Source organism: Herpailurus yagouaroundi, unplaced genomic scaffold (genome assembly GCF_014898765.1).
Source record: "Herpailurus yagouaroundi ecotype Mexico unplaced genomic scaffold, PumYag 195, whole genome shotgun sequence".
Classification (NCBI taxonomy): domain Eukaryota; kingdom Metazoa; phylum Chordata; class Mammalia; order Carnivora; family Felidae; genus Herpailurus; species Herpailurus yagouaroundi.
The window spans coordinates 3881655-3953743 of NW_024412426.1; the positions used below are offsets into that span (position 1 = coordinate 3881655).

At 44.6% G+C, this 72089-nt stretch overlaps 3 long non-coding RNA genes across 3 annotated transcripts; 1 reads left to right on the forward strand and 2 right to left on the reverse strand.

Moving 5' to 3' along the window:
* The first annotated feature begins 570 nt into the window (after positions 1–570).
* Positions 571–59562, forward strand: LOC121011758 (uncharacterized). The gene is made up of 3 exons (XR_005781741.1): positions 571–1983; positions 3177–3343; positions 59147–59562. It is a non-coding gene; the product is annotated as an uncharacterized LOC121011758 (long non-coding RNA).
* On the reverse strand, positions 15811–22321 carry LOC121011760 (uncharacterized). The gene is made up of 2 exons (XR_005781743.1): positions 21185–22321; positions 15811–16109 (listed from the first exon to the last, which is right to left on the reverse strand). It is a non-coding gene; the product is annotated as an uncharacterized LOC121011760 (long non-coding RNA).
* LOC121011759 (uncharacterized) lies at positions 31984–47012 on the reverse strand. The gene is made up of 3 exons (XR_005781742.1): positions 46343–47012; positions 41053–41106; positions 31984–32822 (listed from the first exon to the last, which is right to left on the reverse strand). It is a non-coding gene; the product is annotated as an uncharacterized LOC121011759 (long non-coding RNA).
* Positions 59563–72089: the final 12527 nt, after the last annotated feature.

Sequence of the window (72089 nt, forward strand, 5' to 3'; positions counted from 1 at the left end):
TGACTATTCAGGAACATCTGACCTGCCCCAGGCACAATGGGATCAACAGTGTCCCAGTTCTTTTGACCTCATGGGGAAGGGAAACTAAGGTAAGGATTGACGAGCAGAGAAGAAGGAACAGGCTCAGATGTTAGCCCAGCAAGTCAACCCAGTAATTACAATGCTTCAAGCAGATGACTAATGCAAAAGCTAGCTTCCATTTGTATCCCTTTTGCCCCCAGTTCATTAAGGGCTTTTACGTTCATTATTTTATTGGATCCTAACCAGAACCCTGTGAGAGAGGCACTAGTGTCCTCGTTTTACAGCTGAGATCTTTGAGGCTCAACAAGATGAATGGATCCGCCCAAGGTCTCTCTCAGTTAATAAGAGCTGGCGCTGGAACCCAGGACTTGTGATTGATTCCTCTTTATTTTTTTTAACGTTTGTTTGTTTGTTTATTTTCGAGAGACACAGAGAGAGATGGCATGAGCGGGAAGGGGCAAAGAGAGGGAGACAGAGAATCCCAAGCAGGCTCTGAGCCGTCAGCACAGAACCCGACGTGGGGCTCCGTCTCACCACAGCGAGACCATGACCTGAGCCGAAATCCAGAGTCGGACACTTAACCAACTGAGCCACCCAGGCGCCCCTGATCCCTCTTTCTCATTTGACACACTGAGCTGTAAGAGATACATTTTCATACAAGAACACACAAGGAATATTAAAAAGCAAGAATAAAAATGGAAGTGTGTTTACAAAAAGTTGGTTCATGTGATCTTAACCAATAGTTCCCCTTTTGAGATTCCTTTTCATTTCTCAGCCCTTATCATCAATGCCCAGGAGATATACCACAGACAGCACCGAGGCACCACCTCTGGACCTTAATGCCGTGTTTGTGTTGTGTTATTCAGGCACAGTTGCAGAGCCTGGGCTTGGTGGGAGTTTCCAAAGGTGGCCCTATTTGCCAAAGGCAGTGCTCAGGCATGGGCCGTGTGGCCCATGTGTCCTAGACCTGCCACGGGCTCTATGTGGAGGAGTCTCTGGACAGGCTGCCATCTTGGACAGGCAATCTGGGTTCAGGCTGGCTCCCCTCCAGATGGCACTTCATTAGAGAAAAGCACAGTTAAGGCCCCACATGGGGCACACCTGTTTATCCAGCTCCATCTCAGATCCTGCCTTCCCAATGTGCCTCTGACTGGCACAGAAGTGAAACACATGGAGCTCCTTTTGGCCTAATGCTGTTTATTGTCACATTTAATTCTCAGCCCCACCGTATGGAGTGATTGTCTGCATTTTATAATTAAGGATCCTGTGGAATCAGGGAGTTCAAGCAACTTGTTCAAGGAAACACGACTAGTAAGTGGCCCATGTAGTATTTGAGCCCAGCTCTTTCCGGCAACAGAAACCAGGCACTTTTCAATGTGCTACCCAGCCTCTTCAGGCAACAGGAACTCTGCAGACACCTCAGCTCACTCCAATCTATTGACCAACTTGAATGTGTTACCACTGCCGAGCAGGGGAGTGTACACGAAGACACATTCGTAGATCATGCATGAGACAGGAGATAGCTCCTTTTCATTCAGCCAAGTAGATTTGAAATCCCCCTTTTCTAGAAAACGTTCCTGGCCCCACCTGAATCCACTTAGCTATAGAACATCATACCTCCCTCCTTCCCTGTTTTAACCGCCGAATGATTGTCCTTTGAGACAGTTACAGAGCAGTGGCAGAAGCACTTCAGGCCACCCGCAAGGCAACTGCCTGCATGTTTGCATGGGGGATCCTGTCGCAGGATTTGGCCCTGAGGCAGCTCAGGGGCCTGGGCTGCCTGAGTCACCGTAGGTAAGGCAGCAAATCCCAAAACAGCCCTGAGTCATCCGCACCCACCCCTCTCTCACTGCCAGCCACCTTTCCAGGGGTAACACCTGAATCACCTTCTCTGCCTTCAGGAAGTGCACATCTTAACCGAAACAATAGCAGAGTCTCTCCTCAGAAGATTTGCAGCCTCAGGTAAGAAAAAAATAGTTCTTTTCATAGAGTTTTCTCTGTTCGGTGGGCTCCATAATTAGTTCTTTGGGCTTTCGACTAGAATCACCTGTCTTTTCCCTCATGTATGCCCTCTGTGTCCAGTCTTCGGCCCTCCTGTCGGTGGTCTGGGGCCTGGCTGAGGTCTACAAAGATCACGATTAAGGCAAAAAGTGGAGGGGCACCTGGGTGGCTCAGTCAGTTAAGCGTTTGACTTCGGCTCAGGTCACGATCTCACCGCTCATCAGTTTGAGCCCTGTGTCAGGCCCTGTGCTGATAGCTCAGAGCCTGGAGCCTGCTTCAGATTCCATCTCTCTCTCTCTCTCTCTCTCTCTCTCTCTGCCTCTCTGCCCCTCCCCTGCTCATGCGCTCTCTCTCTTTCTCTCTCAAAAATAAATAAAAACATGAAAAAAAATTTTTAAAGGCAGAAAGTGGAGACTTGACTCCATCGCTACATTTCCTGCTGCTTAGCATTTCTGCATTTTCGATGTATGTTTATCCGGTCTCCTCCAATAAACCAGAATAGCAGAATGTTAGGGATGGGAGGAACTTTAGGTCACAAAGCACCTCCACAGCCTATTCCTAGATACCTCCTGGGTTTTTGGCACTTGATCCAGAACTCCCTCCCAGCACCACAGCAGTTCCCAGGGGAAACCTCTTTTTTTTTTTGCCTCGTATCTTTCCCTCCAAATCTTTGCTCTTGCGCCAAATTCACTGCTCCGTGTTGCCGACCAGAGAAGCAGAATCTTCTGGCTCTTCTCACCCTAGAGGGACCTCCCAGGTTAGCCAACAGAACTGCAGGCACAGGCATGGCTGTTGGGCTCACTTTGGCTGTGCCAAGGCATGGCGGGCATGACTCCTCTGAGGGTACAAGCCTCCTCCGGTCCCCGCTCCTCTGCCACCATAACAGCCGTAGCCCCTTCCTCCCCAGAATAAGCTGCCCTTGTTCCTGGGGGCAGGGGAGTGGGCCTCCACTCTAGAGTCTCTTCTGTAGCATCTTCTGGACAAGTCTTGGCCCCCACATGTCCCAGCCCAGGAATCTCAGCAATCTGTGCCCACTGATGGCTTCGGTTGGCTATGGTGCTGACGCCCTGAAGAGGATTAACGAGCTTCCCGGGCCTGTCGGTTGACTCTGCCTTGGGAAGCCGTCCAATCCAGAGCTGGGTCTTTCCCCACAGCGCGGCATGCTTTGCTATGACTCAGAGCCTGCAAATGCTGAAAATACTACCACCATGTTCCTCGGGATGACAAATCCTCCCAAATGCTATCACTACGGACTTCCTTCCATGGCAGGCTTCGTGCCCAGTCTGCAAGTCAGCGTAAGCCCTAAGGCTCTGGGCTTCAGGTGAGTCTGTTTTTTATGTTAGTTTTCAACAGTGGTTTGGATAATCCAAAGAGACAGATTATCTAGAAATAATTTAAATAATTAAATCTCTCTCTGGAGTGTGTTGGGTGATTTATTTGTTTTAGGGAGAGCATTTACCTTCCTAATGATACTTAATTTAGAGTAATGAGAGAAAGAAATGGCATTCCATCATCCCAGGTTAGATAGACAGGCCTGGAGGTGCAGGAGAAAGGGGATCCCGGGGGGCAGAAACAATGTGCTCAGCATTCACTGCAGCCAGAGGAACCCCCTACTCACTTCCTACCCAGGCTGTTACATGGGCTCACTGTCATTGCTCCCAGGGATAGGTTGGCACATCTTGCCATCTTCCCATTGGTGTGGAGAGGCCTGCCATCTTGGGAGCCACAGAGGAGTGAATCAGGGAGGGAAAGAAGTACTTCTTACGTCCAGGGTGTGGGAGCTGTATCCCAAAGCAAAAAACGGTAGGATAGACTGCTCCTCCTGTAGTAAGTATGAGAAGATACCCTTGAGGGAGAGAGCAGGCTCTGGAGCTCATGGATGACCAACTCCCTCTTGCCTTTTCTAGGATCTCAGAACGCTTAGCCTTGAGCTTCAGGACATAAAAAGATTCCAGTGAGCAGGAAGGGGACAAGGCAGGCAGATAGCGTGAGAACTGTACAAGATTCAGACTGAGAAGAAAAGGGTTGCCTCTTGATGGCTCTGGGATCTTAGGCAAGTTATTAACTTCTCTGGCTTTCTAGGTACTCTTCTGAAAAAATGAAAACAGTAACAATAATAAGAGTAGCTTACAGATGAGCGGCAGCTAAATAATAATGTTTATGAAAGTATTCTGGAAGCTGTAAGGTCCTGTGAAAATTTCAGTTATTACCATACCTCCGAGTGGCTCACTGAGACCCAGCCACAGACCTGGATAGACAACTCAAGGCACATGTCACATTCATGTTTGAAGGACTGTGTGTTCAGTACATAAGGGGTATTTTCAGGTGTGTATAACAGGCCTCCCGTACTCATGGGGGATACGTTCACAGACCCGCAGGGGATGCCTGCAACCATGGATAGTACCAAACCCTATATACACTGTGTTTTTTTCCTGTGCGTACATGTCTACGATAAAGTTTATAAACTAGTCACAGTAAGAGATTAACAACAAAAGCTAGTAATGAGCCAGAACAATTATAACGATATGTTGTAATGAAAGTTACATGGATGTGATCTCTCTCAAAATCTCTCACTGTACTGTGCTCGCCCTTCTGGTGAGGATGTGAGATGAGAAACATGCCTTTATGAAGAGATGAAGTGAGGCGAATGACACGGACATTGCAACATAGCGTTAGGCTACTATTGACTCTCTGATGACAGGTCAGAAGGAGGATCCTCTGCTTCCAGACCACAGTTGACAAGAGGTGACTGCGACTGCAGAAGGCAAAACCACGGTTAAGGGGGGGCTACTCAGTCACTGCCGTTCTCATTCTGACGTAGGTAGAGATGGCCTTCCTGCACATGGTCCTTTCTCAGATTCCTGACATTTGGATGAATTTGCTAATGATTCTAGATCTCGGCGTCTTCATAAATGCTTGGCAGTAGAATTACCATCTACTTTGGAAGCCGGGTTGGAATCTGCCCAGACTCTCAGTAAGAGGGTACTTCCAAACACTCTGTGTGGGGTCCCTAGCCCAAGATCTTTTCTTTAGTGGATGGAGAGGTGGTGGAGTGGGCAAGAGTGGCAGGGGGTGACGAGGGGCTTGGGGGAGGGGGGTGATAGCCACTGCTGATCTCAGGCTTTCCCATGGACTATTGTCTTTTCCCACAGAGGAGAGGGAAAAGAAAATCATGACCGAAGCATTGGGATACCCAGAGTTTTCCTTCCCTGATCTGAACCCTCATTCCCATCTCTCATTGTGTCCCTTTCTTTGTTCTGACCATGGATCCCACCCCTGGCTTTAGTGTTTCTGCTCTCTTGTCCTCTTATCTTAAAGCCACAGGGCCTCTGGAATCAAATGGCAGACTCCTTCAGAGGAAAATAAGCTATGTGCTCTGGGACCTGCAGGCTCTCATTATTGCTGAGAACAGGGACAACAGGTTCACCTGGATGTTGTCAAATGGGTTGTTCTCATTTAGGTTAAGCCTGGCTGTTCCTATGTCTTCACAGACCCATGTTCCCTACCTGTCCAAATCTGATGGAGTCTTAATCCTTTTTTCTACACGTTCTTGTCATCACCTATTAGTCCTTCAATCACGTATCCACCACCTCCCAGTGCTTCCTACCCTTCATGGTAACTTGGCAAATGTCAAACTGTCTTCAATGAGCATAATGAGTCTACAGACAGAATTCTTCATTAGGATTTGGTAAATCAAATTTTCAGAAGGTTCCTATCCTGTTGTAGGCTGAGTTCCCTAGGAGGAAAGCCTAATGTGGAGATTCCTGTGCAGGTGACTTTCGGGGAGAGTGTTCTAGAAGAATCATGAAAGGAGGACGGGGAGCAGGATAAGGAGGGGAAGAAGCTAGGCAGGAATGTGGTTTCAGGAGAAATGTGGCCTCCACCTGGTCCTTCCGGAAGCTCTGGAATATAAATGGCACCGCAGTTTGTCCTGCATTGAGTCAAGGAGGTAGGTGCTTTTGTCTCCCCACACCCGTCAGCCATTGACTGTAGGCTGTGGAGGGAGGAGTGTCATTCCCAGGCATGCGGGGAGGTGGCTCCATTGGGCGAAGGTGTGCGTTGTCAGCAGCGCCTGCAGGGGCTAGAGGAAGGACACCGCTGATGGTAAAAGGGACCCTGGCGGTAGCAACAGCCTCTGCTACATACCCTCTGTCCCTTTGATGCCAGTCCTGGAATTCTGCCATATTGAAAGAATTCTAAGTACAGAAAGGAAAAAGAAAAATCCAAGATGTTTACTGCAGTGTCATTTATGATAAGACATTTCAAAATGCAAGCACCTAAGTTGCAACAGGACAGGAATGAGTAAGTTAATTATATAATGGTACAGTTAAGTAAATACATTACACACTTGCATGATATTCTTTGCCCCACAAAGGCTTGGCCCCCTTGTCTCTTCCCTGATTTTATCTGGCATGACTCTTCCCCCTTGCTCGCTATACTCTACCCAAACTGGTCTCCTCTCTGTTCCTCCAGTACCCCAGGCTCCCTACTTTCCTGGGGCTCCTGCACTAATGTTCCCTCTGCCCAGAATGCTTTGCACATGGCTGCTCTTAACTCAGGGAGTAGACTCCATATCTCAGAGAGGACTTCTCTAAATATCCATCTTCAATAGCTGTCCTTGTCACTCTCTAACATATTGCCCTGTTTTATAGCTCTTATCACTCTGTGGTTTGCTCATTTATTTCTTATCTTTTACCTGTCTTCCCTCCACTAGAGCAAAACCTCTGTGAAAATGGCAATCTTACCTGTTCGGTTCACTGCCTTATTCAGAGCCTGGAGCATAAGAGTTACTCGACTGATAGCTTTTTGATAAGTAAATGATTGTAAACACAGTTTAAAACAATGTCTACAAAAATTATACAGTGAAATGGAAGAATGACCAAAATCTACTGTTAAATGAAAACATCATGATGCAAAATGTCTATGTTATATCATTATATCTGCATGGAGTAAACTTCTGCTTTTGGCCATAATGGAGTAATGAGAGAGAGAGAGAGAGAGAGAGAGAATATGGGTGGGTGAGGGGCAGAGGGAGAGACACACACACAGAATCCAAAGCAGGCTCCAGGCCCTGAGCTGTCAGCACAGAGCCCGATGTGGGGCTCGAACTCACAAGCTGTAAGATCATGACCTAAGCTGAAGTCAGATGCTTAACCAACTGAGCCACTCAGGCATTCCATCTCTCTTTTTTTTTTTTTTTTTTTTTTTTTTTTAGGGACAGAGAGTGAGGGGGGGAGGGGCAGTGAGGGAGGGAGAGAGAGAGAGAGAGAGAGAGAGAGAGGGAGAATCCCAAGCAGGCTCCACATTGTCAGCATGGAGCCCAATGTGGGGCTTAAACTCACAAACCATGAAATCATGACCTAAGCCAAAACCAAGAATCTGATGCTTAACCGACTGAGCCACCCAGGCACCCCAGGAATTTATTTTCTTAACTTAAACTAAAGCTAAAAATCTGGACAAACTATGACACAATGGTTTCAGGTTTTGGGCCATAGTGACCACAGGGCTGTGTCACTTAGAGAAGGGAAAAAAAACAAACCCAAGGTCAATTCCACAGTCGCTTCAGCTTACCAGCTGGAGGAAGTCTCCAGGCTGCAGCATGGGGAGGCAGAACCCAAGCAGCCTGGTGGTCTCACTGGCTTGACAGATTGGAATTCAGGGAAGCCAAGATGGCTAGAGTTGGAGAGGCAGCATATTAGAGAGGATGGACCCACCCAGAGGGAGAGTTCTGAAGGTCTGTAGATCAAGTCTTTGGCTGAGTAGTGATTCAGGCACGTGTGAGACAATAATACATGAAGCTGGTGGGAAGGGTCAGTTAGAGAGGGAGCACAACAATGGAAAGCAATATTCCTGGAGCTCACAGAATTCTGTTCCCCTTAGCCAGACTGGAAAGACCTCATAATACACACGGCGTCTGGGAGACTCCTCGGAAAGGCATTGCCCTAGCAGTGGAGCTAATTTGTTCTGAACTCACTGTTGTTCAGGATCCACCCTAACAAAGCTTAAAGCAAGCCTTGCAGGAACCAAACTGACTTTAGGCAACTTATCTGCATGCCAGAACACGTAGCGCCTCACTTCAGGGATTACAACAAAATGCAGTAACCAACAATGTAAAATTCACCATGTCCCACAACCAAGCAAAATTTGCCAAGCATGCATCCACGTAGGATAATATTATCCATAACTGGGAGAAAGATCAATTAGTAGAAACAGACCCAGAAAGGACAGAGAATATGGATTCAGCAGACAAGAGCGTTAACACAGCTATTGTAAACATGCTTCGTGTGCTGAGGAAGACAGAGGGAAACATAAACACAATGAAGGGAAAAATGGAAGATGCAAAGAAAGATCTAAAAATTTCTAGAGATGAAAACTACAATATCTAAGTGAGAAGTATGCTGAATGGGATTAAAAACAGTTCAGATAATATAAAATAAAAGATCAGTGCATTAAAGACATAGCAGTAGAAACTGTCCAAAGGAAAAAAAGACTAAGAAAAAAATCCCTTCAGTTACCTGTGAGTCAGTATCAAGTAGTATATAGCATACTTGAAATTCGAGTTCCAGGAGAGGAGGGAGAACAGAAAAAAATTTTGAAGAAAATAATGGCTGAAATGTTCCCAAAGTTGATGAAAACTGTAAACTTACAGATACAATAAGCTCAAGAAATCCCAAGCAGAATAAACATAAAGAAAACTGCATCAAGGCACACCATAATCAAATTGCTAAAAGCTAGTGATAAAAGTTAAAATCATGAAAGTAAGGGGAAAAGAAGGAATGTACAGAGGAGTAAAAGACAAGAATGATAGCATTCTTTTGTCAGAAACTTTGCAAGTTAGCAACAGTGGGGCATCTTTACAATGCTGAAGGTAAAAACTATCAACCTAGAAGTATATACCTTATGAAAATATCTTTTCAGGAAAAAAAAGCAAAAACAAATACTCTCTCGGACAAAGAAAAGGCAATAATAATTGGTGGCCCGGAAGACTTGCACTGGAAGTAATGTTAAAGGGGGTTCGTCAGGTGGAAGGTGATGGAAATTTGGATCTACACCAAGGAATAAAGAGCACCAGAAATGTCAAATTGTAGGGCAAATATAAAAGAAAATTATCTTGCTTTTAAATTTCTTTAAAAGATAATTGATTAATATAAAAATCATTACAGTGTATCTTGGGGTTCACAGCCTATGTTGGAGTAAAACATATGACAATAGCACAAAAGATAGGAGGGAAGAAATGAAATTAAACTGTTGTAAATTGCTCTTACTATACATGAAGTGACATAAAACTAAAACATTGTTCGAAGGCAGACTGGGATAAGGTGTGTGCTATAAACCATAGAGAGCAAGCACCAAAGAAAAATTTTTAAGAGATACAGTTAATAAGCCAATAGTGGAAATAAAATGGAATCATAAAAAAAAAATCAATCCAAAAAAAGACAAAGAGGAAAAAAGAAACAAAGAACAAATGAGACATGTAGAAAACAATAGCTCAGGGGCCCCTGGGTGGCTCAGTCGGTTAAGTGTTGGACTCCGGCTCGGGTCATGATCTTGTGGTTTGTGAGTTCAAGCCCCACGTCGGGCTCTGTGCTGACAGCTCAGAGCCTGGAGCCTGCTTCAGATTCTGTGTCTCCCTCTCTCTCATCCCCTTCCCACTAGCACTCTGTCTCTGTCCCTCTCTCTCAAAAATAAATAAACATTTTAAAAAAAGGAAACAATAGCTTGAACATTTCAACCAATGCACATGAATAACACGTCTCCCAACCTCCTGATTTGAGGGGAGGAAAGCCACTTGGTTCAGCTAGGGTCACACCTCAGCCTCCCAAGTGGAAAGGGAGTTATGGTGTAAATCATGGTATGAATCATGGCTATACCAGACACCTCCCCAAGACAACCTTCCTGAACACCATCCTAAAGGACACCACTAAGGAAAACACCCTTGGACCTTCATTTGTCATTCAGAAAAGTCTGTCAATCAGCCAGCCCATCAGACAAATAGTAACAATGAACGCCACTTGTATAAAGAGAATAGCAGGTGTGTCAGGATAGACTGAGAGGGTCCCAAGACCACACCTGTGCAGGAGTATCTCTCAACCAAGGTTTCTTCCTGTGTCCATCTTCTACCTTCACAGGCACTGGAGAGGTAGGGTCTTCTGAGACCGCCATGAAAATGAATAGTGAATGGAGGGGGGGATTCCATGTCATTTGCATGTTATCATCGATTAATTAGATTAACTAGAGTATACCTTGAAACTACCAACTCTAGGAGAAAGAACTCTTTTACCAGTAAGTTTTATGTGTCGCCAGGAAGCCAGCAATTGTGGGCAAGAAGGTTGCAGCAGGAAGAGGAAATTATACCCTGAAGACCAACACTCCTGTTTCAATTTGCCCTTGGGCTAGTCCTGTTGAGTCTTTATGGTAGAGTGTGGTGGTTCTTAGTCCTTTTCAGCCAGAGACACGTCTTTGACCACTAGAATTTGGAACGGAATATTTGCGGAAAAATTATCATAAGGCTCAATAAGACACCACAGCCAGCAGTGATTTTTGCCTTCAGTCATTGCTAGAGCATAACAAGCCCTCACAGCGTCTCCACCAACCACAGACAGAACGTTCACTTTTGGCCCTTTGGTCCCTTTACATCACCATGTCTCTGTTTGAAAAGATCCTGTTTATTGCCATTCTCTTACATAATCCCGAGACGAAGGTCTCATATGTTCCAGTCAGAGAGTAGAGTTTTTTGGTTTTTGGTTTTTCATGAATTTTCTTGAGGAAGGGTGGGAGGGTAGTTTCTGGCTCCATGGTCCAACATCCCTCTTTCTAAAAGAAAGTTCACATCCCTCTGTGTACCCTGTCCATGATCTGCTTGACTCAGCATTCATTCTGCCGTATGGCGAACCCTAAGCTGTAGCAAAAAATTAACTTTGCGCGTTAACCAACATTCAGCAACTCCGTACGAGAAGATCTGCAGGAGCAGAGAGAGTAAATAGGAAACAGAGTTCCAGCCCCAGGAAGTTCAACTTGATTCAGTCGAGGTCGCACACCTGCCACATCCAAGGTCCCGAGCCTGAGTGGGTCACACAGAGTGGGCTTCTGTCACCAGCAGGAGCCTTTGCCTTGAGCCATATCACTGGGTTGGGGCAGGGCCAGTTACGAGTAAGGAAACCATCCACGTACGTCAGAGATATGTTTTCTCTTTTTCCTTCGGGAAGATGTTCTTGGGAATTCTTTGCCAGGAAGTCTGTCACTTCCTGCCCCAATGATGAGATTTCCGAAAGGCATAAATAGCTTCTCTTGCCACATGGAATTGGCTGAAGATGCCTCCATGCTACAGAAGGCAGGCCTCAGGGAGGGTGCTTTCCAGCAGCAGGGAAGGGGCATCAGGAGCTGCAGGACGAGCTCCAGGGGCTGGGCCGGGGGGCGGGGGGGGGGGGGGGGGGCCTTGAGGGCTAAAGGGAAAGGGCAGAAGGACCCGGAAAAGGGGCCAGTCTGCTGAAGAAACTGCCAGAAGAAATGTGCTGAGAGTGTGGGGAAGCACATGAGAAGAAAGAGTAAAAGACGAGGAAGAGTAAGAAAATGCATTTGTAAGAAAGGGTCTCAGAGGACACAGCAAAGCCCTAAAAGACATGTCAGTCATGGGTCAGTAAGGGGTCAGTGAGTGACACAGGGTGAGCCACACAAGGGAGGAGCTCCAGTGTGCAAGAAAGGGAAGAAAACAATAACTAGTAGGGCTGCAAGCTGTGACAGTCACCTGTCATGACACTGGTCATGCTAGAGTGAAGGGCTCCCCAGGTGTGGGCTTGATGCCGCATTCAACTTTGTGTTGTGTACACATTGCTTTTTGCGTAGTCTCGTGTGTCTTAAGTTCTGTTGGTAGTTTATCCATGGCGGTGAGTAAGTTATTATACAATACATCCTGTTGTGCTAAAGGTACTGGTGTGCCCCGGCAAGAGGGACACCTGCCTTGGGTCTATGCTTTAGACTTTTCCTATTCAAAATACGATCCTGTACCACCAGGACTGGCATCACCCCCGAGTTTTTAGAAATGCAGACTCTCAGGCCTTACCCGGACCTACTAAATAAGATCCCAGGAGATTCACACGTGCATTAGTGTCTGAGAAACGTGCTTCCTCCAGCCGCATCTCTCCTCGCTGGAAGAGGAGTCCTCAGGGCCAAGGAGATATGGCCACTCAGAGCCCACCTCCCCTTTTAGACCATGCTTCAGGTAGCTGGGATGTCGGAATCCTTTGCACAAATAGCCCTGCCTCATCCTGCCTTCAGGGTGTATGTGACTTTCCCCAGGCCCATCCTCCTAGGGTCAACCTCCCTGCCAGTGTGAGATCAAGTTGTCTTGGGGCAGCTGTTTGCAGGGGATGTGGACAGAGGTCGGACTGCAGGATGGAGTTTGCACATGAGGTACCTGAGAGAGAGCCAGGAACAGGAAGAGGAGCAGGGAGCCTGCGGGAGGCAGGAATCATCATTACCTGTGCTGCCCCACTCCAGTGCAGAACCCCAAGGAGTTCAAGCATTCTGAATTTGAAATGGTCCTTCCAGGTCAACCTGAAGGTATATTTGTCAAGGTAGGAGAATAAAACACACTCAATGGTTTATTCTCTCGATTCATAACTTTTATATATTTAGATCTGTGTATATGGGATGCCACGTGTGCTTTTGTCTGGGCCCCACAAATGTTTTTGTTGTACCTAAAATACACAAATCTGGGAAGAGCCAGATGACCATCATCACATCAGTTTGTCCCCAAGCAGGATAGGACTGTCCCCAAATGAGGACAAAACACGGATTCTTGAAGGTGGAGCAAAAACAGACCAAGAATCGGCCTCCAACAGAAATATAAGTAGTATATCTTCTGAGCCCAGAGGAGAAAGAGATTACTTCAGCCAGGGAAGTTTCCAGTGTGAAAGCTGGAACTTCTGGGATGAAGGGTGTTTTTAGAAGTGGCAATTTTGGCAGCAACAAGGTGGAAAGGGGCAGTGGGCAGCTCAGTCTTGCTGGAGGACTGAATGTATCCAAAAAGTCCCAAGGGCCAAGTGTGCAGAAGTGGGAAGGACCGGGCTACGGAGGGTCTTTGTTTAGAAGATCAACATCTCCCAAAGTGCTCTGAAGCCGCCCTTATACCTTGAGAGATCACTAGGATGTTACCAACATTTTTCTTATAAAATTTATTTAAATACATGTATTAAAAAGATATATACATGTGATATATACTGTGAATCTACATGTGAAACAAATTAATTTAGACACAAGACCTTATGCTCTCCACAAAAATATCATAGAACTAAAAGTAAAGCACAAAATTGTAAAACTCCTAGAAGACAACATAAGAGAAAACCTGGATGACCTTGGGTTTGGCAATGGCTTTTTAAATACAACACCAAAGGCACAATATGTGAAAGAAATGACTGATGAGCTGGACTTCATCACAATTAAAAATTTCTGTTTTGCAAAAGACAATGTCAGGAGAATAAGCCAAGACACAGACTGGGAGGAAATATTTGCAGAAAGACACGTCTGATAAAGGGCTGTTATCCACAATATACAAAGAACTCTTAAAACTCAACATTAAGAAAAGAAACAACCCCATTTTAAAAGTAGCCAAAAATTTGGGGCGCCTGGGTGGCTTGGTCGGTTAAGCGTCCAACTTCAGCTCAGGTCATGATCTCACAGTCTGTGAGTTCGAGCCCCGCGTCGGGCTCTGTGCTGATGGCTCAGAGCCTGGAGCCTGTTTCGGATTTTGTGTCTCCCTCTCTCTCTGCCCCTCCGCCGTTCATGCTCTGTCTCTCTCTGTCTCAAAAATAAATAAACGTTAAAAAACAATTTTTTTTAAAAAGTGGCCAAAAATGTAAACAAACACTTCACCAAAGAAGATATACAGATGGCAAGTAAGCATATGTAAAGATGTTAGGCATTATGTGTCGTTAGAGAATTACAAATTAAACTGCAGTGAGATACCACTATGTCCCTGTTAGAATGGCCAAAATGCAGAACACTGATAACACCAAATGCTGGGAAGGATGTGGAGAAACAAGAACTCTCAGTCATTGCCAGTGGGAATGCAAAAATGGTACAGTCACTTTGGAGATAGTTTGGCGGTTTCTGAAAAAACTGAACATACTCTTACCATGTGATCCAGCCATTGCCCTCCTTGGCATTTATCCAAATGAATTGAAAACTTATGTCCACACAAAAACCTGCACACAGATGCTCATAGCAACTTTATTCATAATTTCCAAAACTTGGAAGCAGCCAAGATGTCCTTTGATAGGTGAAGAGATAGATAAACGGTGGTCCATCAGACAATGGAGTATCGTTCAGCACTGAAAAGAAATGAGCTATCAAACCATGAAAAGATATGAAAAAATCTTCAATGCATATTACTAAGTGAAAGGAACCGATCTGAAAAGGCTACGTATATACTGTATGATTCCAATTATATGGCATTCTGGAAAAGGCAAGACTATGGAGACAGTAGAAAGATTAGTGGTTGCCAGGGGAACCACTGTTAGGGGGAAAAGGGATAAAGAGGCAGAGCAAGAGGATTTTCAGGGCAGTGAAAATATTCTGTACAGTTCTACAGTGGTGGGTACATCATTATACATTCGTCAAAACCCATAGAATGTCCAACACCAAGAGTGAACCCCAATATAAACTTGGGAATTTGGGCGATGATGATGTGACAATATAAATTTACTTATTGTATTAAATGTACCACTCTACTGCAGGATGTTGATAGTGGGGGAGACTGTGTGTGTGTGCGGGCCATGGGGTTTATGGAAACTCTCTGTACTTTCTGCTCAATTTTGCTATGAATCTGAAATTCCTCTAAAAAATAAAGTCAGGAGGAAAAGGAGGAGGAGAAGGAGAAATAGAGAAGGAGGAGAAGGAAGAAGAAGAGGAAGATGAATGATGTGAATAAATCAGTGGGGGGAAAAAAGACAAGTCTCCTGTGGTGAAGAATTCCAAATAATTGCATAGGCACCCCACCCTCAGGAAGGTCGAGCATAACTCCTTACTCCTTCAGTGTGGGCTATGCAGTGACTTCCTTCTAATGAGTACAGCATGGAAAGGGGTGGAAGGAGTCACTTTGTAATGAGAAATCGGACAAACATGACCTCAGCCAGGCGATCAAGGTCAACATCAAAAAAAGATTAAGTCATGTTGATAATATGTACCTTTTATATAATGTGGTGAAAATGATACTTTACCTCTGTGGTCTTTTTCCTAAAAACCCATAATCCTCCTAATCATGAGAAAAACAGAGGAACATTCTACAGAACGCCTAACTCCTGTGCCTCAAAACTGTCAAGGTCATCAAAAACAAGGAAAGTCTAGGAAACTGTCATAGCCAAGAGGAGCCTAAGGATGTGACAACTAACTGGAATGTGGCATCCTAGAGGAGATCCTGGTATACAAAAAGGACACTTGATAAAAACTAAGGAAATCCGAAGTAAGAATGGACACTGGTTAATAATAATGTATCAATATTGGTTCATTAATTGTAACAAATGTAGCATACGAGCATATGGGGTACACAGGAACTCTCTGTACTATTTTTGCAATTTTTATGTCAATCTAAAGGCATTCTAAAAGAAAGTTTTATTTTTTTTTAACATATTGAACATACTTGCATGGTTTCTAAAGGCAAGTGGCCTTTAGAAATGTTGTGTCCAAGTGAGCCCCATGGGCAGGCAAGACACTGCGCACCTGTGCTCAGTGGGAGCTGAGAGGAGGTAACAACACTGATCAATCAACAATCATCTCTCATTAGGCATCTTGTGTATTATTTCAGCATTCATTGTAGTGTTTAGTGTTTATCGTGGCCTAGACATTTACACACCCATTCCCTACAATTCTGTGCTGAGCAGGAGGATGTGGTATAGTGTTTGTCTTAGTCTGTTTGAGCCACCATAACAAACACCATAAACCAGTGTCTTAAACATCAGAAATTCATTTCTCGTGGTTCCAGAGGCTGAAGTCCAAGATCAAGGTGCTGACAGGGTAGGTTTCGATCTGAGGCCTCTTCTCTTGGTTTGTAGTTTACCTCCATCTTAGTGTGTGCTTACATGACCTCTTCCCTGTACACACAAAGAGGAGAGAGACAGACAGAGAAAGGCAGACAGAGACAGAAGAGTTCTCGTGTGTCTTCTGTTAACAAGGGTGCTAATCCCATCATGGGGAAGGGCACTAATGCCATCATGAGGACCCCACCCTTATGACTTCATCTAAACCTTTGCCTCCCAAAGACCCCATCTCCAAATACCATCATTGGAGTTAGAGCTTCAACATAGACATTTTGGGAATGGGGGTAGACACAGCCTTTTAGTCCTCAACGGTGGGTGAGGCCCATGTCGGCTTTATAGAGTCCAACTAACTACCTTGACTCAAACCCTGACATTACCCCTTACTAGCTCTGTGACCTTGAACAATTCACTCCACGCCTGGCTGTGCCTCTGTTTCCTCATCTGTAAAACGGGAGATATTAACAATACCTACCTTGTAGGTTGCTTTGAGGGTAAATGTCAGTATAAAATGTTTAGAACGGTGTTGGCATGTTAAGTATCAGCAAATGCTAGCTACTATCATTATTATGATGTAATTGATGAGCTCCTACTGGTATTTTTTCTCAATATCTTATATATAAAAAATGTTCTGAAGTCAGATATGTTTGAGGGAGACTGCAACAATGGGGAGGCTTTTGAAAAAATATTTTGGGCGGGAGGGTCTGTCTCCAGTGTTCAACTTTCCCTGCAGATGCGCCCATCAAAGACACCCGGCCCAAGTGGCCATTTCCTTCCTTTGTTCCTTACCTCACTTGGACGGCTGGAATTTAATGTTCTTGGCACGTTCCGACTTTTAACTTAGAGGGAAAAGAATGAAGTCACGTGTTCAACTGTGTAATATTATTAACGTTCTCGGCTCCACCTCAGATTCTTTTTCAAAGGCAGAAAATTATAAATAAAAACAGACATCTAATGAATCTAGCACTCAGTTATGCATTCAATCCCATTTGAATTCCAAGTTCAATTTTGATTTCTTAACAAATGCCTAACTCTATATCATAGTTAATGTTACTGGTTATTTTCCTCCTCACCTAACTTGTGGTATAGCAGAGTTATTGACTGCCCTCATCCTTCCATTAGGCTAAAATAGCTTAACGCATCTTCCACCCTAAGTTTGTACTCTCCCATTTTCCATTTTCAACTTGCTACTCTTATTTTAATGCTTGGTATTGTATACAGACTGAACTTTAAAGTTTATTTATTTTATTTGAGAGAGAGAGAAGGAGAGAGAGAGTGTGCATGGGTGTTTGTGGGGTGGGGAGCAAGGGGCAGAGAGAGAGAGAGAGAGAGAGAGAGAGAGAGAGAGAGAGAATCCTAGGCAGTCTCCACACTTAACGTGGAAGCCAACGCAGGGCTCGATCCCACGACCCTGGAGTCATGACCTGAGCTGAAATCAAGAGTCCAGACACTCAACTGACTGAGCCATTCAGGTGGCCCCAGACTGTGCTTTTTTTTTTTTTTTTAAGTTTATTTATTTTGAGAAACAGAGTGGGGGAAAGGCAGAGAAGAGAGAATCCCAAGCAGGCTCTGCACTGTCAGTGCAAAGCCTAACACGGGGCTCAAACTCACAAACCATGAGATCATGACCTGAGCCAAAGTCGGATGCTTCACTGACAGAGCCAACAAGGTGCCCCATCAGACTGCACTTTTTAAAAAAAGTTTTTAATTGTGGTAAAAATGCACATAACATAAAACTTATCATCTTAAGCATGTAAATGCATGGTTCAGCCTGGATTGCATGTTTTTGCTTTTTAAGTCCTCAGATGCCTGGTAACACCTCCAGAAGGAAGCTGTGGAGAGTTTTTCTTTGCTTCCTTTTTTTTTTTAATGGTCCACCTCTATTCAACAGGAAAAGGTTTGGTTTTCTAAGAAAATCTTAGTAATCTGGATAATGGTAATTGCTCTCATAAACCTCTCTAAACAGCTGATAGTACTTTCTGTTTCCCTGATAACTTATCTCTTGAATAAAAAGATAAACATCACTTTTTTGGCCTTCTGGTAAGGGAAAAAACAGGACAGATGAATGTGGTTCCTGTCTGGCCACAAAAAAGGGAACCAGGTATGGAGTCAGTGAAGTGCAGTGTCCCAGGGCATGCTGGGAAGCAGAAGCAGGGAGGCCCTGGACCATGGCTGATAGAGAGCCTGTTGCCCTGGTCTCCTCTCGAGAGTTCTATGCTCGGCTCAGCTAGACATTGTTACTCACACTTCACCCTGCCTGTGAAGGGTCTACAGTCAAGTCAGGAAGGTGAGGTGCATGTATATAAATGTAGTAAAAAGGCAGCTCAAGGCCATCTTTAAGAGGCAAATGAATGGTACAGATAGTAAATGCAGAACTCTGTGGATTGGAGGGTTAGAGGAAGCTTCTTAGGAGAAGTGGGATTCCTGAGTTACCTTGAAAGATGGGTAGGTTGTTGGAGAAACAGGTGAATTAAGGTCCTGTTGCTAGAGGAAAGTATATAAACAAAGGAGAAAAGAACATGGAGTATTGAGAAGACCTTTATTTCCCCAAACCATTTACTATTGATTTCCATATTTTCCTCAACTTAAGTTGGTTGGATTGGCTTTTGCCATTTGCAAAGGCTGTTTTTTCTTTCCACCTCTCCTTGAATCCCTAAGACAACCTCCAGCATTTACCTTTTTATATTTCTGTGGGCGAAAAACAGATTTGTCTTTTCCCCTTTTTGAATGTTGGCTTCCTGAGGGTAGAGGAATACAAGGAGATACTCTTTGCCTGAACCCAGCCATGTACCCACCATATACCCAAGATTAGACTTCTCTCCTGGCAAGAGATGCCTGTGAGTAGTATTGAGGAGTGATCGTACTTTCAGATACTCCTGTGGTGCCTATGACTAGCTAACCTTGGGGAAGGTCTCCTCCATCACTGACTTTGAGCTTCTCCAAACAGAGATCACGTGTAGAGTTTTCATGACTGTGTTTATTCAACAGCAACACTGACCAGTCTGGTCTCAGAGTCAGGACTGGCTCAAGTCTGGACCCTGGAGGCATTGATCAACTTTGTGGTCTCTCCTTGACCCTTTTGGGTCTCAGTCTGGTTAGTCAACGTATCCTGGTCACGTGGGTCAGCCAAAAAGAAAGGGCTTCTGGGCAGAATGCCATTAGGAAGGTTGTCCCTCAAGAAACAACACACCCTTTTATTTATGGTCTTTTCCTAATCCCCCATCAAATCAGATTTTGCTTTCTCACACTACTGAGGTGAAAGAGACAAAGACTTGTGTTTAATATGCAAAAGCAGTAGCTCACATCCAAATTGCTATTATTCCTGTAAAAAGGCTTCTTTCAGTGCTTTAAAATCCTTTAGCTATTTACTTGCATTGCATGGGTTACATTTACCTATTTTGTTGTTGTTGTTGCAAGTTTTGTATAGCATAATCACAAGGGAAGGGAAACAGTTCTAGACTATTTCTTTTGCTAGCCAGCCATCCCATTGAATTTTTATTTTAAAAAGAAGGAGAAAGGGAAGAAGAAGAAGAAGAAAATTCTACCTTGATTTCATGTAAAGGAATTGCATAATATTTGAATTAAAAATAATTATATTTCATCATACTTTTTATCATATTTGCCAAGACAGATGATGAAGTCATTGACACACGCAAGTATAAAAGCACAATATGCCTTCAATTTCTTTTGATTTCCTCCTCTACAGAATGAAAGGTTTGCCCTGAATAGATTATTTTTAAGTTTCTTTCTAGGTTAATATTTATGATTCTACAAGAAGATATAATGTTGGGGCGCCTGGGTGGCGCAGTCGGTTAAGCGTCCGACTTCAGCCAGGTCACGATCTCGCATTCCGGGAGTTGGAGCCCCGCGTCAGGCTCTGGGCTGATGGCTCAGAGCCTGGAGCCTGTTTCCGATTCTGTGTCTCCCTCTCTCTCTGGCCCTCCCCCGTTCATGCTCTGTCTCTCTCTGTCCCAAAAATAAATAAACGTTGAAAAAAAATTAAAAAAAAAAGAAGAAGATATAATGTTGTTTTTGTTAGAAATTCAAGATGGTAACATCATTAAAAAAACAAAAACAAAAACAAAAACTAGGAGAGACCAAAATTTGTCCTGGAGTAGATTGGTGCCCACTACTTGAGACCGCCCAGTTCTAAGAATGGTTGGCATTAGCATGGACCAAAGGAAGAGTCAGCAGCGCTTCCACGCAGTCCTTCCACCTGAAGTTTAGCATTTGCAGCCAAGGGTTGCAAATTCAAATGCCTCCTGGGTTTTGAGGCAGGTAATGAAAGTGTGTGAAGTGGTGGAGTGTGAGTCCAAGGTGAACGGTCAGAGCCCCGGCCCCTACCTAAGAGTATGTAAATAAATAAATAAATAAATCCTATAAGGCTTTGTTGGTCAAAGCACACAAACGAATCTGTGACTCTATCTGGCCCATAAGCCACTAGCCTCCCACTCTTAAATTCTAATTTAGCCAATCTCTTTATTTATTTTTTAATTTTTTAATTTATTTTTGAGAGAGACAGAGACAGAATGTGAGTGGGCTAGGGGCAGAGAGAGAGAGACACAGAAGCGGAAGCAGCCTCCAGGCTCTGAGGTAATAGCAAAGAGCCCGACATGGGGCTGGAACTCACGAACTGCGAGATCATGACCTGAGCCGAAGTTGGACGCTCAACCGACTGAGCCATCCAGGCACCCCTCTTTATTTTTTAAGTCAAACGTGAGGCCAAGAGAGTGGCAGTAATTTGCTGGAAGTCACACGCTGTTTAATGCTACAACAAGGATGGGAAGCCAGGTTTGATTCCCAAGTCAGTGTTCTTCCGCCTGATTCTCCCCTAGCTTGGATCTGCTCCAGCCAAGCAAGTCTCCTGATTGTCCAAACACAGAATGGATTGTGGTCTTGCTGTCCTTATCTGAAAATTTGTTATAATAATACCTACTTCATAAAGGTAAAAGGAGATCTACATTAAAGTCACTTTTTAAAAATGCAGGCATGCTATTAGCCATTATTAAATCACGAACAGCACCATTCAGGAGCCACATAGATCATTTTAAATTGTCTAGTAGCCACGTTAACATAAGTAAAGCAGATACATAAAAATTTGTAATACATATAAAAATTATTGAGAAATTTACCTTCTTGTTTCATACAAATCTTCAAAATCTGGTACGTATTTTATGCTTACAGCACATCTTGATTTGGACAATCACATTTCAAGTGCCCAATAGCTACTGTGGCTACCGTATTGGACAGTGAAGTTCTGGAAGGTTCCTTTTTGTTCCATTCTCCCTCTGCTCACAGCCAACCAAAGAAGAGCAAAAGTCCCCAGAGGTTTGCTTCTTTTAAGCCTCCTATTGCTGGTTAATTAAATCTCTAAGCAACGCTGAGTCACTTGCAACTGCAGAAGACAATTTAAGAATCTGTCTCCAAGCCAAGAACATAGCTCCCCCCGTACAAGGAGGGGAGGGCAAGTCCTTTGGGCTAAATGCCTTGAAGGAGGAAGTCTGCATTGAATCAGGTGCTCCTGTGGGAGAGGGGAAGATAAGTCTTTGACAAGGAGAGAGGAAAGCAGAGAAGAAAAAGGGTCTTACTAGGGTCACTGTTTCCTTCCAGGCTGCTGTAAAGGAGAGTCTATAGTGTTTCACTCAATCCTCACCACTGGTCCGTGAGGTGAATACTATGTTATTCCCATTTTATAGAGGAGGAAACTGAATAATAGAAAAGGTCATGTAGCTTGCCTGAGGTCGGGTAGCTAGTAATCAGTAGAGCTTGTGCTCAATCCCTAGTTCTTAACCATTAAGCTGTACTTAGGGTGTTGTCACACCATCTCCAAATCCACATGGGTCACACGAATATTTACATGTTCAAAAAATGTGCGTGGGTGTTTGGTGTTTACATATAATTTATTATTGTCTGCACGACTGAATGGTCTATTTTCAGGCAAATGCCAATCTGAAACAGGGCACTACTTCCTAATAAAAGTGGTAGTTTCTTCATTTTTCTCTTTGCTAATCCTTTTCCCTCACCCACTGTTTCTGGCGGACTCCTGGGAGCAGAACTGTATGAGGGGGCGAAACAGAGCTAAGAAGAAGGAGGTGAATGCCAGAAATCAGCAGGGCTGGCTATCAGCCAAGGAGCTGGCTTATCTGTAGCATCTGGTTTGAGGTGGGAGAGGAGGGAAATATCAAAATTCTTGTTTGTCTATTAATTTTTCCTCCTGTGATACCTACTGTTAGAATGGACACTGATACTTGAAATCATGCAGTGTCTACAATCCACAGGTGGCTTCAGCTGAGATTATACTTGGTTATTTCTCAATACAGATGGTCCTCGACTTAAGATGGTTCAACTTAGGGGGCGTTTGGGAGGCTCAGGTGGTTGTGTGGTTGTGTGTTTGACTCTTGGTTTCGGCTCAGGTCATGATCTCACAGATCATGAGCTTGAGCCCTGCATCGGGCTCTGTGTTGACAGAGTAGAGCCTGCTTGGGATTCTCTCTCTCCCTCTCTCTCTCTCTGCCCCTCCTCACTCATGTTCTCTTGCGTACATTCTCTTTCTCTCAAATAAACTGTAAAAAGAAAAAAAAGATGGTTCACCTTAGGATTTTTCTACTCTATGATAACGAGAAAGTGATAAGCATTCAGTAGAAATCATACTTTGAATTTTGATCTTTTCCCCAGTCTAGCGATATTCAGTATGATATCTCTTATGATGCTAACATCAGCCATAATCACGGAAGTAAACAACTGATACACTTACAACCATTCTGTACCCACACAACCATGCTCTTCTTCACTTTCAGTACACTATTCAATCAGTTACATGAAACATTAAACACTTTATTATAAAATAGGCTTTGTGTTAGATGATGTTGCCCAATTGTAGGCTAATGGAAGCCTTCTGGGCATGTTTAAGGTAGGCTAGGCTAAGTGATGATGCCCAGTAGGTTAGGTACATTAAATGCATTTTCAACTTACAATTTTTTCAACTTACAATGGGTTTATTGAGGTGTAACCCCATCCTAAGTCAAGGAAGATTTTTATTCTCCAAGATGGTGGCCAGAACTAGTACAAAGAAAGAAGTCATTCACAGACTCAGCCTGGGGGTGTCCTGAAGCAAAATGAGAATGACTTGGGTGTTATTTACAGCTTCAGACTCCACAGGATGAAAGACTACATGGCAAGTTAGCAACAGAAACACCCAGGACACCCCCAGATTGGGTGCGGTCCGTGAATGGCTCATTTCTTTGGGCGCCTTCATAGTGTTCTCTTCACCTCTCGGTTATGTACTTATTGAAACCCCTGGCATATGGTTGGTTTCCAATACCTTTGAACCACAACACTTAGAGCCCACTAGTGGAATCATTTTATAAAAAAATAATAGCTATCACTCATATATTTCTTTATAGAACATTTTCATAAACCTTATTTGTGTAATTGTCACAAATTCTCTGATTATGAAGCAGGAAAGGAAAATCTTATATTTTCCTGGAAAAAAGTAAATAAACAAACTGAAGTTCAAAGGGCTTAAGTAAATGGCCCAAGGTTCGTGCAGTTATTAAGTGGAAGGTCTGTCTCTTGAATTCAGGTTTCAGGTTCCAAATCTCAAGTGTTATGTATTGCCTGGGGGAGAAGCTGGAAAGCTGGAAACCACCTCTTGTTTGCCACCTGCCCAGTCAAGCCAGAGATGGACAGAGCTGCCTTTTAGAGATACCTTAACAGAGCTACCCCTCTCTAAGTGAATCTCACTTCCAGCCCAGTAACAAGCCACTCCACTGGTTCAGCACCCATGACTGAGGACCATCTTGGTGCCAGGTGCTGTGCTAAGTGCTGGGGATGTAAAGAGTAATAAGGCAGGTGAGGAGCCCACCTGGCAGTAGGGGTTCCTGGATTCTCTGCTGCACATCTGACACAGAGATGGGGGAAGTGGGTGTGATCTTGGAAACAGGGAAAGAGGCATCAATGATCAGAATAAAGGCAAAATGTCGACAAGAGCCCCAAAGCAAGAAAAGTCATAATGTGAATAACAAAGAGACAATAGCAAAGGAACTGAAACTGACTTCTTTCTGGGCTGCCCCTCTCCCCACCCCTGTTCCCAATATCCCCTGTTAGAATGTCTTGTGGGTAGAAAGTTCTTGGTAAAGATTGGCCATATCTTGTGCTGGTTGGCCCCAAGAGCAACAGGGGAGATTTCCCCTTTGAGGGCTTCCTCCTCACCTGGACACCTGGACACCTGGACACCCTGCCGGGGTGTTGAGGTGGGATCTGCTTCTGAAAATGGACAGGAGTTGTTTTTGTTTTTGTTTTTGTTTTAATTTTTATTTTGAGAGAGAGGGCAGGAGGAGCGGAAAGAGAGGGAGAGACAGAGAATCCCAAGTAGACTCTGCACTGCCAGTGCAGAGCCCAGTGTGGGGCTCGAACTCATGAACTGTGAGATCATTATATGAGCTGAAATCAAGAGTCGGACGCTTAACTGACTGAGCAACCCAGGTGCCCCCTGGAGTTTATTTTTTAGCAGGGAAGAAGCCAATGAACCTCTCCCCACTGCCTGTCGCTGTCCCCACCCAGCTTCCCTGCTACCACCACCTCTGAGTGGATACCAATCCTCAGTGACCCACCCTCCAGGACCCCTGACCAACAACCTGGCAGCTGTTCTTCCTGTGGAAAATTCAGTTTCCTTCAACTCCTGAAGGTCAGCTGCATGACTGAACAGTTGCTGCCAGGGATGCTCGCAAAAGTTTGGTTTTCCATCTTCCCAGAGGGCACTGGTGTTGAAATAAGCCAGGCCTCCCTCCTGACAAGACAAGTGATGCTGACATTGCCTGACCACCAGGCACTGCTGGGCCTAAATTAATCCTCACCAGAAGCTTAAAGAAAGCTATAATGATCTCTACTACAGAGATGGGGAAACTGAGGCTCAGAGAGAAGTGCTTTCCACAAAGTCACACAGCCAGCAAGTGACGGCCTGAGTTTCCTCACTGACCTGTCTGGCTTCAAAGCCCATACCTTTCCTACCATATTGCTTGCCCCTTGGTATTCTGGGCACCATACAGATAACAACTTAATATTCTGGTGCACCAGTGCCAGGGGACAATTGTGGCTGGTTTGTTACCCCTCCTGACTTGGGAAAACAAATCTGCTCAGCCTGTAGTGTTTTCCTAGTGGGAATAACTCACTAACCACAGGGCTGAGGTTGATAGGATATTTTGAAACAAACAAAATTTTCAACATTTCCTTTCTCTCCTACCCCAAGTTAGATGTCGAAGATGTTCCAGCTCCTCTGCTCGTCGTCAGACCCAATGGTTCCTGGCGTTCACCTCCTCCTCCTTTGCTCTGTCTCCCCACCAACCAGTTTCGCTTCCAAGAGTTCATCAGAAACAGTGAGTGGGTGAAAAGGAATAGCAAAGAGAGAAATTAAGAAAATACCACTTTATTGGGGAGCACTGGTACTGTTTTAGATGGAAGTTTGCCCAAAAATAGACCATTCAGTCATGCAGATAATAATAGTGTTAGCTAGGACTTGGTTTTGCCAATGGGCCAGGCACGATTTCAAGTGATTTGCAAATATGAACTCATTTAATCTTTACAAGAGCCCCACCAGATAGGTTTATGACTAGCCTCATTTTCCGTAAGGGGACACCAAAACACAGGAAGTTTGAGCACAAGAAGGTGAGCCGTGAGCTGAACCCAGGGAGTCCTGCACCGAAGCGACCTGGGCAAGCCACTAACCCTGGGGACAGCCTCTAGGACCAGGATGGACTCTGCCCAGAAAGAGGGGCAGCATGCCGAGTGACCTTTCACTGGTCACCGCCTCTTCTCCAACTTGCTCTCCAGGATTACCAGGTCATTAGTGGTTTTTCCAAGGGTTCACGAAGAAGGAGACTTTCAATTTTTTATTCTATTTTGTTATAAGGACAACTTTAAAAAAAAGGTGAAAATCATGACGAGATATAAAACAAACACATGTTCGAGGTTGTTTAAGGGGTGCCTGGGTGGCTTGGTCAGTTAAGCGTCTGACTTCAGGCCGGGTCATGATCTCACAGTTTGTGAGTTTGAGCTCTGCGTCTCGGGCTCCGCACTGACAGCTCAGAGCCTGGAGCCTGCTTCAAGTTCTGTGTCTCCCTGTCTCTCTGCCCCTGCCCCACACACTCTCTCTCTCACTCACTCTCTCTCAAAAATAAACATTAAAAAAATTTTTTTTAAGATTGTTTAAACTTATTAATGAGAGGACTAGGCAGATGTTACAATTGGTTCAAAGGAATCCAAAGGACAGCGGATTTATAGATCAGGAATATTGAAAAGAATTTGTAAATGGATGCAAAACTGGCTTTTCTAGGGTGAAGAGAGGGGGACGTCGTCCCTCCACTGGACGGAATTCACTTCTGTGTCTATGGACAAACATTATTTTGCTTTGCTATCAGTACTCTTTACAGAATTGTAAAATCAAAGGCAATGAAAGGCTAGAATCAGATCATCCTAAAGGGTAGGCTCTAAGCAGAGCATGGCTTTCTATTGGAGACATTTAATAAATTTTTTTCTTATTCCTAATTTCCTTACATTCTGCATTGCTAGGATCTTTACAACATGTATATGTCACTGTATTATTTGAGTAATTAGTATATGTTAACTCTGCTTTTTTAAAATTTTTTTTAAATTTATTTTTGATAGAGAGAGACAGAGCACAAGTCGGGGAGGGGCAGAGAGAGAGGAGACACAGAATCTGAAGCAGGCTCCAGGCTCTGAGCTGCCAGCATAAAGCCCGACGCAGGGCTCGAACTCACAGACCGCGAGATCATGACCTGAGCCGTAGTCGGACGCTTAACCAACTGAGCCACCCAGGCGCTCCGCTTTTTAAAAAAAGAATACAAGCCTAACACCCTCTTCATTCTCTTACCTTTTTTCTACCCCCAATACTTCTTTCTTTTCCTCATTCCACTGATACTAAATGTATTTAATTTATGTTCTGTTTCGATAATTCCAGTATCTGAAGTCTTTGTGACCCAATTCTTCTGTTTGTTGTTTCTGTTGACTCTCACTCATGGCACTTTGTTTCCTTGTGTGTTTCATAATTTGTTTTTGAAAACTGTGGGCTTATATTTATTGGATCTTTATCTGATGGAATTTTTTCAAGGCCTGGCCAAGGGTGGTATCTTCCTCCAGAGAGGATCTATATTTGCTTCTTCTAAGCACTCAGAATCACGGCCTACCCAGGATCAATTTAAATGTAGTTCTCAATTGGAGGTCTTCAGAATATGCAAGTAGAGTGAATTTGGACCCAAAACCTGAGTTGAGGGCTGGTTTGTGATGACTCACAGCTCAAGGAAACATTTTTTCTCTCAACCTGAGAGCAAAAGCCAAGACAAGTGATTCTTTGGTCTGTCCCTTTGGAGGGTGCCCCACTCACACTGCGGCTCTGCCCTTCAGAAGCCCAGCTTTGAGCTGCAGTCTCTGATCTGATCCTTCAGCTTGTGTGGGCTCTGTGGTTTCCAGAAACTGAGAGATTTCTCTCAGAGTGCTTTTGCCTTTAGTACTCGCTTACCTCTCTAAACTTGCTATTGCTTTGATTTTTTTTTTTTGCCTTTTAGTTTTTCCTTTTCTGTGTGTGCACACACCCACGCAAGCACACACAGGAATGTCAGCTCAGCAGTACGTTTTAATAGTTTAAAAAATGTTTTTAGTATTTTTAGATATTTCAGGTATTTGGTAGTGATGGGATTTTTAAGAATAGCTGGCCTACCATATTGCAGGAAGTAGAAGTTACCCGTTATTTCTAAAGTAGTGGCATAGGGTAATGAACCTGGGATCTGGGCTAATTTATTCAAAATGGCTCCCATGTGCCAGACACTGCACTAGAGACCGGTGAACAAAGTTCTGACCTTGCCTTCAGGGTCCTGCCTGGTCCCATCTTCTTCATGAAGTTACAACTAGATTGAATTTGGGCTAAGCTGATTATCAACTGTATTAACTTAAATGCATTTCTAAACCTATAAAAAAGGAGATGGGGTGCCTGGTTGGCTTGGTCTGGTGAGCATCCGACTTCGGCTCAGGTCATGATCTCGCGGTCCGTGAGTTCGGGCCCCGCGTCTGGCTCTGTGCTGACAGCTCAGAGCCTGGAGCCTGCTTCGGCTTCTGTGTCTCCTGCTCTGTCTGCCCCTCCCCCGCTTACACTCTGTCTCTCTCTCTCCAAAATAAATAAACATTAAAAAATATTAAAAAAAAAAATAAAGGAGATAGCTACCTCATGGGCAATGCTGAAGACTAGGTGAACTTAACCTACAAACATCAGTTAGGATGATTTCTGAAGAAAATATATCACATGACTTTTCCTAAACCAGCCATTGTCAAGGGAAATAGAAATATCATAATTGGCTTAGACCAATTAATACCTACCTTTGGAATTGGAGACAGGTCACTTTCCTCTGACCCTCAAAAGGAAAGAATTGATGAACAAAACTGAGGTTCTGTTAGCAAGGATGAAAGAGAAATGAAGTTCCCACTACAGTCCGCGAATGCCCAGGACAATGGCAACCAGCCAGCAGTTATATGTCCAAAAAATGTTAGTTACTAGTTCTCTCAACTACAACCAAAACTAATCTATACAAACTGACTTGAGGTCAACCCCTTAATACAACTATTCACCTGGAAATCAAACCATCTGACAGGTGCCAATGAAAATTTTTTCAAAAGCTCGAGCCTGACCGCCTCCCATGGTGGATGCCAGCTCTTCACACCTTGCTCCACGCTGCACAGCACATCGCCAGGCAGGTGTTCTCAGGCTGATTCACTGCTGCTCCTGCTGTCCTCCGTGTTGGTGGACCCCCTGAACTTCTGGACAGCCTTCATGCCACAACTGGCAAAGAAAGTCTCCTCTGGGATGGAGGCCCCGACACACACACCCCCGTGCCTGGGAGAAGTGACTTCCAGCTGCGTCCCTTTCACTCCAAATAAATATGTAAGAAAGTAAAACACAAGAGAGACAGACAAAAAGCAGGCTTGGAAAGACAGAATAAGGAAAATGTACTTGCACAAAAGCAAGAGAGAAGAAAAGGAGGCAGAGGGAAAAACATCTCTCTGTGTCCACTTGAGCTCTGGGAAAACCAGATTTTTTAAACTATTCTTTTAGATTTAAGGATTTATTACTACTCCTTCCCTTCCTAATAGCCCTCTTTTCAGCAGTTTCTTTATTCATCTGGAAGCAGGAAGGATGAACAAAGGATCTTTCCTCCTCAAGAAACACCCCCTCCTTCCTTGTCTCCACACCCCTGTCCTAGGAATCCATGATTCCAGGAAACGTTTTCACATAAGACAGTTCCGGTTACTGGAAAATCTTCAGGCTTTCCTCTATGGGTTTATAATGGCCTGGTCTCTGACTCACAAATAAAAGAGATTTACTGAGATAGTAACACCTTTTATGTAGTCTCAAGTCACTTCATCTCTCCCAGATTCACACTCCTCAGTCACACAGTGATGAAAGGTAGAATGGGTTAGTGTTTTCCAAACTGTATACGTGTGCATGTAAGTGTGAATGCATGCACGCATGTGTGTGGAGGTACATATTGACATAACAGAACATCTTTTTGGATGATGACATCTTGTGTGAAATGCCATCATAAAAAACAGATAAAAACATATGTGCTTTTGTTGAAGGGAGGGTGGAAGGGATAAGGGTGGAAGAGGAGAAGAAGGGGGTCCGTAGAGGTCCCACCCTTGGGCCCGGCATCCCCTTGAAGTACTGCCCCAGGTGAGACCTTCCTGGGGCTATTAGACAACCTCTGGCCTAGCTGTTTTTTCTCTATGGTCCCTTCTGATCTAAAATCCTCCCTCCCTCCCTTTCTTCCCTCCCTCCCTCCCTCCCTCCTTCCTTCCTTCCCTCCCTCCTTCCTTCCTTCCTTCCTTCCTTCCTTCCTTCCTTCCTTCCTCCCTTTCCTTCTTCCTCCCTTTCTTTCTCTTTCTTTCTTTCTTTGTTTCTTTCTTTCATTCTTTCTTAAAAAGTCTGATTATTCCCTTATAGATCACACAATAGCACAGCACACCTTTCATAGATATAAAGCAGGTTAAAATGTACTATTCCCTTCCTAACCTCATTTCTCTCTCTCTGGTAACTTTGAAAAAAAGTTGATAGAGGGATATATATATGATTATATATATATATACACATATATATATAATCATATATATGATTATATATATATACATATATATAAAATCATATATATGATTATATATATATAATCATATATAAGTATATATTTATAATATAAAAATACATATATATACCGTAAATATATATGAAATATATATATATAAATGATATGGAATATATATATGGAATAATATAACTAACACTTACCATCCATAATCAGAAAATTGTAATTTGACATAAAGACTTTTTTAAAGCAAAGAAATAAAACCTGGCAGACAAAGTTCAAGTTTTCTTTGTCTTCCCAATCCTGTTTTCTTCGTTCTCTCCTCAGGTAAACACTATCATGACTAAATAATGGCCCTCCAAAGGTATCCATGTGCCAAACTGTGGCTATGTTACCTTACATGGCAAATGGGAATTTGCAGATATAATTACATTAAGGATTTTGAGATGGAGAGATTGTTCTGGATTCCCCACCTGAGCCCAATGTAATCACCCGTGTCTTTATTAGAGCCCAGTGTAATCACCAGAGGATCAGAGAGAAGACGCGATAACGGAAACAGAGGTTGGTGGGATGGGGCCAAGAGCCAAGGAATATGGGCAGCCTCTAGAAGCTAGAACAGGCAAGGATTCTCTCCCAGAGCCTTGCTGACCCATTGTAGACTTCTGACCTTGGGAACTGTAAGATGATAGAGTGGTGTTTTTGAAAGTTATTAAGTTTATGCCAATTAGAGAATATGTCAACAATAGAAAACTATTACAGTGAGTTAGACAGGTTTCCATCTGGTCCATGTTTTTGTACTTGGATTAGATAGATGATTGATTGATTGATTGATTGATTGATAGATAATAGAGAAAGTAATTTTGTTTTAGGTTTTTTCTATACTCAATGTTTTTGAGAATATATGCATTTGATACGTAAACATTTAGTTCATCCAGCTCAACTGCTATTTAGTATTTTGTAATGAATATATCACAGTTTATTTATGTAGTTCTCTAAAATGGGAATTAGGATATTTTTTTATTTTTCACAGCAATATACTTCCTTGTGCGTATTTCCTTACACACATACCTCCTTGTACATATATGCCAAAGGTCTACTAGAATATGTGTCTAGAATTTGTGATTCTGTCTTTAACCCAGCCTCAGATTTTAAAGTTATTAGCATATGTGCCCAGACTATTGACAGGGGCTCTCTGGGGAAGGGAATAGGATTTGAGGAAAGAATGGGGAGGAAAACCTTCACATTCACCTTAATGTTTTGATGTTTGAATTTTTTACAGGCATATATTACTATAGTGAGAAAAAAAAAAAAAACCTAGGTATTTAGGACTTAAAACAGAGGTTGAAAACCAGAGGTCCTTAGACTAGATACAGCTGGCAGACATGTTTTGCTTGACCCACACAGGTTTTTTAAAATATTGAAATATTCACTTATACTAAACAATAGGGTATTTCGTATAACTATCCAAAATTTCAACTTCTCTTGAAAAATTGGAAGAGTTGGAAATATCGGGCCTGCATTTTCACATGGCAACAATTGTCAGGAGCAAAGTCGAGCTGATTCCCCGAGTGAAATAAGTGTTCTCTCGTTTTGCCACAGTCCTCAGTCACCTCTATTGCCTTACACCTGCCCATATTACTCATGTATTTTATCTCCTGGACTTCTGTAGGCTTTTGAGGTTGTCACCCTAGCTAGAGTTGCCAGATAAAAACCAGAACTTCCAGTTAAACTGGAACTTCAAATAAACAACAAATACTTTTTTTTAGCATAAGTATGTCCCAAATATTGCTAAGCTCCCTGTATTTTTATTTGCTAAATCTATCGACTCTAACCCCAGGTTTCCAGCTCTTGGTAGCCTGGCCTCCCCCATTCCAACTTTATCTCTTACTGATTTTCTTTATGCTCTGGCCAAACCAGACTGCTCACCAGTTTCCTGAACATGTTGTTTGCAATCTTCTTCTGACTTGGAGATCCCACCCCTGTTTGTCTCCAGCTACCTAAGATTAAATCGGTGCTCTTTATGATCAAGTTGAAGTTCAGGCTCCTATAGAAATTTTCTCTGCCTTAGAGATCGCTTCTTCCTCCTTATGCCACAGCACTATTAGAACTCACTTAGCATTTATCACTTTGAACTGCAGTGTTACTTACTTTTTCACAGGTAAGACATCTCCCCAAGTAGATTATAACCATTAAGTTTTTACTTATTATTGTACCCCGAGTGCCTAACAAATGCTTTGTTGGTTGGTTGATAGGAGTATGTAAGATGTAAGATGTACGGATAATGTATTAATGAGCTTTTCATAACAAATTACTCCAAAACTTAGTGATTTAAAATAACAAACATTTAATCTAGTTCATGATTCTGTGGGTTGGTTGAGTGGTTCTTCTGGGCTGGGCTAGTTTGGTTGAGGCTAGATGTCTGGGACAGCCACACTCCTACGTCTGGGGCCTCAAGTGGAATGCTGGACCAAGGATGTGGCTGGAGCCTCTTTCCATGTGGTGCTGCTCATCCTCAATGAGAAGGGGCCAGGCTTGTTCACATGGTGGTAAAGAGATCCCACCAGCAAGAGCCTCTGCTGTGTCAATTTTGCAATTGTCCCATTCGCCAAATAAGGTCATTTAGCCAGGCCTGGATTCAATAGATAGAGAAATAGACTCAGAGAAACAGACTCTGCTGCTAGTGGGAAGAGGGATAGAATCACACTGCAGAGAATGCATGCAGGGGGCAAGAACAAATGGGAGGCTATTATTGCAACAATGATAATAACAATAAAATAACAATAAATAAACAATGATAATGACAATAAAAACAATCAGATGATAATAAGAACCCAGCTTACAAAGTGCTTAGAAATTCATTTTGGGGCACCTGGGTGGCTCAGTGAGTTAAGCGTCCAACTTCGGCTCAGGTCATGATCTTACAGTTTGTGATTCGAGCCCCACATCAGGCTCTGTGCTAACAGCTCAGAGCCCTGGAGCCTGTTTTGGATTCTGTGTCTCCCTCTCTCTCTGCCTCTCCCCAGCTTGTGCTCTGTCTCTCTTTCTCCCTCTCAAAAATAAATAAACATTGAAACAATTTTTCTTTAAAGAAATTCATCTCAATTAAAGAAGCATGCTTATGTTCAATCTTGGTCTCTGCATATCGGTAAAACTGGACGTCTGGAATGCCAAACTCCTTCCCCCAGGGGCCTTTCCTATGCTGCTTTCTCTGCTCGGAATGCTCCTCTTCACCTCCTTGTCAGGCTAATTACTACATTTCCTTCAAGTCCTTTCCTGAAGTCACTTCCTTATGGGGAGCCTCCCCTGACTCTTCAGACCAGTCCAGGTCTCCTGTTCTGCACCCTCAGAGCACCGTGGGTGCTGCTTTTACGGGGCTCCCCACCATCGTCATCAATTACTGTGTTGGGTACTTACTTAATGTCATCTGTCCCTCTCAAAAGAAAGAGCTCTTGGGCAGAGACTGGATCTATCTTGTTCACTGTTGAATCCCCAACATCTAGCACCATGCCTAGCATATAGTAGGTGCTCAGTATCAGGAGAGTAAATGACTGAATATACAAACAAATGGCCTACAGTTTGCTCAGTGTAGAAGAGACCTGTTCAGAGCACCCTGAACTCTGCCAGGGTGGAAGTCATGGGAAACTGCAGTCGGTTGGGGAGATGAGAATGGGTTGCACAAAGTCATCCAAGAACAACTCAGGACCAAATAAAGATTTAAACTCCAGCTGCTAGACTGTAATTGCTGTGGGAGATGAGGAAGAAGATATCAGGACAGGATGGGTGGTTATAGAAGGCTTCACATGGGAACTAGGCCCAGGGAAGGAACAGGATTTGGATGTGATGAAATTAGGGAAGGAGGCTAATAAGTCAAGGTCATGAGTTTGAGCCTCTTTGGCTCCAGTTATACTGGTATCTTCATAAGCTATTACTCACAAGGAGAATGAGTGAGGATGGTTGGGCAGAGCCAATCCCACTGTCACTGAAACGTCCCTAGAAGATTATGTTTCAAAGGACATTGCAAAGTTGAGAGTTGTCCACACACATAAAAAACAGCCCATTCAGAACTCAGACTCCTCTGAGCCAGTAAAAGGGAACAACAGTAAACATCTGCTTCTGCTCTTCTGGAAACACTGTGGTCTAGATGCTCTCTCTTTTTTTCTTCCTCTCTTTCATGTTTAACTATTCATTATGACAACTTCTGAACATAAACAAAGAAGAAGGGTACAAGAAACCCCATCCCCAACTTCAAAATGCTTCCATACTTTGCCATATTTCTTTCATCTCTCTCCCTCTCCAACCCTTTTTTTTCCCCTGAAGCATTTTAAAGCAAATCCCAGATACAGTGTCATAACACTCCTAAATAATTCAGTATGCATCTCTAAAAGAAATAAGGGCATTTTTTTTACATAACCACAATACCTTTCACATGCACAGCAAAATAAGGCATAATTCCTCAGTATCATTTAATACCCAGTCCATATTTAATGTTTCTTGATCATCTGAGACATATCTTTTTACCGTTAGTTTATTTGAATTGGGATCTAAACAAAGTCCACACATTAATTTGGTCAACATGCCTCTTAAATCTCTTTTAATCTAGACTACTGTTAAATTAATTAAACAAGAAGGCCATTAGACTGATGTGGCTCTAATTCCCTGGCAGCCTACGAAAGCAAGCCCAAATCTAAGCCTGTAAATGCCTCAAGGTTATGAAATCAAAATGCTAAGGACAACCAGTTACAGTCAACTAGGCTTTAAGCTACAGTCAATCAAATAATTTTCTCTCTCTGTTTTTGTACTTTCTGTACATAAATCTTTCCTCTGACGCCTGTTGGTGGAGCACTCCTAACCACTTCTGGTTTGGTGCTACATAATCTGACTTGATCTTTGCTTAGATAAACTCCTCAAAATTTTAATATGCCTCAGTTTATCTTGTAACACTATGGATGTTCTCTTTGAATGGGCATCTCTTTGCTGACAACCCACCTTAGCCTCGCCGCCTTTCTCTCTCTCCTGGATGGGCAGGGAGCTGAAAGATTAAGATTCCCATATGAGGAGAGGGTGGGAGGGATGGAGTGAGTATCAGCATCCTTAATCTTATGGAAAAAAAAAATTCTAATTGGCTTTGGAGGGAGCAGATTAAAATAAGAGACTCTTAAAAAACTGGAGCTGGCCTGCATGCTCTCTTAACATTTATGAATGAGAGGAATTTATGGAGATGTAAGAGTCTGATTCCTGTGCTCGCTTTGGCAGCACATATACTAAGAGTCTGATTCCTAAGGGCAAGAAAGGGAGGGTAAGTGAAACGAAATCTGGTTGAATCTGAGGAACAACATAGAAACACAGGCAGGACCAGCTACATCATTTGCAGGGCTCTGTGCAAAATAGAGGTCCCAGTCCCCTTATTCAAAAGTATTAGGAATGCGGGGGCGGGGGCTGGGTGGTTCAGTCAGTTAAGCATCCAACTCTTGGTTTCATCTCAGGTCATAATTTCATAGTTTGTGAGTTCAAACCCTGCATTGGGCCCTGCACTGATAGTGGGGAGCCTGCTGGGATTCATTCTCTCTGCCTCTCCTGCGTGTTCCCTCTCTTGGGAAAAAAAAAAAAAAAAAAGTATTAGGAATTCCAAGATGGCAGCAGAGGAGCAGAAGAACATTAAACCAAGCATGGGTCCTTCTGAGCACAGGGACCTGTGTGAGTACATAGCCACATGCCCCCATGAAGCTGGCCCCGACATAGTCCAGGCCCAGGGAGGGGTTCTACAAGGCAATGCTTTACCAAGCTGTGTCTCATTTGCATTTCAGAGACATCCAAAGACAATGGGAAACATTTCCACATTTGGTAGCCACTGCCAGCATCTCAGACTTAGCAGGATGCTTATGGGTGGGGAATGGCTTCTAGAAGGTCACAGAGATCAGCACTACATAGCTCTCAAATCGTGGATAGTGATGGGTCTGGATCCTTAGATGCTGGTCTACGTGAGCACAGGCTCTAGAGTCAGAGTGCCTGGCTACATATCCAGACTCTATCATTTATTGGTCACTGTGAAACCTTGGTCAAGTTGCTTGACCTCTCTGTGCTTTAGTTTCCTCATCTATAAAATGGGGCTAATAAAAGTACCTACCTCATAGAGTTGAGAATTAAGTTAGTTGATATTTGCTGGACTGTGGCAAGTGTTATATGTGTTTGTTAAAATAAATCCAGGGGCTAGAGTTGGAAGGGTCCAGACAGAGCTCTGGTAGCCGTGCTACCTGCAGGACAAAGACGGACTGTGATCTTCTTAAAGAAGAAAGCTGTGCCTGGCATCCTCATTGTTCTTCCCAACAATTTACATAATGGTCATCCACTCAGTAAGTATTTATTCGGCACCTACTATGTACCAGGCACTTACTGAGCGGAGAGTGAGCCACACGTGGTCCTTGTCCTTCTGGTGCTAGTCGTCTAGAATAGGGAGGGCTCCACATGCAAAGTCAAGTCCTGCCTGGGTCTGGCACCAGGCCTGGCTCTAGATCCTCCACCTGTAGCCCACCACCAAGGCAGTTCAGAAGCTAGTGAGCAAGATTTGACTTCAGTATCCTGATTCCTTATTATTAATCTGCTATGTGATATTCTGTTTTTACTAAGTCCCTGCCTGACAATTCAGCATTCCTCTTGTAAGATCCAATAGTTTATTCCCCGCCCCAGGACCTAGATTCCCAGCTTGAGGTCCCCTACCTGTTAAGCCCCAAGATGCTGTTAGCCTCCTGGCTGCCTAGGAGAAGCTCCCAGGTTCTTAGACTAGGTTGAGCCCACCTTTGGTTAAGCATAATTATGTCACATTGGCCTTCCCAGGTTGGCCTGGACCTACTGTGTGTCCACCTATCCAGTAAATAGTCTTACACCTTGCCCTTTTGTTCTCAACTCCTGGCTACTCCTTGAATCTGAACAGGTGTATGGCTTTGGATTCCCATATCACCAGTGTTCAATTCCAGGATATGAAGAATATGGGCAAGACAGGCTGTCAGAGGGAGCTTTTACCAATGTCAGTCTGACACTGACCCCAGAGTCCTTTCCATCAACTAACAAATATTTGGCTACCAAGGACTTTGAGGGGCAGTTTGTGTTGGGATGGCTATGGAGGGTAAGACAGGGTCATGGAGGTAGAGGGAGAATGGTGGTGGAGACACCAGCTGCTTTCCTGTTGGCCTGTTCCAACCCTGAAGTCACTTTGATGCTGCTCCAGCCAGCAGCCCAGGAACCCTGTCTAGCACACCACTGTCCTAGCTAAAGGCCTCCAGGCAACTGCGCTCTTCAGGTAGTCGGTAATACAAAGAAGTGGCAGGTTTAGAAGCTAAGTGAGAGTTTTTCTACATGTCCTTCTCCTTCCCCAGATCTGCATTTCAGAACTTATGAAATGGTGAGGCCAAAAAAAAAAAAAAAAAAAAAAAAAAAAAAACAAAAAAAAACGTTTCTCCAAGGTCACTTTGAAAGAAGCAATGTATATAAATTTCGCCCTTAGGGCCACAGAGCTACTGGTCCTGTTGATGAAGTGTTATTGGAACAGCAGAGAACCAGACACTGAAGGGATTACCTCCAGAAAATCAGAGAGGACTTCAACGTGTAAACCTGAATCCTTTGGCCCTGGGAAGGGAAGCAGCCCAGCCTGGGAAGAAGCCAAGCAGAACAGACGATGGAGAAGGTGGCCACGGCACAGGGCCAGGACTTTTTATCCTATTAGCCCATGGCTTCCCAGCAACTTCTGAACAGAAGCATTCATCTTACAGAATTTCTGGGCTTCTTAAAAGGGGATAAATGAAGTCAGTCTTTTGGCTACATTTTCTCTATAAACTAAGACCTTGTAACAATTGATGTTTTTAAACAATTTTAAGCTTTAACACAATTGATGCTGATGTCTTAAAGGACCGGTTGACAAATTAATTCAACAATACTTCCTAAACAAAACCAAAGGCTGGTTGGGGAAGGGAGGGAGTAAGAAGTGTGACTTCCTGAAACCATATTATAGTGTAGAAGGATAAATTTTTTCAATCCTAGAAAATACAAATATATATATATATTTAGGAAGAAAGAAGTAACAATTTACAGACAATATAGGATATAAAGTTCTGAGGTGGCAGGAATGTTTCTCCTCGGGTATCTGGGAAGACTTGGGAAAGGCAGAATCTGAGCCTGGCCTTGCTGGCTGGGGAGGATCTAGAATTCTTCCACGTGATAAAGCACCAACTGGGTGTCAGGCACTGTGCTAAGAATTGGAACACAATGATGAGCACTGTGTGGGCTCTGTCCTCAAGGAAAGACTTGCTGTCTATGTGGGCAGCAGGTGTGGGAACAGAGGACGAAGCAGAGCCCTGGAAAAGGTGTGGTATTGGAAAGTGGCTAGGGAAGTAAGCTGGGGGCATGGAGTGTGTGTGTGTGTGTGTGTGTGTGTGTGTGTGTGTGTGTGTGTGTGGCATCTGATGAGTTGAGTCTTGAAGCTTCTGTGTACTCTATGGACTCAGAGGAATGGCATTCTAGACAGGGGGAACAGTGAATGAGAAGGCATGGACAGAGGCCACTCAGTAAAGACAGGGTGAGAATTTAGAGAAGTCTGCGTAACTGGAACAAAGGATGCGTGTGGGCTGTGATAGCAGTTGAGTCTGGGAAAAGGAGGCAGGAGAAAGATCCTGGAGGCCTTGAGTGCCAAATAGTGTGTGATTTTATCATGTGGGGGATCTGGGGCCAGCCATATTTTTAAGTAGGAGGGGGTGGGTTCATGTTTACCTTTAGAAATATCATGGAGGGGGGCGCCTGGGTGGCTCAGTCAGTTGAGCGGCCGACTTCGGCTCAGGTCACGATCTCACGGTTCGTGAGTTCGAGCCCCACGTCGGGCTCTGGGCTGATGGCTCAGAGCCTGGAGCCTGCTTCTGACTCTGTGTCTCCCTCTCTCTCTGCCCTTCCCCCATTCATGCTCTGTCTCTCTCTGTCTCAAAAATAAAATAAACATTAAAAAAAAAAATAAAAAAATAAAATAAAAAAAAATAAAAAAAAAAAAGAAATATCATGGAGAGAATGGAGTCTTGGAGCTCAGAGAAGCAGGAGGAAGGGGACCAGTTCTGGGGGTTAGTGGGTTGGGCGGGAGGCACTGAGGCGTATAAGCAAGGAAATGGCAGCATCTCATGGGATGCTCACAGCTGGGTGGTGTGCAAGATGGGTTTAAGGCAAGAGAACTATCTGGATTGAGGAAGACCGTTAGGGGAAATGCCCCATGAAAGTCATTTATTTAAAACAATTTTTTAAGTTTATTTATTTATCCTGAGAGATACAGAGATAGCATGAGTGGGGAAGGGGCAGAGAGAGAGGGAGAGACACAGAATCCTAAGCAGGCTCCACACTGCTAACACAGAGCCCGTCATGGGGTTCCAACTCACGAAATCGTGAGATCATGTCCTGAACTGAAACCAAGAGTCGGACGCATAACCAACTGAGCCACCCAGGCACCCCGAAAGCCATTTATTTTAACAAATACTTTTCCATTGTTCCATTTCTTCCCGGAGGAGCACCTTTCATTTTGGAATTTTTAAAATAGCTGTCATTTCTGTAGCTTTCCGAGGTTTGGGTAATGATTTCCTTTTTCTCTCAGTTGAAATGGATTCTGCTTCACAGGAATCATCAGAGTTGACTTCAACTTTTTGTCTTCTGAGGGCTGCTTCAGAGTCCCTTGTTTGGGACTGAGGGATAGTCTGTGATTGTCACAATGCTGTGAAGTTTCTAGAAATATGTACTGAAATCAGTTGGAACAATTGTGTTTATTTAAAAAAAATAAATTTCCCAGGGGCAGTCCCCAAATTCTGTATAAGGCGACCTTTTGCCTCACTGTATAAATGGTTAGAACTGTAGAAATACTTAGAACTAGACAGATGTTTTCTGAGGTAGATCTGTCCTCACAGGAAAAGCTGGGCTGTAAGAAAAGGGCACTGAAGGAAGTGACTTTTGTTCTAATGCCAAATCCCTGGGAGACTGGTGTTTGCAAAGTTTACATCCTTTTGACTTTTTACATGATTTCTCTAACTCTTACATTTCATACACCAAGAGCAAAATAGAACTTGACCCTGGCTTACTACATGGTGAGTCTGCCAGGCTGGCCATGCAATGGGCTAGTTAGTCAGGAGACTGGAGTAGAGAGCAAGTAAGGTCGAGGTCATGGTTGAAACTCCTACAGAAGCCTATTGGCTGGGTACATCCTGGCTTCCACTCTCTGGCTCCGGTCCAAAGGGGGTTGTAAGGGGTAACAATGACTCAACAGAGCCCAGTCTCACTCTCTTAAATTGCCTTGCATGTCCTCAATGGTGGGTCAGTAATAGGAACTTCAGACATAAGGAGACCTTGATTAAGAAACCATTGGGAAGAAACGACCATTTTCTATCTCAGCTCTGATTTTTTTTCAGGCTTCTGTAGTGATATGGGGTGGCATTAATTGTTGCACCTTTTCTACTAAACAGAAAATACTTTGATGCTCCAGACAGAAATACCTGCCAAACGTCTTTAATTTGCCCCCAAACAGTTGAGGGTGCATAGGGTTGGGCCATGCTTCCATTCCCCATTTTCTCTTTCTCTGCCCTTTGCTCCACCAATGGCCTCTCCTTCCCTGGGAGCCCCCCTGAAGACCCTTCTCTCTATCAAAGCAGGAAAGGCTCTTACAATGGTTGTTTGTACTCACAGGTTGACAGATTGCCCTTCATGGCAATGATTTCTGTAACCATGACTTCAACTAGACATTGCATTTCAAAGTATTTCCTGGGAGGCCGTGGATAGAGAGTGGTGGTTAAAAGTGGGTAGTCTGAAACCAGATCACAGCCAGGCTGGGATCTGGTGCTGACACTTACCAGCTATGTGACGTGAGATAAGTACTTCACCTTGCCAAGCCTCGGTTCCCCTCTCTGTAAAGAAAAATCCGGAATGCTGTGTTGCTGTAAGGACTCAAGGAGAAAACCTGCTTTAGCTCGGAATTCCCTGGCACGTGATAAATATTAGCTATGATTATTTATTGGCTAATTGACACACAAATGGCCTTATTCTACTGAAGTCCTTAGTATAACAGTGAGCAAGTAGTGAGAATCTTCTCAGTTTTTTTACAATGAGAAGCTTCGAACGTGTAGAAAAGTTGAAAGAATAGTGCAATTGACGCGCAAACCCTTCTCCTTAATTCTACAATTATTTATTCGACAATTGTTTACATTTTGCTGTCCATATATATTTTTCTTAACCATTTCATAGTAAGGGGTACACAGGACCTCTAAATACTTCAACACATATCTCTTGAAAAAATAAGGATATTAATGAATAAGGGTATTCACAATCATCTTTATCACACTTAGGAAAATTAATGATAATCACCTTAATCACCTCATTCCAGTCCATGTACCATTTTCCAAAATGTTATATGTCCTCTAGTAGATTTTTTTTTCAAACAAGATCCAATCAAAATTCTTTGGAGTTTGGTCAAAATGTCTCTTTGTTCTCTTTTGATCTAGAGCAGTAGGTGTGTGGAAACTTAAAAACCACATCGTTACTGAAATCAGCTACATGAAAGGGTTGGCTGCCAAATAGGAACGTCCACAGCTTCCACCGAACCCCCCTGGCCCTGGCACTTTGCATACTGACACAGGCTCTGTGATATGACCGCATTGGTGGTTTGTCGAACAATAACTTGAGGTGAGGGACTTTTAATATTTCCTTCATATTCCCATCACCTGCACTGTACCCGACACAACAGATGGTCAATAAAAGTGGATGGAGGGAAAAGAGGCAGAGAGGGAAGCAGGGAAAAAGAGGGTAGGAAGAAGGCTGGCCCAGGGAGGCATCTGCATCCATGCCTGGTAGGTGCCTGGGGGAGGACAATCTCATCTCCCGGAAGCACCCATTCTCCTTTGATTTGGGGAGGACAATCCTCTGCTGTGGCATGTGCCTTCCTCCCTCTTGTGCTCCTTTTCCGCATCTCCCACCTTCCTCACCTGAACACTAGGTGGGCTCATGTCAGACTTCCTGCTAACTCTAGTTTAATCTCTCCCTCTATTTCCAGGGACTGGATTAGCACTCGACAGTGTTTAAAAAGTAATCTATTTATCTTTTATCTTAATGTATCTTCTCCTACAACCACACTCACTTTTTCCAATACTCCCCTCCCACATGATTTCCACCTTCAGTAATGAAATTCCTTACCACAAAGTGAATCATGGGGAATACACACTCTTTGTTCAGAGAGATTTCATGGTGTTAATAAGGAGGCATGCTCTCATGAAACGAGAGGACCCAGATGGATTAGTTCCCAAAGCCAAGAGGAGTTGTCCTCCAAACAGAACCAACAAAGTTTAGCTTAGGCTTCACGGTCAAACTATTACTTCTAGTTGGTGGAGAGAGAACAGTGACCGAAATGACTGGAATAAACCAAAGTTTGTAGAGCAAGCTTTCTCCAGACCTCATATCTAATCCATCTCTAAAATTCCAAGGTAGACACAGGCAGAGAAGATATAGATAATGAATTCAAGAAACTCAAGATTATCTGCATGGCGTACTGACTAATCTTCATTCCAGGCTGATCTCGTTGATATGCTTCTCTGTCACCTCTCTTTGCTGAGCAGTTGGCTTCTAGTCAAAGTACACAAGGCCATTTAATTATTAATCTGAGCAAAACAGTATTAGGAAAGTTAATCTGTTCAGTGTGTCTGTATGTGTACACTTGCGGATACTTTCTTGATTACCTGACTTTTTTGTTTTGCTGTTTACCTCTCTGGGCCCCTTCTTCTCTCCATTTGTGGAGAGATCAATAAGGTTGTTATGACCAACAAGGAACTCCTAAGAATTTGTTGGTCCTTCTTCCCCTCTCCTTGGATGTGTGTGGAAATGTTTGTCAGCTGTGGGGGATTCATGTACACAAGAAGTGACTGACCTTGACCTTTGAATGGACTCTGTGTCTGTGACCAGGAAAAAGTGCAGTGTTTGTGTTTGATGATGGTTTTATGTCCTGATGTCAGTAGAGAGTACTTTATAGGGCTTGCTGATGGCCAAGGGCTCTGGGAAACATAATGATTATTTAGCCAACTATTTTAATGAGTCTCTATAAACTCACTCCATTTTTATGTTAATAACAGGGAGGGAAACATTGGAAGATTAAATATAGAGGAGGATGGGTTTCAGCTTCATTGCTCAGGGCTATTGGGAATTCTATAGATTTAAATCCATCCTATTCTCATTATTTTTTTCTTCTCATACCTCTCATCCTGTCTTATTCTTCCTTCCTTTCTTCCTTTCTTCATCTTTCTTGCTTCCTATCTTTCTCTTCCTTCCTTCTTCTTTCTTTCTACAACATTTATTGCATTCTTACTATGTATTAAACACAGTGCTAAATACTGGGGATACAGAGATGAATTACACATGGCCCTAGCCCTCCTGGAACTTGGTTTACTGGGGGAGGCAGACAGAGACAGAAGTCATTCCAGTGTAATGGGTAATAATAGGGTAAATTTAGTGGAGGGGCCCTTGGCTTGGGAAGGAAGGCAGGAAACTTCCTGAAAGAGATAATTGGGTGATTGACTAGGAGAGGAGCAGGGCCCAAGGCCAAGCCATTCATATGCTTTAAGAGCATTGGACAAAGGAATTGGGATGAAAGAATTTGGGGATGTGGGTCTTTCATGGATGGATGACAACCGATTTTGATGTCATGGGGTATGGTTAGGGTAGGGTAGAAATGATACCTTCTTCTACTCTGATAACGTACAGGTGACCCATCCATGAAGTACTGGGTATGTTCCAAGGGGCCTGCTCAGATGGCTGACCCCAGGGAATCCTGGAAGAAATGAAAGCTAACATGAAGGAGAGATGACCCTTGAAGACCAGTGCATGATATGTGCTCAGGGGTGAAGTGTCATATAAGGGGAAGCAGGCAGATAGGGGTCAAGAGGTATGGATGAAGATCAGTGCTCACCAGGGTGGAACAGTGGGAGTCAGAGAGGTGGAGGAGATCTCCTGGCCTTCTGACAAACAAATCCTACCTCGTGCTACAAATTTTACCAGGAGCTCAGGATTCAGGAGGAGTTCTTCCAGCCAGTAGTCAGATAAGTGGCCACATTTGTTCTTAGGGTCTCCAAGGGCAGAGCCCTATCTGGGCTGTTCCATGAGATACAGGAAGCAGGAGACCTTTTATAAACTCAAGAAGGTAATAAGGCATCTACTGAGGAAATTTAATTCCTGTTTCTTGATAGAAAGAGTATATATGAGCCAGAAAGACTTAAATATCATGTCCAATAATAGCAACTGCAGTGATAGTAATAGCCACTGTATATTTCATGTCTACTCTGTAGCAGGGCACTTCATATATTATTTATTTTAACCATCACATGACTTAAAATGATATGTGATGATAGAAGTTCTTACAATTGCCTCCATTTTATAGATGGGGAAATCAGAGGTTGGAGAGGTCATAGGTAGCAAGCCCTAAAGTCTCATTTGAACCCATATCACTCTAACTCTAGAGCCCCTGATCCAAACTGCTTTCCTTACTGTGAATAAATAGTGCAGCTCATCTTTGACCTGAAATGGTGGAGTGCAGACACCCTAGGACTGATGAACTACATTTCTACTGCACTACTAGTTGTTATGAAGATGCATAACTTTTAATTTTTTATTTCTCTAGTATAGTCTTAGTATACTTAAAAAATATTAGTTATTAGCCAAGAACATATCATTTCAGGGGGAAAAAATACAGATTTGAAAACAGCCTCTCTGAAGTCTATTACATTGGTAGTTGTTATGGACTGAACATCTGTGTCCTCCACCAAATTCATACTTTGAAGTCCTTATCCCCAATGTGATGGTATTTGGAGATGGGGCCTTAGGGAGGTCACTAAGTTTAGATGTTGCCACGATGGTAGGGTCCCATGATGGGATTAATGCCTTTATAAGAAGAAGAAAGAGACACCAAAGCTCTTTCTTGATGTACACACGCTGATGAGTGGCCACGTAAGGACATAATGAAAAAGTGGCTATCTATAAGACAGGAAGAATGACGTCACCAAGAACTGAATGTGCCAGCACCTTGATCTTGGACTTCCCAGCCTCTAGAACTGTGAGAAGATAGATGTCTGTTGTGTAAGCCTCCCAGGCTATAGTATTTTGTTATAGCAGCCCAAATGGATCAAATCAATAGTTGATATCAGCATCTGGGTGGACATGTTCCTCCGCATGTGTGTGTCCGTGCAGTAAATCCTCTTTGAGGGTTGCTTACCTTATCTTGAGACCCCTCACTCCACACCTGAGATTTGGGTGTTCTTTTTCTTATTTATATTTATGAATAGTTTATGCATAATGACTTTAACAAATCCTTCTAGGGAAAATCTATGAGTTGCCTTTGGATTCTTCAACAGATGCGATGTTGGGTGCTACCACCATCTGTAGCCCCCAGATGAATGAACAGGGAGGTATGTAGGTGGTTCTGGCCCAGGGAGGAAAGCTAGGATCTATACAAACCACTGGACTACCTGCCTCACTCCTTGCTCTGCGTGTCTCTGATGGGCCTGAGGGAGACATACCTCAAGAGTATGGCAGCTGCAGTCCCTTTGAACACAAACCAGACTCTCAAGCTGTGTGGTCTCCCAGGAATTTGCTACAGGGAGTCTGGTGTGTGTTGGGAGGGACTTCAGCTATAGTACCCTTGAGGTTGCGGAGAAACATATCCTGTAAAAACAGACGAGTGGAGAGCTGTGACTTGGGAGGGGGAACATCACGCCTCCAACTTCCTTAGCAACCAGGTCCCCCTCTGCAGAGGGGCCTCACCGCTTCTCAACTGGAGTTGGCCCATGAAATCCTCAGGTGGAAGGAATCTGCAAAGGTCATTTAGTCGAGGGCTTCTGGGTCTGTGAGGTACATGTGTTTCACCTGGGAATTTTGTGGGGGTGGAAGGATTCGTATTGAGTAGGTCAAGGATGGGACCAGAGAGTCAGCATCTTTAACAAGCTCCCCAGTGAGGCCGATGCTGCTTCTGGGGATCACACTTTGAATGACAAGGATTTACTCTGTCCCTCTGTGTCAAGGTAGGCTGAATTTCAGTGACCATCTCGGTCAAATAAGAATCCATTCTGCTGCAGCGAAGGAAATTCTCTTGTCTAGCAGCTCTCTTACCTTGTAGAAGTTCTTACTCAGCGAGGCCAAATCGCTTTACGCAAGTCAGTTGAGGCCATTTTGTCAGATTCTGCTCTCTGTAGAGATACAGATTCAAAGTAAGTAGCCCTCTCTCATATCACAATCCTCGGTTATTTAAAGACTACTAAGTCAGATCTATTTTTAAGAGCACCGCTTCTCCCTCTGCCCTTACACCTGCATTATCCACTTTGGTCAGGAGGAGTGAAACTACTGGGGCATGTTTGGCAGAGGAACCGGCATTTGGAAGCGTCATGGGGGGCTGCTCGCCCAGTCAGAGGGTCCTCACGCAGCCAGATACTATCCACTCTCCGTTCTTTTTAATAAAGGGGATGGCAGAATTTATGCAAATTAAAATCTGACGAGAAGATGAAAATGCCTAACTTTTAGCCTCACCACTTATCAGGACATGGTCACGGTGTTGTTCGCAGGTAACAAGTGACCTAGTCTAGCAAAAGACATTTTCTCTTTTCTCCCTGGCTTTTTATTTCTCCCACTGGCAGACTTGGAAGCAAGGATTCAGTCATTTGCCACAGCCACGCAAAGGACCCCGAATAACCCACAATGTGAAGGAGAGATAGTAGATTGCATTTTCAGTATCCAGTAATTTGCGAAGTCTCTTCTGCCCCTGTTTTAATTCCCCTGAACTCTGTTTCCTGTCTGCCATCAGCTGTTTGCGCCTTTGTGTGACTAAATCAATGTGTTTCCTCTCTCAGGGGCACTTGTATCTTTTTTTAATATTTATTTATTTATTTATTTATTTATTTTAAAAGAGAGAGAGAGAGAGAGAATGTGAACAGGGGAGAGACAGAGAGAGAGAGGGAGAGAGAGAATCTCAAGCAGGCTCCTCTCTGTCAGTGCAGAGCCCGACGCGGGGCTCAGTCTCACAAATTGTGAAATCTGAGCCGAGATCAAGAGTCAGATGCTTAACCGACTGAGCCACCCAGGCGAGGGGCGCTTGTATATTTAAACTCTTCTCTCTGAGTAAGGAATGAGAAAATGTATCCTTTGTCACAGAGGCTAATAATGGTCTCCTGGTGACAGGTTATGTTATGTACCCCCTCGAATGGCCTCGTGGGATTCCTGCAGCCATTGCCTACACTAAAGATGCCACGGTCTACGGGTTCACGCTGATATCCTAGAGGAGGGACAGACTCTTCCAGTAGAATGTGAGGCTTCCAGCAGAGCCTGTGCAAGTTGCAGGTTTCCAGAGAGCAAGAGTATCCAGAAGTCTACCGTCACCCCAACCCCACCCTCTGCAGAACATCCTTCGTCATTTTAAGAAGGTAAAACGAGACAGCCAGAGCGCGGGACGAGATGGCAACTTCTGGTTTATTCTGACAGCCAGTGTGTAGGGAGCTTTGTGTGGGGAATATGACTCACTTGCCTCGGTCATGACTCTGAGCCCAGGATTCACAAGTGTTCCAAAGTTAGCAACCAACCTTGTACGCCCACAGAGTAGTAAGACGCTTCCCATTGAAAACACTCAACCAATGGGGAAATACATGGAGAAAGAGAAGGTTAAAGGAGCTGTGGATTATTACAGTTTTTTCAGTTAGCCTGGAAAATCTTTCTAGAGAATATAGTCTTTTCTGCTTCACCATTTACTACCCTATTCATCCACCCATTCAAAAAGTTTTTACTGGAAGATTCCCAATGCCTAGCACTGTTCTGGGTGTGAGGGAGGCAGCAATAATAAAGGAGTCCTTTCTCTCATGAAAATCACAATACAGTGGGGAAACCGTGGGAGAATGATTTCATCTCTTATAGTTTCCTCATCTACAAAATGGGGATAATAGTGTCCTGCTTCATTGGATAAGGTGTGTAAAACAGTCATCAGGGTGCCTGGCCTCAGCAGACATTTACTTAATGTTAGCTGCCGGCTTCTGTTGAGGAACAACTGACGTGTGATTAAGATCATCGGTGTCCTGGGGGCACCTGGGTGGCTCAGTCGGTTAAGCGTCGGACTTCGGCTCGGGTCATGATCTCGTGGTTTGTGGGTTTGAGCCCCATGTCAGGCTCAGAGCCTGGAGCCTGCTTCGGATTCTGTGTCTCCCTCTCTCTCAGCCCCTCCCCCACTCATGCTCTGTCTGTCTCTCTCAAAAATAAATAAACATAAAAAATTTTTTAAAAAATCACCACTGTCCTGATGTGCCCATTGGTGCCATAGTCCAGTCTCCCCACTGGGAGCCCAGGGCCTCAGCAAAGCTGTAGCTGGGAACTTAGCCCCACTGTGGATAGTACCAGAGATGCTGAGCTCAATATAAGCCTCCACCGTGTTAGAAAAACCTCCTCCCTCTCTAAAAGGAGCTGGCTGGGTAATCAGTGACTGCTTGGTGCAGATAATGGTGGTGACGATGATAAGAATCAGCAAAGTATAGGGGAGCCCGGGTGGCTCATTTGGTAAACGTCCAAGTCTTGGTTTCTGCTTGGGTCATGATCTCATGGTTTGTGGGTTCATGCCTCACGTTGAGCTCCATGCTGGCAGTGCAGAGCCTGCTTGGGATTCTCTGCCCCTCCCCTGCTCATACTCTCTCTCTCTCTCTCTCTGTCTCTCTCAAAATAACTAAATAAACTTAAAAAAAATATTTGAAAAGTATCTGTAAAATGGGGTGCCTGGGTGGCTCAATGGGTGAAGCGTCTGACTTCGGCTCAGATCATGATCTCACAGTTTGTGAGTTCGAGCCCCGTGTTGGGCTCTGTGCTGACAGCTCGGAGCCTGGAGCCTGCCTCAGATCCTGTGTCTCCCCCCTCTCTGCCCCTCCCTGCTCATGCTCTGTGTCTCTCTGTCTCTCAATAATAAATAAACATTTAAAAAAAAGTATCTGTAAAGTGTAACTCAATTTTATAGTCAGTCATTTTATGGATTCAATGTTCTAGTCACCATTCATTTCCTCTTCAGTGCAGGGAACCACCCAATCAGACAGTTGCACAATGAAAAGAAGCTCTGAGAATGCCAAGGTGTGTCACTGGTTGTGGTGCCGCAGCCAGAAAGGGCAAAGGTGGATTGCCAAACCAGGGCTACCTAACTTCAGCTGAGAAACCCTGCTGCCTTCAGGCCTGAAATTTCTCTAGACCTCAGTTCTTCTCCTGGGTCTCTTCCTTGGTGAGGTCTCTGGATGCCTGCAGGCGCTGATAGTTTCTGGTTTGAGTGCTTGCCTAAAACCGCTTACAAGTATCTGTTAACACAGTCTCATGGTATTATCATTATGCATTTGTGAATTTCTTTGTTTTATTTTCTTTAACTGTACTCTTCTTTTTTTAAATGTGTTTATTTATTTTTGAGACACAGAGAGAGAGCATGAGCAGGGGAGGGGCAGAGAGAGAGGGAGACACAGAATCCAAAGCAGGCTCCAGGCTCCGAGTTGTCAGCACAGAGCCTGACGTGGGGCTCGAACTCACGGAGTGTGAGATCATGACCCGAGCCGCTTAACAGACTGAGCCACCCATCAGCGTCCTTTGTATGATTCCAGGCAAGAGCCTGAAATACTTCTGCCACCAGCCAGTTTCTCAGTCTCATTAACAACGGGCAAATCTTCCTCAGGGAGAAACAGTTTAAACACACAATGAGAAGCAGTAGTTTGCTCTAAGCAGCCTTGACAAGGTGCTTTAGATCATTGCTAAGTTTCTCTCCAGTTCTGGAGTTCTAGAATCTCAACTTTCTTGAGCCAGAGATAGTTTGAAGGGGGGGGGGGGGGCGAACAAACTCAGCAGGGAGAGGAAAAAAGAAAAAAAAATTAGATGGCTTAGAAAGTGAGTATAGAATTCGAGAAAAGCTTTGAGATTTTTCCGTTTGGAGATTTGGCTGCGTTTAGAGCTGGTTTTCGGCTCTGCTGGGTTCACTTTTCTAAAAGGCATGCCGCCGTGGGACTTTAATCAGCTCACTCATCTAGCTAGTTGGTATGGCTTGAAACCAGCAAAGAACCAGGTAGTCAGGTCTGGCTCCTTGCTGTGCCTGCTGCTATTTCCAGCAGACCTGATCTGCACATCCCTAATTCTTCGTGGTCTTCGATGGCCTCCTTTCCCAAGGCCACTAAGCATTCTCCTGTCCTTTTACGTGGTTTTCTCTGTGTTGAGGTGTCACAGAGCCAGATGAGCCTGGTGTGAAATCCACCACAGGTTACTTATGTGACCCGAACGTGTTTCACCTCTCTGGGCTTCGATTTTCCCCTCCATGAAATGGGCCCATATTAACCTATTAGCCATTACAGAGTTCCCATGAGAATGAAATGTGTGCATGCATACATGATCATACTTAAACATTAATCGAAAAGCTTTTGTGTAGGGATTAGGTACACATCCGGGTGTGCCGCCGAGTAGCTGTGGGAACTCAAGCAAGTTACTTGACTTCTCTGTGCCTCAGTTTCCTCATCTGTAAAATGGAGATAATAATACCATCTACTCCAATGACTTGGGGTAGTGATTAAGTGAGCTAAGAAGTAGAAGATGCTTGGAATAGTCATTGGCAGGTGGCAATTGTATGTGTCAGCTGTTACTATTATTATTAACACGACACAACACACCCAGCATAATGCTCGGTAAGCCCTGATACCTTTGGTACTGAACTTGCTGTCTGTCCTCTGGAGTGCCTCCCTTTCTAGTTGTCCTGCTCAGCTGAGCCTCTCTCCAGCTAATAGGAAACTGGGGCTCCAGGGGCTGTTCAGCAATCAGACGTTGAAGGCCCACGTTTGGTGGTCCAGGTAGGTGAGCACATGGGTCCAGAGGAGACCAAAGCCCTGAGAAGGACCAGCAACCTTCACTGCCTTCATTCCATTCTTTGTCCAGGGCTCTAGCCTCAGGACACCCCAAGAGGGAAACTAGAGTGTGTGACCTGGGGGCCCTCCCAGGAAGCACGCAGGTTTGCTGCTTCCCTGAAGAGAGGAGTCCCCAAAACAGATTGTAACCCTATAGGGATATATATATATATATATAGTTTATATAGTATATATAGTATATAGTATTATATTTAGCCAATGAATAAACTGGACCCAGTATATAGTATATACTATAGTATATAGTATACAGTATAGTTTATAGTATATACAGTTTATAGTATATATAGTATATAGTATATATAGTTTATATATATAGTGTATATATATATATATATATATATATAAAGTTTATTCATTTATTTTCAGAGAGAGAGAGAGAGAAAATTAGTGGGGAAGGGGAAGAGAGGGGAGAGAGAGAATCCCAAGCAGGTGCTGCGATAACAGTGTGGAGACCAATGCAGGGCTTGAACCCAAAAACCATGAGATCATGACCCGAGCCGAAACCAAGAGTTGGATGCTTAACTGACTGAGGCACACAGGCGCCCCTGTAGCCCTGTAGTTTGTCAGCTCTGGCACATGTCAAGGAGGCTCTGGGTTCACTTTGGCAGGGATGTTTTTCTAAGTCTGCAACCTAAAGTAGGCTACGACTTCCAGTCTCAAGAATTCGGCTCTGCATGGAGCGCGAGGCTTCCTCTTGCCAGCGGGGCTGCTGGTGCCCTACCATCCAAGGAGACTGGCTTGGGGGAGGCTGCCGTGGGGGAGGGGGAGCTGGGCTGCCGGCCCAGCTGACCACTACGCTGGTCCAAGCTGGCTGTGCTGGGGCTGCATGGAAAATACTCTCTCACCAAATGGCAGAATCAATCATGTATCGGGCGCTTACTCTGCACAAGACACTGTGGAGGGCACAGTGGAAACTAAGGTGTAACCCAAGCCCTTAAGGAAGTGAGGAATCTGGTGGAAAGAACAGAAGTACTTCAAGAGCAAACCAGGGGCGCCTGGGTGGCTCAGTCAGTTAAGCGTCCGACTTTGGCTCAGGTCATGATCTCACAGTCCATGAGTTTGAGCGCCACGTCGGGCTCTGTGCTGACAGCTCAGAGCCTGGAGCCTGCTTTGAATTCTGTGTCTCCCTCTCTCTCTGTCCCTCCCCTGCTCGTGCTCTGTCTCCCTCTCTCTCTCTCTCTCAAAAAATAAACATTAAAAAAATTGTTTTGAGAGTAAACTAATAAAAGCAGGATATTTGAAGTCATCAGTATGTCCTTGAAGATAAGAGTGACCTGTAAGAGTCCTAAAATTCCCGAGATTCTAGGTAGAGCAGACAGTACCGGCAGAGGCAGGATACAAATACATCTGCTGTGTACTCAGCACTCTTCTAAAGCCTTTTACGTATATTAATTCATTTCGTTTTCACAGCAGCCTTTTGTAGTAGGCCTTATTGTCCTTATTTTCCGCACGGGGAAACTCAGGAACAGGGAGGCTAAGGGACTAGCCTGAGATTACACAGGTAAGAAGTACAGAGCCAGGATCCAAACCCAGGCTCTCGGGCTCCAGACACCACGGCCTCACCCTCCTTGTTAAGCTACCTGGAGCCAGGGAGGGTGAACCCCAGGAATCACATAACCCGCTGGTTATTTCAGTGCATGAGGTTTACCCCACAGATTCATCCCCGTGCCTGCCCCTCTCTCCCCCCATGGAGGTTGCTCATAGGTCTCGCATTCGATACCCTGAGGGAGAATCTGCTCGCTCTGTTCAGCACCACCCAGGAAAGGAATCCCTCTCAGGGCACAGGACTCCTGCCAGGCCCCTCATAGGCTTTTGGCCAGCCTCCAGATGGCTGCCTTTGCGGAGGAGAGAATGCCAGTCCAGTCAGTTGTGACCAGGGTGGCAGGAGGTCATGTGGTACAGAGAAATCAAATGGTTCCCTGCAGGGCAAAAGAGCTTGACTAACACAGGAACCCGCAGGGAAGGGTGTGGAGGCTCTGCATCCTTTATCATGTTGAATTGTACTGTCTGCTAACACAGAAGTCTTAAAAAATACACACACAGACACACACACACACACACACAGAAAGTATGTATGTATATATATGCACAAAGTATAGGGGATTGGTTGAATAAATTAAGGTACGCCCAAACAACAGATTACCGTACAGCTATTAAAATCACTGCTATATATTTATTAACATAGAAAGATGTTTTCAGGATGTTGAGGTCAACTTGAAAAGGAAAATGGATACTCTGATCCCATTTTCACTTTAAAAAATGTATATTTGTGTGCAGAAAAAAAATTTCATTTATACACACAAAATATCGACGCTATCTTTGATAGGAAGGATTACAGATGAAACTCTTTACTGTTTACTTATTTATATCTAAATTTTCTATAGTAAACATGTATTTCTTGTGTAATAAACGTATATCAAAAATCAAATCAAATGTTAAATAACCTTAATTTGTAAAAAGATTCATCTCACCTTAAACATGAGAAAACATGCCTGAATTTCTTGTTCTCTTTCCTTTTTGTCCCTCCTGGTTTTGGTGGAAAGCAAAGAGTATGCATTGTGGAGAATGATTCTAGGCCAGGAAATTACCTTTGAGTAATGGTTCATGAGAGCAAGAAGGGAGTTAAGAGATTATCTAGCCCGACCCCCTATTTAGCCAATGAATAAACTGGACCCATAGGCTTAGCTGGTCTTCTAAGTGCCTGACAGCAAAACCTCAGCTGGAATCCAGGTCCTCGGATGCCCAGACTAGGGCATATTCTACACCATCATGTCAGACCATTATATTTACCCTCTAGACACAGAAAGGGGACTGTAGTCATTTAGTGTGTAGGTGACAACTCTGAGTACAGAGTTAGCTATTAACACTCACCAAGATCAGTCCCTATTCTTTGGCTCTACTAAGAGGCAGATATGGGACATTGGGTTAACGTACTGTAGATCCCATAGTGAGAGTTAAGACATTGTAGTGAGTGATAGGAAGGTAATTCTAGCTCTCTCTTCTGGAAATCTCCTATCTGGAAAGCTCATGTGTGATTCCACATGAAGGCAGAGGCCTGGCCACAAGTCTTGTCCCCAGATTCCTTCCTCTTCTTCAGTAGCTGGGTCATGCATGCTGCCTGGAATATTTTCACTCTTCTTCCCAAGGCTCATCTTTCTGGAAAGTAGAGCAGTGACAGTAATTCAAAGTCAGCATCCTATAAACATTGTTCTTAGCCCTTTGTGAAACTGGTTTTGAGAAGCTGCACTGATAATATTGCTTCGTCAACTTCCCTAGAGAATTCTCAGCATTGGCACTATCTTATTAGTCAAGGCTTTTGGTTGCACACAATCAAAAAAACCCGCTTGAACTAGTTTAGGGGAAAGAGGGAATGTATCAGCTCATGGAATTCAAGGAAAGGTTGAGTATCTAGGCTATGCAAAGATCAGGAATACATGGAGCTAGGCCTCAGAAACCATGAGAATCAAAGACTTCAGTACCAGGCAGGCCTTTGTCTTTGCCTGTGGCCTCTGTTTCTCATTCACGGTTGCTTCACCCTCTTTCACGGCAACAGGCTACTCCACTTTCCATGGCCATATTTCCATCTGACAGTCTCTGTCACCAGAGATGAACTTTCCTGGTGATCTCTCACTTGTTCCAAGTTAAGAGATCCCAATGGGAGGGCCAGTGTGGGTAAGCTATGGGCAGGGTGCTGAGTCATATATAAGAACATGACAATTCCAACATGAACATGGTGTTTGTTTGTCTAGGGGGAAAAGTGCAGAAAACTAGGAGGTATTTGCTGAGACAAGGATACCCTGTTCCACCTCCTTAGAGATAATGAGTTGAGAAGAACCTGAACAATCAGATGATGAGTGAGAATCCTTAAGAAGTCAAAATAGAACTCCTGAGTGGGAGGTGCCTGGCCGGGGACATCCATTCTTACAATGATTGACACCTAGTGGAAAAAAAAAAAGCATAAAACCTGTAGCAAATCTATTTTTGACAGGGCCCCTAAAGAGGCACACCTGGGTATTTTAGGGCATGAGACAAGTTTCAAGAGCTGTGCTCCCCCTTTCCCAACCCACTCTCAGACAACTGAACTATGGGGGTAACAATCCTGTAATTTTAACTGTATTTATAAGTCCCTGATCCTTTATGTAGGGCTTTTTTCTATTCTGTGCTTAGTCTGAATGTTGCTATTTTCACAGAGGAAATCAGAGGAAAGAGGCTATAATTATAGGTCAAACACAAGTTCCGGAAGCAGCAAAGGCAGCAGAGAGCCTATGGCTCCCTGCCCTCTTCCAGGTTGCACCCTGGACATCTACCCCCCTTTGCTCGGGCCTAGGTCAGCGCCTGTATCTTTATCCCCTCTCTTTTCTCCCTTTGTTTTCCGGCTCAACAAAACACAAGACAGAAAGGGAAAGTTAGAAGTAAAAGCCCGTGAATTAAAATGGCATGATGCTTGGGCAGACCTGTCTTTTGGAGATAATTCAAATGGAAAAGAAAAGGAAAAAAAAAAAAAAAAAAACATTTCAGGTCATTGGCCTTTTTAAACAGACCGCCGGCAATATTTACTCCTCCTGAAATAGCACAGTCACATGAAATAAAACCGTGTTCGGTAAAGCCCGCGAAACAAAAGGACAATTTACAGGCTGGCACACTCACTGAGGGCCCTCTGTTTGCTGGCCGGATCAGGACTTCTGCTTCCTGGTTCTCCTGGCCACCTTCAGCCCGAAGTCTGTGGGAGGTCTGTGGGGGTCAAGGTCAGACTGCCATGGAGACCCTCCTGGACTTTTTCCCCCTCATATAATTTGGGAAGGTAGCTGGAGGGTTGAGAGCAGGGCTCTGACAAGGATGTGGCGAATGTGGCCTCCATCATAGATCCAGTGTCCGGAAGCCTAGGTTGCAAACATCATAGGAGAAGCTGTCAGTGGTGCCTGTCACCCTCCAGCATGGCTGCCTCTGTCTCCTCTCTGTCCTTTACCCCTGACTTCTTTATGAGTTACCTACGCCCCCCATCTTTTCCTGTCTACTCTCCTCCATTTTCCCCTCACCCTTTCTTATATCCCCTCTTTGCGTTGTCTCCTTTCCTCTTAATTCTTCTGGGGCCCCCAGTGGACCTTTACTGAGTAGTCGTGCTGTAGCCTGAAAGGTCTGCTCAGGCTCCTGGTGGCGGGGTTAGTTAACCAGGCACAGACTAGGTCTGGGGTCATTGTGACTTCCCACTGAGACTCAGAACTCAATGAGAATTCAGGGGAACCTTCTCGGCCTCACTCTGAAACTCTTCTCCTCAGTTGCCCAAGATTCCTTTTAAAAAGCCAAAGCCAGGGGCGCCTGGGTGGCTCAGTTGATTAAGCATCCAACTGCTGATTTCTGCTCAGGTCATGATCTCACGGTTTGTGAGTTCGAGCACCCGATTCAGGCTCACTGCTGTCAGCATGGGGCCTACTTAGAATCCTCTGTCTCCCTCTCTCTGTGGCCCCTCCCCCACTCACATTCTCTGTCTTTCCCAAAAATAAATAAAACGTTTAAAAAAAAAAAGCCATTTAGGGCACCTGGGTGGCTCAGTCTGTTGAGCATCTGACTCGATTTCAGCTCAGGTCATGACCTCACAGTTTGTGCGATTCAGTCCCATGTTGGGCTCCACACTGAGAGTGGGGCCTGCTTGGGATTCTCTGTCTCTCTCTCTCTCTCTCAAATAAATGTAAAATAAAATAAAACATAAAAAAAAGAGTGAATGTAGCTGAGCCCGTCTGCTTTCACTTCTCCACGGCCAACACCTGCGTCTCTATGTCAAAGGGCTGTCCTCAGCCTGTCAGGATGTCCTTTGCCAGGGGACCCTGCAAGCTAAAGGGTCTGGACTGAACACACCAAAGGAGGAGCCCTCAGCCAGTGACTGACAGGTGCAGAGTACAAACATCTGACTCCAAGGGCTGACGTGCACTGTCGGTCCCTGGGGAGATTGGGCTCAGGTTACTCTCCGTGGGACTTCACTTGATATCAGTTCCTCCTGGGCTTCCACGTACTCCCCACGCTACTTTCCCACACCCCTACTGGTTTTTCGTGGAAACACAGCCTTAAAAATCACTCTCACATCAATCCTTATTTTAGGGTGTGTTTGTTTTGTCTTGGGCCCCTTCCTACCTTGGTCTGGAGTATCAGAGTGAATGAGAGAGAGGAAGGAGAGGAAGTCCAGGCCCTCCGTCAGGCACCGGAGAAGCCTGTCATTCCAAGCTGAAGGTGGGATCTTCTGAAAGGCCTGGGGGAGCAGGGGCAGCGCTCAGGCAGGGAGGGAGGCCATGTCCCCAAGTCTGCACAGGACATAGCTCTGGTGTATGTAGGGGGAAGGACTTGATGGGAACTGAATATCGTTTGACACCTTAGGGTTTTCCACTTTGAAGAATACTAGATGACGAGACCGAGATGGGAGAACAGCATCTGCAAACTGGGCAGAGGCAGCCGCTGTGAGGCACTTTTCCCAAGTGGCTTCTGGGGAGCAGACGTCCATGAGCAGACCTGTGCCTGAGCACGTGGGAATCACCATCTTGGGTGCCCAGAAAAACCTGAGAAAAGTAAGGAAGTATCGATACATGCAATAACACGGATGGGCTCTGTAAACACACTAAATGAAAGAAGCCGGATGCAAAAGCCTACACAGCGTATGATTCCATTTACAGGAAATGTCCAGAACAGGCAAATCCATTCAGACAGAAAGTAGATTAGTGGTTGCCAGGGGCTGGAGCAAGAGGGGAACAAGAGTGACTGCTTAATGGATAGGGTTTCTTTTTCAGTGATGACAAGGTTCTGGAATGAGTGATGATGTTTGCAAAACTTTGTGAATATACCAAAATCCACTAAACTGTGCACTTTTTTTTTTTTATTTTTTTTTTCAACATTTATTTATTTTTGGGACAGAGAGAGACAGAGCATGAACGGGGGAGGGGCAGAGAGAGAGAGGGAGACACAGAATCGGAAACAGGCTCCAGGCTCTGAGCCATCAGCCCAGAGCCCGACGCGGGGCTCGAACTCGCGGACCGCGAGATCTGACCTGGCTGAAGTCGGACGCTTAACCGACTGCGCCACCCAGGCGCCCCACTTTTTTTTTAAGTTTATTTATTTTCAGAGAGAAAGAAAGAGCACACTCAGGAAAGGAGCAGAGAAAGAGGGAGAGAGAGAATCCCAAGCTCCAGGAGCTCAAACCCATGAACCGTGAGATCATGACCTGAGCCGAGATCAAGAGCCAGTTGCTTAACTGACTGAGCCACCCAGCTACCCCCAAAACTGTGCACTTTAAAATGCTAAACCTGAAAGGGAGAGAGGGAGGGAATGAAGGAAAGAAGGAAAGGAAAAAAAGGAAGGAAAGAAGGCAGGAAGGGAGGAGAGAGCGAATGAACAAAAGAATGGGAAACTTGGGGGCAGTGGAAGGAGGCGCTGGGGTCCTCATTCACCAGAGCTGCAAGTTAGTAAAATTTTGGATATTAATGTTATGCCCCTTCCTCTTTTGGGTGATGATTCGGGTCATTAGTGTTATGCAAGTGTTGAAGGAGATCTGGCTATGTAGATTGTACATGGTAGGACCTCTGTGGCTGTACCTGGTGGCCCTGGTCAGCTATATATTTCCGTCAACTTCTTTAGTACGTAGGGTCTCCACTGCCCAAGATGGAGGGGTGAAGGCGATATAAGGAGACTTTTTTTCTAATGATTTCATGAGTGCCCATCTCATTTCCCCAATTACAATGTAAACTTCGGAGGGTAGAGATCATGTCTCTTGAGGGAATTAGGGATTCCCTCTTCTTTTCCACAGGAGCTCCTTGACCCTGTGACCTCCCCATGCTGACTCTAAACTTAAAGGAGGCCTGGGGCCTGGCAGCTGGGCCCACCCGTGTGAGTCTCCAACTCTGGACAAGGCTCTGTTCTACTTGCTGCTTCTCTCTCCAGGTCCTTCTCCAAAGGTCAGGGATGGCTCACAGGTCCAGAAATTCCCTTCATTTCTGTCCTAATACTCGGCATCGTTTGCTCCCTTCAACAGGAAAGCAAGTTTGATTTCTGGAGGCCATGTGGCACCCGCTCATTCTCGGTCACAATACATGCCAACGTGCGGCAGGCTGATTATGATCATACATTTGCTATTGTAAACTCCAGCAAGCTTGAGGCCTAAGCATTGAAGCCGGTTCAAAAGTCATCACAAGTTTTCTCTTCCAGGGGAAAAATAAAGAACTTCCAATTAAAGTGTAGAATGGAGCTCCTTCCATCCCATTCCGCTTGCCTTTCCTAAACTTTCAAGAATAAAAATAAATCAGTTTTCTGACGGCAGTTAGTTAGTTCCTTTCTATTCTAGAAACTTCCCAACTGTCCTTTGTGTGCTGTGCTGTGGGCTGGAGGCCTCTACTCCTGACCCCACTCCTCCACCCTGAGAAACAGGCTTGTGCAGCCAGCCTGTGCCTACAAGGGCCCACGTTTCATGGACAGGGAGGCGGGGGCCCGGGGGGGGGGGCGGTCTGTCTCCAGACACCCAGGTTGGGTGTTTACTTGAAGGCTTGGATGAATAGGAATGTCACTTCCTGGCTCCAGAGCTGGCAGCGTGCCTGCCCCTCCCTCCTGGCGGAGAGCCACAGATGGCCCGAGGTCCACATGTTGTCTGCACCGGCACGTTCTCAATGTCCCCAAGGCTGGGTCACATCTGGACTCAGAGTTTCTGCCCCCTGAGGGAGTATGTGTGTTTGTGTGTTTTATGTGTGCATTTGTGGGGTTTGTATACGCCTATTATAGGTTAGAGTGTTTGTATGTATGTGTGTGTGTGTGGCTGTATTTGGGGAGTTGAAGTGGCTAAGTGTATACAGAAATCAATATTTATTGTAAGACAGTCTAACAATAAATAAAAATATAAGTGAAAAAAACCCACTCAGTATCACCTTCATGAACATTCTTCCATGTCTCTCTCTTTAGATATAGATATAGATGAAGATATCTATATGTATTCTCTCTCTATATATGTACACACACACACACGTACATTTACATACACACATGCACACATATAGATGTGATTTTTTTTCGTAACTGGTCACAATATACTAGAAAGCTGTTTTCTAAGCACATAATGATAATGGGCATTACTGAGTGCTATGGACTAATCTCATTTAACCCTCATAACCATTCTAAGTTGTGGGCACCATCAATATCCCCATTTCACAGATGAGGAGACTAAATCATAGACAGAGTAAATAAAGTTAGCGTCTGGGGAGTGGCCACACGGCTGGTAAGGGGGCAAAACCTGGATTTGGACTCATCTGACTCAAGGACTCTGCTCTTGACCCTACAGTCCAGCAACAGAAGTCAGCAAAAGCTGGCAAAAGTCTTGAAGTTCATTCATTCATTCTTTCATTCATTCAACGTTTACGGAGTGCCTCACATGGGCTAGATCATGGGGGCAAAATTACGAACAAGACACAGATCTTCTTGAGAGTCAAAGTCTTTTGAAGGAGACAGGGTGTAAAGAAATCATTGCAGCTCAGAGTCATGAGGCAAATTACAAAGAGAACAAGAAGCCATTAATACTACCCAAGGAGGTTGTCAAGGTGACATTTTAACTGTGTCTCCAAAAAGAAAAAAAAAAAAAAAGGAAAAAGAGAAGCTATTTGCTAGAGAGTTAAGCTGGGGAAGAGAAAAGCAGGAAAGGCCACTTCGGGCTGAGTAAATAGCATGTGCAAAGTACCAGAAATCTCAAGTGTGTGGTGTGGCTGCAGGTAGAGAGTAAGGGAAGGGAGCTGACAGATGAGAGAGAATTCAGACCATGGAGGCATGGATGCTCTGTTGAGAAGTATTTGCTTCCTTGTATCATCACGGGGGGCTGCTGGAGTAGTGCGATCATGGTGGTGGCTTAAAAGGACAGGAGACAGCATTCTGGAGGAAGGTTTGAGTGGGGCAGGATGGGGAGCAGAGAATGTAGTTATGCATAGGGACAGTAAAGACAGTGGTTCTCAACTCTGACTGCCCAGGAGTATCACCCGAGGAAAGAGCCTGGAGCTCAAGAAACAGGCCTGAGCTGGAGATATTCTGGGGAGAGCCATGAACATCTGGGTAGAAAGTTGAAGCTATAGAAACAGATAGTGTTTTGATTCAATTGGTCTGGGGCACAGATGGGATACATGGTCGGCTTTAAGATCTCCCCAGTTGATTCTGTTTTGTTTTGTTTTTTAATATTTATCTATTTTTGAGAGAGAAAGAGCACAAGTTGGTGGGGGGGGGGGTTACTGAGAGAGAGTGAGACACAGAATCTGAAGCAGGCTCTAGGCTCTGAGCTGTCAGCACAGAGCCCAACACGGGACTCGAACCCACGACATGTGAGATCATGACCTGAGCTGAAGTCAGCCACCCAACCGACTGAGCTTCCCAGGCGCCCTCCCCAGTTGATTCTAATATGTACCCAACATGGTACAGGGTATGTTCCAGCGAGCAGGGGACCTTGGACAAGTTTCTTAATATCTTTAAGCCTTTGATTTTCTTGTCTGTGAAACAGAGATGGTATTAGCTTGTACTTAGAGAAGGTATTGAAATGTTTGAGCACTGTTCCCGGCACATAGTAAACATGTAGTGCCTCATTAGCAATGATTCAGTGAAGTGATAGTGAGGATCGAAACTAAGTCAAAGGCGGGGGGGGGGGTTGCAAAGAGGATATGAATTATAAAGATATTTCAGCGGTGAAAATATGGGGCTTGATGAACAATTAGATAGAGGGAGGGTGAGGAAAAGAGAAGAATTGAAGAGAACTCCCCAATTTCAAGCTTGCACAACTCAGAAGATGGTAACCCCATCTTGGATGATGGGGTCCAAGGCCAGAGGAAGGGATAAATGTTGAGATGGGGAAAATAAGTTAGGTTAGATATATTGAGTATGCTATCTATGGAGGCATCTAGCAGGAAGCTGGAGTTATGGTCTGGAGCTCAAGAGAGTGGTCTGGGCTGCAGATATTTTGGGGGGAGCCATGCACATATGGGTGGAAAGTTGAAGCTAAAGAAGTAGCTAGTGGGGCGCCTGGGTGGCTCAGTCAGTTAAGCATCCGACTTTGGCTCAGGTCATGATCTCGCGGTCCATGAGTTCGAGCCCTGCGTCGGGCTTTATGCTGGCAGCTCAGAGCCTGGAGCCTGCTTCGGATTCTGTGTCTCCCTCTCTCTCTGACCCTCCCCTGCTCATGCTTTCTCTCTCTCTCTCTCTCTCTCTCTCTCTCTCTCAAAACTAAATAAACATAAAAAATTAAAAAAAAAAGAAGCAGCTAGTGTTTCTCTGGGAGGGTATATATAGTGAGAAGGAATGCGGGCCAAGTCTAGAACAGGGTGAACGTCTACACTGAAGAGGTAGATAAGGGAGTCTGTCCCCCCAAGAATGAGGTAGGGGATAGGAAGCTGAAGTGACAGGAATTATCATAAGGAAAACACTAAGAAATAGCTGGCTATTATCTGTAGGGAAAGACATAAGCCTGGGATAGGGAAAAGTCTAGTTGAGTGTATTGAGCAAGATAATAAGGTTTTTTATTTAGTCACTCTGAGTCTAGGATGCTCTTAAAAGAATTTCCCATTTTCCCATTTTTCCCATTCCTCCCAAAGGGTACATTTCCTTCCATTTCTGGATGCAACACTGTAGCAAGAGCCATAGCAAAAACTTCAGCCACGTCCTGCCTGTGGCAATCCTGTCCTGGGGCTGCTATGAACCCCCAGACCGGGCAGAGCTGCAGGCATACACTTTATATGCGGAGACCCTGGCTTGACGCTTTTAAGATCCAGGCTACAGGGGGCAGGCCCCCGCTGCCTGTCACTCCTCTCCAACTTCCTGTGACTCACAGAACCTAGCTGACCCCTTCCTCCATGGGAGGAAGCCACTCCTCTACCCTGCAGTCAGGCTCTCTCATCTCCACCACAAAACATGTCTTCAAAGTCCCTCCTCACCACTGAAAGTTTTAGACAACTCAGGTCACACCCTGAGCCTCAGAAATGGGCAGCCTTGGGAATCAAAACTGCATAAAAGGCTTGGGCACCAGGGACTGTGGAAGACTTTCTGAGGCTCACATCTGATATTAGCGGTTCTCAAAGTTTGGTCCCTGGCCCAGCAGCATCACCTGGGAGCTTGTTAGAAACACAAATTCCCAGGGCCCATCCCAGACCTAATGAATTGGGAACTCTGGGAATGGAGCCCCCCAATCCAGTTGGAATCCAGTTGATTCCGATGCATATTCAAGTTGGAGAACCACTATCCGGTATAATTAACAGCACTGGAAACATGAAGGTTAGGAATCCGTCTCTTTCTTTCTGTATGTCTCTCTCTAGTCCACAATTCTGCAGACAGTAGTGCTTAATAAATGCTATTTAGCAAGTATTTATTGAGGATCTGGTATGTGAAAAACTCTTTATAACACTGAAACCAAACACACAGATACACACACACACACACACACACACACACACACACACACACTCACATACAAGTTAGGTCAGAGACAGTGTAAGGCAAGGTATAAAGGGTTGAAATGAGTGGTCTGTAAATGATACCACAAGGAAGTAATCAGCCAAATCTAGAATGTTAGGCATTGTATAGGACAGTTAACCTGGTTTGTTTATTTGGTTGGCTGGGTGGCTCAGTCGGTTAACCTTCTGACTTCGGCTCAGGTCATGATCTCATGGCTCATGAGTTTGAGCCCTGCGTCCGGCTCTGTGCTGACAGCTTGGAACCTGGAGCCTGCTCCAGATTCTGTGTCTCCCTCTCTCTCTGTCCTTCCCCAGCTCACACTCTGTCTCTGTCATTCTCTTAAAATTAAATAAATTTAAAAAAATGTTCTTTTTTGAGGTGCATGCTGAGATGTTTGGGAATAAATTGACATAACGTCTGGAATTTGCTTTAAAATGGTTCTCTCCCCCACTGCTCCCCCCCCAAAATAATTTGGAGGGAGAATAGATGACATATGAAATAAAATATGGCAGAACTTGATGGCTGTTGAAAGCTGACAAAAGGGTTCATGAGGGTTTTTTTTTATATAAGTTTAGAAACTTTCATGATAAAAGTTTTTGGGTTTGCTTGCTTGTTTTGGAAGAAGTGGTGTAGACACAGATAGGACGGCTCCCTGGAGGGTGTTGGTGGTAAGGACCAGAACTGTTGGTGAAGGAGATGAAGCTGAGTACTTCCTTCTCTCCCCACCCCACCCCCCACAAAAGCTAGCCTCAGCCACACACCAAGCAGAGCACAGTATTAAAAGCAGCCTGGGGCATCTGGGTGGCTCACTCGGTTGAGTGTCTGGCTTCGGCTCAGGTCATGATCTCACAGTTTGTGGGTTCGAGCCCCACATCGGGCTCTGTGCTGACAGCTCGGAGCCTGGATCCTGCTTCGGATTCTGTATCTCCCTCTCTCTCTGCCCTTCACCCATTCACACGCTGTCTCTGTGTCTCTCAAAAATGAATAAACGTTAAAAAAAAATTTTTTTTAAAGGGGCGCCTGGGTGGCTCAGTCGATTAAGTGTCCGGCTTTGGCTCAGGTCACGATCTCACCGTTCGTGAGTTCGAGCCCCGCGTCGGGCCCTGTGCTGACAGCTCGGAGCCTGGAGCCTGCTTCAGATTCTGTGTCCCCCTCTCTCTCTGCCCCACTCCTGCTTGTGCTCTGTCCTCTCTCTTTCAAAAATGAATCAACGTAAAAAAAAAAAATTAAAGCCTGGTGGGAGCAGCGGGTGTCTTTGGGGGAGTGGGGAGGCTGCCGGGGGAAGTTGGCAACCAGACCACAGAGGAATGTGGAGAATGGCCTGCTGGGTGTCTGGCTGAGCTCTGCGCTATAAGCCGTGATGGGGCTTCTGTGTAGAAAAGAGTGATGAAATCTGAGCTCTAGGTGAATTAATTTTGACGTGCTGGGCAGGATGGAGTTAGTTGAGAAGTCTGGTAGAGGGTTGTTACGGAGGCATGAGGAAGTGATAAAGGCTGGGACGGCGTGGGGTGACTGTGACGAGGGCCCTCCGTAGAGTGACATTTCAGACAAATCAAGAATCCGCTGAATGTGTTGGTGCCCATTTATGAAGCTAGCAGCTGTGAGTCAGAGATTGACTTTTTTTTTTAAGTTTATTTATGTATTTTGGGGGGGGGGGCAGGGGGCAGAGAGAGAGGGAGAGAGAGAATCCCAAGTAGGCTCTGTGCGATCAGGGCAGAGGCCGACACAGGGCTCGAACTCATAAACCGTGAGATCATGACCTGAGCCGAAATCAAGAGTCGGAGGTTTAACTGACTGCGCCACCCAGGTGCCATGAGTCAGAGATTAACTTGAACATCTGGGCAGATGATGGTTCTCTTTAACAGAGTGAGGAGACCAGGCTGATTTTGAACATGTAGATGAAGTGTTGATTTTGCATGTGCAAATTCTGAGATGAAGACAGAACAACCGAGCTCCAGCATCTCAAGGAATAAACTGTTTCAAGGTCATTTCAGGGGGAGGTGAAGAGATTTAGAGTCCAATACATTGACTGGTTAAATCTTTCACTTCTGCGTCCCCTCCCCAAAATAAAGCCTGAATCGAGTTTGGAGACTGAAGTCCAAAAAGGATCTGAAACAGTGAGTGGTTGGGCAGAGATAGGAGGTGAAATGGAGGGGAGGGTGGGGGGCAGGTGGGTGTTTTCAGGGTGCTGAAGAAACCTTGCTTTTGAAATCCTGCCCTCCCTTGACTTTTGCTTCCTGTTGTGATAGGAGAACCTTCTAGGGGTTCCATGGGGCACGGTTCCAGCGGGTCATTCAGTGTGCACCAAGCTGCGTCCTGGTTGGATAACTGACGGCTGGGGAAGGACATTAGATCAGGTCCTCCCTGCGGGTGGGGACCAGCTCTGTTACTCCAGCCCCAAGTACTGGGACACAGCGAGACCTTTCTGGAAATGTGTGGTAGCTGCTGATGACCACCCGGGTCCATGCCCCACAAAACTGGGGAACCGTTCTGTCATGATTATTTAATCACTGAGCTAACAAACAAGAAAAAAAAGTCACATGGGGCAGGATTTCAAGAGCAGGATTACTTCAGCCGCCTGTGGAAATAACGCTGGGTTGTGCAACAAGGCTTTTAGGGTAAAAGAGGCACATTAGATCTTGGTCTGACAGACCACTTTTTAAAACACAGCCCATCTCTCCCTCTTTGGAGCAGCAGATAGGACACTAGTGAGACACCCCCTTGCTACCCTCACCCCAAAAGTCGGAGAGAAAGGTCTGATACTCTGCGACACCCCAGATGTCTTGTGTTGGTTTCTTTCTGATTCTCCTTTCCAGAAAATGATACCAAGAAGCCAATGAGACACAAGGTAGATTATTTTTTTTCTCAACTGCCTTCCTTCCTGCTAAACCCTCTCAAGCTCTGCCCCTCCCCTCTCCCTCCCCCCGCCCTCCCCCCACCACAAACCCACTTCCTCGCCAGAGTCCTAGCCAGCCCGCTAACACCCCATGTCTTCCCTGCCCCTGTGCTCCTCCTCCCACAGCTGCAGCTCAGGGGTCATGCCCAGGCAGCCTGATCCTGGCCGAATTTCTTACCTCACTCAGCAGCCCCGGACAGAGCTGGCACACCAAGCTGGGTCACCTTGGAAGAAGGCAGGCAGGAGGCACTGAGAGCACAGCTGACCTGGGCTCTGTCTTGCCTTAATCATTTTAAATATGACTTCTTATCGCGACTGTTGTTAATATCGTTAACATAGAAAGAAGAGCTGCCATTCAGTGAGTACTCAGCTATATGCCAGGCACAGGGCTAAGTGCCTACATGTCTTTTCTCATTTAATCCCCCTCCCCACAGGAGAAGTGGGTGCTATCACCATCCCCTTTGTAAACGTGAGGAAATAAGGTTTAGAGATGTTAGGCAACCTGCCCAAGACCAGATAGCAACCAGGTGGCTGTGCTGGGATGCAGGCTGGGTACGCCTAATTCTCGGTCCCCTGCCCTTCACCATCATGTCACCCTGCTTGAAAGGCATTTAGCCCGACTTATTCCCACCTGCTGAAGCAGGGAAGACCATTTCAAATAGGAGACTGTTCTTGGGAGGAAGCTGGTCACCAGGGATCCAGGGTCAGACTGCCCCAGAAGCCATTGGGATCTGGAACTGGTCATTTCCAGGGTAGTCTGCTCTTTCTCAAGTTTGGGGTCACCAAGCTCCAGCTTCGCCAGGCCTCTGGGCCCATTTCCTACTTGGGTGGGTGGTAATAGGACCAAGGTCACATTTCTGATTCCTTGGTGGACCAGTTCACTTCCATTCCATTCTGTGGTCACAGATGGTAGTCCTAATTTTGGCCAGCATTTCTCAAGTGCAGACCACTGCGTGAGAACAAAAGTGGTTTAACATAGCCCTCTATTAAAAAAAAAAAAGAATAAGTAAGCCGTGAAAACATATACCCTACAGATGATGAGCAAGAGTTAGAGCCTCATATAAAGAGAGTTTTCTATATGCAATAGAGCCTTAACATTTTAGTGAATCCTAATCCCTGAAAGGCCAAACGTCAACATTTACTCCTTCTCCCCCAAAAGGTATACCAGGTAATAGTTAGAGGTATGCCAACCCAGTTGAAATATCATGTTTTGTTTAATCGTTCTAAACTTGTTGAGGTCGTGACATACCATCTCATCAAACATCCTGGAGGCAGAAGTGAAATCTCTCAGTGTTCACTAGCTCAGCGTAGATCCAGTACAGGGCTCGGTATACAGTGGAAATGAATAGCTACAGGGAAGGCTGTACAAACTGGCCTCTTCCGCTGACGGCTAAGAATGCCGGGTTTGTGAATTGTCCCAAACAGGCTTAGAACCAGTTAAGGAGGCAACTTCCACTCGGCATGCTGTGCTGCAGCGGACTTGGTGGAGAGCCACGGCTATCTGTTAACCTTTGACCTCAGTGGAGGAGACAGGAAACATACTCATGTAATACAGAAATAGACTCAGAAACATGCACCCCAAATACAGCACATATAATGATGGGGGGGCGGGGCAAAGACACGAAGGGAAAAGAACCAAGTGGGTTTAAACAGAAAACAGATTTCCAAAAGAGGGAGAGATGAAGAGAATAATCTTGAGTCTGTGTGGACACAGGGCCCAGGTCAGAGTGCCCCAGGGGCTTAAGTCTGTGCCCAGGAGAGAAGTGGAGACAAAGCCAGGTGAATTCTTCGGCACCATACCAAGGCTAGTTGGTTGGGATAGTTCTACCCCTCATCTATACCGAATCAATTAGTTGAACATTTATTGAGCTTCTATAAATCACTGGCATTGTGCACAGCACCAGAAATACAATGATGGTTAATACATAGTCTTACCTTCAAAGAGTTTACGGTCCAGTCTAGTCAGGGACATGGTAAAGCAAAGAGGTGATTACAGGATCCTGTGATAAAGACTATGATAGAGATCTACCTGGGTGCTCAGAGCTAACAGAGGGGGAAGACCAAGGTCAAGGGGATATCAGGGATGGCGGCACCTGACTTGTCTTAAAGAACAAGCAGAAAACGGAAGGCAGAAAAGGTGGAGAAGAGCATTCTGAGGGGGAGTTCAGCAGGGCAGAAACATTGAAAGGAGAGAGCACGTGATGGGGGGCAGGGAGTGTTGAGAAATAAATTCAAAGACGTAGATAGGACCAAATTTGAATGGTAAACCAAGGATGCAGTGGCAAACAACCTTGGGATGAAAAATTTTAAGTAGGGAAATAATAGCGTTGGAGTTTAATCCTTCAGCGGTCAGTAGTTAGTCAGGGATCCAGGGTGAGAAGACAGAATAGCTTATGGAGAATAACTACAACTCCTCTCCCGAATGCCAACCATTCCTCACAACACCCTCACCCTTCCAACCTTTCTCTCTCCCTTTTCCTCTTGTACTATTCAGGGTGAACACCGAGAAGATTGGGAAGGGCAAACTGATTCTATTTCCACTAAGGAACACAAGCAGGCCTGGTACAGAGCGTAAAGGCCTCTATGTGAATTTCTAGAATTCATCCCAAGGTGTTCCCCAAAGGTACTCAGGAGACTGAGAAGTGATTTGCAGTCTTACAGGTATCTCTTACCTGCCATTCCAAAATCCCATAGGAGTCGCTTTATTCATGATCTTTTTTATATTAGTCCAGAACAATCTGAAAATTGGTAGCATAGACTAAATAGATGCAGAGAGAGAGAGAGAGAGAGAGAGAGAGAGAGAGAGAGAGAGAGAGAGACCAGTACTAGCTTTTGTATCACAATCATACCCTGCTACCAGTGCCTCTCTTTTTAACAGCTACCATCTCTTCTGTGAGAACTTTAACCTATTTGCATATGATAATTCTTCCTTTAAACTGGTTAAAATGCCCATTTGATTTCTAAGAAGCAGTAGATATTGGGGCACAGACTAGTTTTTTAAATGGGTTTGTGTCTTTCAAAACAGGAAGCAGCATTGGCCAACTTCATTAAAAATCAGCATTGGAGAACACTTACTGAGTGCTTAATTATGTAATCAGATTTCGGCTTGGGGGCTGGGAATAAAGTTAGAAAGAAAGAGAGAGAAAGAGACTGGTTGTACCTGGGTGGATGGAAAGAGCATGAACAAGTGATGAAGACAGCTGGGTGGCCTTCCCATGGAAGCTGGACTCTGTTAGACACAGGCCCCCAAGCCTGGTAGCTAAAGTAACCAGATCTGAGATGTCCTACTTCCCCAAGTCCAGTGATTAATGACCCTTTCCCTGGGAAGGGTCAGTCTCCTTCCAGGTATGTCTGTCATTGGTGCATCATACCTAATGATGACTTTATAATAATGGAATTTTACCATGGGACGGCACCTCTGTATCTTGCAAAAGAGTTGGTACCAAACTCACACTGAAGTTAGTGATGAGACCTGAATCATGCCTTTCTTGACTCCTACCCTGCTGTCTCCCTTTCTGCTTGCCAATTCACCCTCACCTTGGAGCAACAAAAATGCAAAATAAACTTGAACCTTGTGTTGAGAGTTAAGCCCATGAGTCATGGTTGAACAACAGTTTGGGGTATTTTTTTTTTTCTCTCCACATTAGCTGTGTTTTTCCTTCACTGTGGCCCAAACAGAAATCAACTGACATTAATTCATCCACTGGTTATGGGGTGCCTGTTATAGAACAAGCCCTGTGTGTGGATTCTACAGTGACTCACACAGTAAGGTGTCTTCTAAGAGAGTGCTCAGGGAGATTTGTGGGTGCAGAAGGCCAGAGAGGAGGGCACCTGAACTCACTCACCTTCAGGTGGGCAGCAAATACTAATGCAGAGGGAAGGACTCCAAACATCTTAAATACCTGGGTGTGGGGAGCACTCCCAGAGCACTCTAGAGGAAGGCAGCTCTGGGAATGAGCCATCTGAAATCGGCAAGAGAACTGATTGCGATGAGACCTTGTGTCACTTTCTAAAATTGGATGTGGTTAGAAATAGCTGTTGGAGGGACTGTAGGAAGAAGGAGCTGTGCCCGGATTTCTAGAACTGTCCTTTGGGGTCGGTGTCCGCTTTGCTCCCTGACCTTTGCTCTGTCCTACCCTCTTTGCCCTTCTCACTTCCCACATCAGCTCTATCTGGCCCTTTCATGCTTATCTCAAAGTTTGGCTTAAAACTTCCTCTCTTCGGTGTACTCTTTGTTCTTTGTTCTTTGGGAGGACACTTGGCTCTCCCCTGTCAAAATTCTTTTCCCCCCTCATTACTCCAAACGTTCCCACTTACTGGCCAAATATTTCTTGAATATTGCATGTGCTATTGGGGAATTCACAAATTATAAAGCATTCACGCTAACCTGACCAGAGAGATGTACCCACGATTACTTTAAACAACAGTACAAAGCAGTATATGAGGAAATACAAAATATACACAATGGGTGGGAAATATTTCAGGAATTTAGAGGAGAGAGAGAGATCATACTGGGGCTGGAGTCCACACTGAGGTCCTCATAGAAGAATGGACCTTCAGTCTAGTCTAGACGGTAAAAGGATAGAATCAGAGAGGCCCCAAGTAGGACAAGTTTAGGGAACAAATACTCGAAGGAGGAGTTTCATGGTGGAGAATAATAAAAATAGTGTTTAACAACTTATGAGCACCTTATAGTTTGCAACTGCTCTTACACTATTGAATTTAAGAATGGTGAGCTGCACCAGATTACAGAGACTTCTGAATGTCAGCTAAGATCTGGAAGATTCAGCAAGCACACGGTGGTCACCTACCTCCTGTCAAGCAGTTTTGCATATATTATCTCATTAGTTCAAGAAGAAACCTTGGGATGTAGATGCTGTTATCACCATTTGAGGTATGAGTAAATTATGCTTAAGGAACTTCTCAAGGTCACAGAGTTAATACATAATCATAATAATGATAACAATAGCTATTACACATGGTAATTACTATGTGCCAGACACAATTTAAGTATTCTTACAACCACCCTGAGAATTATTGTTATCCTCATTTCTAGATGGAAAAACCTGAAGCACAGACAGAGATGTTAAACAACTTGCCCAAGGTACACAGCTAAGTGTCTGCAACTAGACTCAAAATCAGGCTGTCTAGTTTCAGAGCCCAGTCTCTGAAGCCTCTGTTCTAAAGCAGAGATGCCAACAAAAACATGATAGAATGTTCTATGTCAATTTCAGCTCAATAAAACTGGAAAGTAAAAAGAAATATAATACACACCAAAGTTCAAATGTTCTAGTAGCCACGTTAAAAGGCAAAATAAAGAAGTAAAATTAATTTTAATGTTACCTACTCTAACCAACTACCTCTAAAATATTAACATTTCAACAATGTAATCAATAAAAATAATTCTATGTTTCAAAAAAATTTTTTTAATTAAAAAAAAATTTTTTTTGACAGAGAGAGACAGGGCGAGTTAGGGAGGGGCAGAGAGAGGGAGAAACAGAATCCCAAGCAGGCTCCAGGCTCTGAGCTGTCAGCACAGAGCCCGATGTGGGGCTTGAATTCACAAACCATGAGATCATGACCTGAGCCTAAGTTGGTCGCCTAATCAACTGAGCCA